General features: G+C 41.1%; 1 protein-coding gene across 1 annotated transcript; it reads left to right on the top strand.

Moving 5' to 3' along the window:
• Positions 1-34,807: 34,807 nt before the first annotated feature.
• On the top strand, positions 34,808-71,860 carry PLEKHG7 (pleckstrin homology and RhoGEF domain containing G7). Its single transcript, XM_067289912.1, is given in 18 exon segments — positions 34,808-35,451; positions 35,453-35,495; positions 36,216-36,238; positions 41,659-41,786; positions 43,055-43,095; positions 44,397-44,492; positions 46,363-46,512; positions 48,496-48,591; positions 51,084-51,179; positions 53,017-53,130; positions 54,863-55,037; positions 57,854-57,969; positions 58,789-58,882; positions 62,823-62,901; position 63,124; positions 64,284-64,443; positions 68,490-68,587; positions 71,428-71,860. Coding segments are annotated over 18 exon segments (2,262 nt in total). The 3' UTR covers positions 71,536-71,860.
• Positions 71,861-72,089: the final 229 nt, after the last annotated feature.

Raw genomic sequence — 72,089 nt, 5'->3', positions numbered from 1 at the left:
ACATGCGAAGTCTTGGAGTGGTTGCCAAGACACTTTCTAATGTATGGTCCCTCAACTGAAGACTTAGCAAGGAAATTCTCCTAAGTTGGCATGCTTTCTGCTTGTTTTCCTTGCTGATGTACTGTTCTCTTACGGGTGGCACTGTGCCATAACCTCCTCTGCTTCTGACATGTTCTTGCATCTTGAACCTAGTCTGAATATTTGGTCCCTGATTTTGAAATGCTGTGGGGACTGCTAAAGGAAAAACAAACTCTCTAATTAGGAGATTTTTCCAGCTGGAGAAAGCAAAGTTCCAAACTATATATTAAAGGAAGGAAGAACTTCCCCAAATGTCAGTGACTGCAGTGATAGGTCATGCATTCTGCAAGTATTATATCTTCAAGCTTTTAAATGGAGCCATTATAAATTTGAAGCTTTTAGTGCTGACTGTTCTGTAATGTGCAGAATGCTTTGTAATCCTTGCTAGTAAAAGCAATATGGTCTCATTTATATATATTTTTCATCTTTAAATCGTCAAACTACTTAGCCAGAGGATAAGGGCTATTATCTCAGTTTATTATGATGAACTGTGATGAAGAGAGGCTAGGTAGCTTACTGAAGGGCACAGAGCAGTAAGTGAGAAAGTCAGGACTACTGACAACTGGGTACCTGTGCTGCACTTCCTATGGTGTATTTTTGTGGCCACTGAACAGCTCTTGATCTTCCCAAAAGATCACTGCATTTCAGCAGGCATTCTGCAAAGAAAAGGATTTGGCAGCATGACACCAAATAAAAACACACATGTATATGAGATGCACAAGTAAAAGAGGTATCAATACATAAATTTAAAAGGACAGTGTCATCTCAAATTTAGTTTCTATTTGTTTGTTGATGTATTGGCTGACCCTTTTTGTGAAATTAATGTAGGATACCATAACTGAAGTCATTACTGCTTATTTATTTCAACCCTCACCAATAGCTTAGGATGCCTTCTGCCTTGGCATTTTGGCCCCCGTGACTTGATTACCAGATCACTGCAAACTTTGTGTTGAACCAGCTGAGCCAGCAGTGCGCCAGCAGAAGTCACAGTAGTCACACCCTTGATGACGAGTGTAGGGGTTGTGCTGGGGAGAGGACAGGGCACACCACTAATTATCCTGCAGCAGGGACAATGGCACGTCACGCCAGGAGTCTGGATGCTGAGTCTCCCACCATCATGAATACTGAAACCCAGAGACATGAGCAGGCAGAAGTCTGAAGTAACTAAGAGAATAACAGCAGTGCAGTGCAGCTAAAGCAAGGAGGGATTACCCAGGCAGAGGGTGAGCCACAGCACGAAGAAATAACCACATTATTGGAGGAATAGTTGCCCCACCAGAAACACCTGCCATTTGCCATACTTTCCTCTGCAGCTGTAGCTAGACTGCCCTTAGCTGCAGGCAGCAGGATTTGGGGCCAGCACGTATGGGCCAAGGGAAGTGGAAGGGAGGGAGGAGAAGGGAAGGGAATGTGACTGGAAGTGGGGCAAGGGGGCAGAAGGCAAACCAAGAAGGTGTCGGAGAATCTGGTACAAAATGGAGGAAAGCAGCCTTATAGATGATCAAAGAGAAAGGAAAAAATGGAAGAGAAGATGGGCCAAACTAACAGCTTGCTGCTGTCCAGGGAGTGGTTCTTCTTCCCAAACCTCTACTTCTGGTAGGGCTTCTACTTCCTCTCCACCTGCTCTGGCACCTGGCACTGTCTCAAGGAGCCAGTCCAGCTCAGTAACCCATAAGAAAACTATTCTTTCTGCTTTTTCAGGGTTTTTTTGCTTTCTCTCCTTCACTCCCCTTCCTCCCCCAGCTATATCAGTCTCCCGACCAGACTGCTGGGGTCTGACAGGCAGCAAGGCTAATTTGCAGGGGCCAGGAGCAAGGACTGTGGAAGCAGGACTGCCATCTTCCTGAGCGCTGAGATTCCCTCAGCCCCCTCCTGAAACTTCACCCTCAACAGGGCCATCACCAGATCTGCAGTTACTGCAGACTGGACTTGAACAGAATTCCCATCCAAACTAGAGAGGTGGGGAAGGTAGATGGTTGCTGGCCTGACATGGAGAAGAAGCTCCATGAAGGCTATATTGCGTTTAATGTATCTTCTTTATTAAATCTGAAGATTCAGAGGGTCTGAATCAATCTTCTATCTGTTTGATGCTGTCACTGCTGTGACTTAGGCTGCCTAAAGAAAATGCAATCACAAAATCTGAGATTGTAGTTAATTCCTTCAATCATATCATGGTTGAGCACAAAGCTTTTTAACAGAAGAAAGTTGTTTAGTAAAAAGTGCTATTGTTACATTATATGTGAATACATCCCTCACATGCTGTTATTATAAGATTCTCTTCAGATTCTGACCTCAGAAACATTTAGTTTAATTTCATCCTTTGAGTGCTAAGCAGCTCTCGCAAATACGCACCAAGTCTGTTATGGCAGAATGAACAAACAGAGGCATATTCCAGCTGATATTAGTTAGGTTATAACAACTTCTAGTGTTGAAAGGATTCACCCACCCAAATCACAAACAGAAAATCTGAACCAAATGTATCCCTAACTGCACTGTCCTTTAGATACTGTTAATATGTTGAGTTCAGAAGAGGACTGCAAAATAACTTGATCTCTAGAAAAATCTGTCTTAACAGAAAGACTGATAAGCAAAATGGATTGAGCTTTTTAAAAGAAAATGTCAGAGGGTATTTCAACATGATACATAGGTAACTGCACAGAGAAGGGATTTCTTACAGACAGTTGTTTACTCCTGCAGTGGCGGAGCAAGATTCGGTGTCCGGAGGCAAAAGCTAGAGAGCGGCTGCTGCTCATTCCTCCCATCACAGCATCCCCACAGTTCCCACAAGGATCAGTCTGTGGGGTGTGTTTTCAGGCGTCCCCATTGCACCATACCCACCACACTGAAGGGTGGCTGAAGACAGGGCACAGAAACCTCAGGAGCATTTGGTTCTTACAGGGCTATCAAGGGCTTCCTAAAGCCTGGATATTCCTGGCACAGATGTCCTCACACATTTTCAAGCCATACTTGGCAAAAATGACATACTCCTGCATTTTTACAGTATGTGCTTGTTCTCATGCCCCTGATCTGCTGCTTTCATAACTGTCAGTCTTGTCCCTCCCGCTGTCTTTCCCCTACACTCTCCTATAGTATTACCTTCCCCGAAAAGTGCCTGGGAGAGAGGTATCTGTGCATATCAGCATAAGAGGCTAGTAGCATTTTACAGGAGGTGAGAAAGGAATCACAGCAGTAAAACACAATTCTTCCCTCCACTGCTGAGAGGAAGCCAGGATAAAAGGAGTTTGGGGCTGTTTGCTTGTTTTCATGTAAAGAGCTCTTTATAATGTAGTAAGTCAGGGAATTCTGTCACCAGCTCAGTCTCTGCTAATGACTGTAATGGCATGGAGGGGAAGAGACTCTGTCTCAAGAGAGGAAGAGGAGGATTTGAGGAGGAGAAAAAGAAACTGAAAGAGAGGGGAAAATTAGAAAATGGAGAGGTGAGAGAAGAGCTGAGAATATCAAGGTGAGGCACAGGTACAGCTGCTAAAGCTATAACGTCTGCCAGAGGCACTCTTATATGCACATGTGCAGTTGCCTTAGAGCCTCCAACCTGAGGATAATCTCTCTTCCACAATGCATGTTGAAGCTGTGATTGTTAATGAAAGACACAGATAACAAATCAGCAGAGGAGAGGCATGGAAAAGTACCTGTCATCACACCATAAAGGCCAGTGACATGACAGGGGACAGGTTTGTTCCATCTACCTTCTGAAAAGGATGGCTGAAACACTTTCTGAAATGAAGCCTGGTGTTCACGAGCGTGTGTAGGACTTGCTGAGGCCCTGGAATACCTTAGGGGAGCTCTCAAGGACACGAGATGGGAATGTGTCCTGTCTGCTACCCTGACACAGCCAGGTGCCTCCTGAACATTGTGATATTGTCCTGGACATTTTGGATAGCAGACAGATAATGTCAGTCTTCACAACAACAATGACAGGAGTAGATGTGCTGACACCAAAATGCTGTGCTGCAGATCTACAGGGGTCTGGTACGGCCAACTTCTAGAGGATGCCAGCTAGCTAATTCTGTACCAGCGTGGGGATCCTGAGTTCAGGCTTGCTGCCATTATACAGTTGCTCTCAGCTCTTGGCATGGGATTGAGAGGTTGCCTTTCATTTCCTGAAACAAAGATTGCTTGTCCCATATCAACAAGACCATGCAGTTTTACCAGTGGGTGCTAATGAAGTACACAGTTAACTACAAGGTGTCTAAACCTGAGCAAATCCCTCCCCTTATAGTCACTAGAGAGAAACAGGCAACTTTAGAGCATGATCCATCTCCTTATTTCATACATCTATTTTAGGATAAGATGAAATGAATGCCTAGAAATGTCTTTTTCTCAACATTGCTGTAAAGGCACACTAAAAGCCTAGCTCAAACATAGGTTTCTCATTACAGGCATTCACATGATCAGACAAATTCCAGCCAGCCAGCCAGATTACATTTATGTTTCAAAATCTAAAATTATGAAAGTCTTTGACTACTGAAGAAGTTCCTGAGGAATATTCTACATCCTGAGGGATGCCTAATTTAAGTTTGATGTCTTCCTAATAAGAAAGCTTGTCTTAACCAAAAGCAATGCAAAAAATCAGGAACTGCTGGATTAAATTCTCTGGTCTGTATTTTACCAGAAGTCAGGTCTTATCACCTTTCTCATAGTTTCCTTCTTGTACCTTCACCACAATCCCACAAAAAATGTTCACTTACCAGGCCCTGTTCAGGCATCATTCCTTTATCATTATGTAAGACTCATTCATCATCTCTTCATTCAAAAGACATCTTTTACCTCAGGGCCATGAATCCAAAATCACTACAATACACCACAACACTCAGCTTTTCTACTGATCACCCTGTTAATACTTAACTTGAACAGATTACATAAAATATTTTCTAAACACTGTTAAAATTCTCACACAATTTTCCAAGGAAGATAAGAAATTTGACATGTTTTCATAAAACTATTCATAAATCTAGCTGATCTACCTGTACTATATTCCATTAATAAAACCATCATAAAGTGCTTTCCTACTTAGCTCTACAGTGTTATCATTGTGGTTTAATGCATTTATGCAGCAGTGAGATAGACAATTTTATTTCCATTTTAACATGAAAGCCTGAATCAAGAATGTACTGCTTCCACTTTCTTCAGTATTGTATATTGCTCACTAGTCTTATCAGAAAACAAGAGACACTTGAGCTGATATTGTGAAGTGCCTCATATAAGAGACAGCATTTTAAAAAACCCTCTTTCATGGGGTTCTCAGCAGCACTTCATATGCAAAGAGCTTGAGCTGACCCTTGACACTGTCGTTGCAGGAAGGAAAAGATACTCTCACTCGTGGAGGCTTGAAGTTCTCACTGCAGAAGGGATCACCCTTTCCTGCTGCATTTGTACATCATCTAGCATAACAGAAGCATGTCTGGGGACAATAACTTTGGTATTGATACCAGGCGATCATATTTTGGAGAGAGCAAGGCAGCTCCGTCACAGTTATCATCCATTTACACAGCTGTCCCACAGTATGTCCTCCTGTGAGCCTACATTGATGAGGCAGGCTTATCAGCAGGAAATGAGATCTGTAGGGGGTTCTGCTGGTTTCAAGAATATTTGAGTTTCTCCACAAAAGAAAAAAAAAATATATTAGTAATACGCTGGTGAAGTATCCTACAAGCAGAACTTCCATTTTGTAAATCCAGCAATGAGAGATGGATGACACCTGATTCAGAGAAGTAACATGGGCTTGTCCAGTAACCTGGACATGGTCTTAACATATCCTCTTTTCCTGTCTGGCATCTGTCCAGAAGAAAAAAGAGTAAAGTGACCATTTGCCTGGGACTTGCAGGTGGCCAGCAGCCTGTTCGAGCAGTGGCAGCGCCAGAAGGCTGGCCGGGTTGCCTGACATCCCGGGAGCCAAACCAAAATCCCTGTGCATGTTCTGTCAATACAGATGTAGACACTAGGCGCTACCACATCTGGAACCACCATTCACTGTTCAGGTCCCCCATGTAATGTATGGGGGCATTACAGATCCGTGATCCAGCAGGCCCACTTTCTGTGTAGTGAATGGAAATAGTGAGTACTGGGGTCCCTCTGAACTCACATCCCTTATAATTTTGAGACTTGCGCTTTAAATCTGGCACAGATATATTTTCTCTGTTTGTTTTTAACCTATCAAACATGATAAATCTGTATTTTTAGCTCATGGCCTAGTAATATCATTTCCCCAGGGAAGGCTTTTAACATTCCTCCCAGCCAAGAAAAAAGTGAACTTTTGAACCAGAGCTTCAAACTACTCAGAGCACTGACAACAAAACTGCACATTCACAGATCTCAGTGAAGCCTGCTATAGACTAGTTTTGTTGCAGTGACCCATCTAGAGTAATCACAAGGATTCACATGGTGTTTCTGTGGTCTCCCTAGTGCCAATAACAACTGCAAAATTCTGTGTGCTACCACTACTGAAGTCTCAATAGTATCAAAATCTTTGAAGTTTTAGCAAGCTTAAAGCTTCTGCTTTGACTAGCTTTTTAATGATTTTTATTGTTGCTAATGAGCCAAAATTAAAGTTAGCATTCTGGGGCACCACTGCCCTGGGAGGCAAGGACTCCATGCCTGTTTTGTTCTCTAAGATGTCTGTAGCATCCACATGTACCTGGAAAATTCAACATGTTAAGAGGGTGAATTTTTATGGGAGGCATTAGCCCTTTCTCCCTCTTTTCTTGGATTATTTAGAACTAAGAGTTTCAAATTGTGGCTTGACCTTCATGCAAAGCCAACAGAAACTCTGCAACAATAGTGTGATACAAAAGAACAAACTTCATGATCTACACTTACGAGAAAAATACAACTGGGAAATTGAATAGCCACTGACACATAGACAGAAGACAAATTAATGGAAGTCATTAATTTCTGGAGAAACAACCAAATATGGAAAAAGGTTACCTGAACATGTAATAAGCTGCTTAATAAACTAGAACATAGACTGTTTTGTTATGTAGAATAGCCCCAGATTTGGGCATCCTGTTTGAGCTCCATATAAAATTTTAATGGGAACCTCAGCCAAATCTAGGATCAATTTCCTTTCCCTGCCGCAAATGAGCTTTTCTTCCCATACACATGATTCTCTGCCAAAGAGTCAAAGAAAAGAAAAGTTGAAAAAATACAGTCTCTTTATCCTGCGTCCCAAACCAAACCCCTAATTTCTTCTGCCCTCAGTGTCAAGCAAACCCTACGGTCTTGATCATTAGATGAAATGAAATGCAAAGATTCAGTTTCTTGACTTCAGGCAAACAGACATACCAAAACTCTTTCCTCAGAGCACAGCGACACTCTCTTCCTCTCATGCTTTTCAGAACAGATACATTGAAGGCAGAAGCATGCCTACAATCTGGACCAAAACCCAGAAATTCTCATGGCATCTGGGAAAGCTGGTCTAGAGTCATCCACACATTTTCTCTTTTCTCTCCTTTTCCTCTGTGAGAAATCTCAGTCTTAGGAACCCAGTAACCCAGCTTCACTGAATCAGGTGAGAGATGATAATTGATTCCCCTTCCCTGTTTTTCCCTCCCCTCATCCCAGTGTTCACGGTGGCTGAGTGCTGTCCTGAGCCCCAGGATGTCTTTCCTGGGAAGGGTAATAGCTAGGTCGTGCTACAAAAACACTTGTGTGAGCATGTTTATGCAGTTAGGAATAAAAAATACATGTTTCCTAGAATAAGACATATGATCTGAAATATTTTCTTATCAGGTCTTTTTAAAATAGTTTGTTCTTAAAAACAAAGGAACAGGAATCTGATTCTCTTACTTTGTGGCCAGAACCCAGATGACTATCACTGAAAAGGTACCATTTTCACTCAGGGCCAGTCTAAGATTTTTAATGCTCTGACATCAAAAAGGAGTATATGTTTTATATCTATCTGCTCTCAAGCAACATAGTAAAAACATCCACAGTGAAAATGAGGAGTCCAGACCTCAAAGATGGGAAGTGAGCTTATCAACTACTGATGATTTAAAAAGAGCACACAATTTATATTATGCTAAATTTTTACAACTCACTTGCACAGTCCCTTTTGTTATCCTGGGATAACAAATACCAGGATCTGTACTGCTCCAAAGCCTGTGTCTTTCTCTTCTTGTTTGGGTTTTTTTTGGCTTAATGACACAGAGTAAGAGAAAAACCTCATTACCATCTCTCTAATTTCTATTTAAAAAATAATTAAAATTGCAATGCGTGGAGAACTTGTGAATAATACTTGGGTCCATATCACGTGGGTTCCTTTAGTTTTCCACTATTATAAAACAGAGTAGTGACTATCTACCAGAAAGTGCAGCCATCCCACTATTCAGCTTTAGTTGGCCAGTGACCTCTGCAATCATATTGACAGGCCACTGTATGTCCTACCACCAGAAGACTTCCTAGTGTTTGAGTTATATCTCTTCCATGCCCAAAGAAGCAGCTCACACATGTGCAGCCTTCTACAAGATTCTTAATTCACTTTTAATCACTCCTACTAGTCTCTACCAATGTATGCACTTCTTTGTCCTGCCTCTGTGGACAAGAGGTGAATGTCACTGTAAATGTGAAAGGTATCACACTGGTCCAGACTTCACGCCACACTGAGATATGGACTTATTACATAAGTTACTGAGCTGAATGCTCAAAAACAAAGAGGTACACTTTTTGTATTGACCCAGAAATTGCTATTTTTTAAAACGGAAATCTTTTCAAACTGGTTTGCCTTAAACTGCACAGCAACTCTGAATGACAGATCCTCTAGTCTGAACTCAGTTGTAACAAATGGTTGGTGCACCTGCTTTAGTAGGAATGGAAAAAGAGCTAGAAAATCATGAGTTTGCATAAAAAGGGAAATGAGTGAATGAATTAGGAAGCAGAATGCAAGAAATGCTTCAGAACTGATACACTGGCCTTTTTATGTAGACAGCTTAACTTGCTCTAAAATTCCTCAAAGTGTCTTTAACCCTGAGGTTCACCTACTTCTTAGTGCAGATTATGTCGTTTCTCATCTGTATTCAAAACACTGTTCATGCAAGAGAATTATCCGCTGTGTGGAGAGATTTGAAGAACAATAAACTGCACGATGTGCATGTGAAAGCAGTAAGCACACCTGCAAGCATCATGGCATGTCCATTCAGATAGAACCTAACCCGTCATTTCATCTGTGTTTTCTTGTAAAAAAAAGTCAAAAAAAAAAAAAAGGAATACTTCTGAGTGCTATCCACACCCACAAACAGATGTAAAAGCGGAAAGCTAATACAGCAGTTGGCCATAATAAACTCTTAAGAGAGATTTTGTAACCCACAGTTGGCCAGAATAATCCCAACCATGTAGTTTGTCTCCCATGAAAACTGTTTGACCTCAGATTTCTTTCTTGGAGCATGTGGCTGTTTTTTTCCATGCCTTTCTCTTGGGCAGACAGTGGAATAAATCTCTTCACTAGTGTTTCAGCCATTCCAAGAGTAATACGAGGGTGACAAAAACATAATGTTGTTTCAGGTTTACCAGCTTTAATTGATTGCATGGTCTGTAGCATGTGATTAAAGTAAAGATAATGTAAAACTCCACAGGACTATTAGATGTTAAAACTCTCCTAAAAAGGGAGACCTCACAAATTGTTGGAGTTTTTCAAGAAAGATTCCTTTATAGAAGAATTTCCATTTTACAACTATTTATGCAAATTTTGAGTGGTCTCAGATTTGTTGAAGATTTCCATCCAATACAACTGCAGGAATATAGCAAGCAGAAGCCATGGTTCTCTCTTAATAAATATTACCTATTGGCAAAGTAACATAGCATTTATTATCTTTATTTCTAGAAAAAGATGTCATCTAACTTGTTAGTTCGACACCTCATGTTCTAATAACAATGCTTAAGCCCTTTTCTATGATGTGCTCAGAATCATGAAACTGGCACAAAACATTTGGTAAAGAGGTTTTGGACAATACCTAAATCCTAGTAGTATTCCCAGAAGAGTCTTTCTGATCCATAATTGTATTATTATCTTAGGGTATCATGCATAGTCAGTCAAGCTGATGAGTTCTACAGTATGTCATTTTCTTACTCCAAACTCTACATTTATACATGAATTACATTTTGAGAATAGTGCTAATCCCAGTTTAAAGATGCTCTCAAAGTCTGTTCTTCATGACAAAATCCTGTAGTATGAAATTGAGGTCATATAGCTGGGAATTTACTCTTATGAAAACTGTGCCATTTATTTTGTATAGTGCCAAAGCCCATAATTCATCTCCATGCAGCAAGTATTCAGGAGAAAAGTTAAAGAAAGGGAAGAAAGAGAAAGAAGTAGATCTTCATTGTTGTCTACTACACTTTTAACAATAGAAAACTACTGTATCTTTTAAAAGATACTAAGGGATGCTTATTCCAAGTTCTGTGTATGATTCACACACATAGGAGTTCACAGTAGCAGTAGTGGCATTGGATTGTAGAGGCTATAAGTTCCATCATTCAGAAGCTATAATTCCATCATTCTGATGGAAAACAAAATAACATGATCTCTGCCAATCAATTCTTGGAAAATAAACCACATGTGTGTAACTTCTGAATCAAGGAGGCAGAGTTTCTGTTAAATTAGCTTGTCTGAAACATCTATTATTTTTGTCTGGTACTCAACAAGCATGTGACTGTATAGAGAGGTTAGGGTCATTCTGTTGAAATTATGCTTCAGGTGAACAGCCAGCCAAAAACGTGATGTACAAATGCTTCTTGGTATTCTCAGGTCATGGTATTACTACTCTAAAATACCACAGAATGAATTTGAGGATCGAGCACTGATCAAACTGTCCCACAAGGAGGAATTTTAATCTTATTACCACGTTTGGCAGCCCAGCAATGCTTTGATTTTGCTTTGGAACTGCTATGATAATAATAATAATAATAATAATAATAATAAACAGCAGATACATTTGGAAGTTACTAGTATACACTCAAGATTGCTATTATATGATCTATATCTTCACCAAGAGACAACAGAACAAGAAAAAAGCTTGTCTTAACATTGCCAGTGAAATTCTCTGTTGTATCTCTCTTCATTCCTCCCTCTCCTTGCATTTCAAAAGGAGTTTATCACTGTAGTTACTACTCAGTGCAGTGACACTGAAGTGTTTTCTAGACAACAAAGAACTGAGGCAGAAAGCTCTGTCCTTTCCAAAATGCAGAATCTCAACAAATATTGGGAATCTTGCAGTATTAAAATGAAAGTTTAAAACCCAATAAATTTCCACCTGAGAATTGCCCTGAGCAGCCTTATTTAATGTGAAAATCCAAAGGAAACAATAAAAGCAGGAAAGAAAAAAAAAAGAAATAAAGCATTTTGTGATACTATCTACAGTATTATACCACATGGCTTACTATAGTGTAACAAATTGTTTGGGATCTTAACCAGAATTTTTTTTTGTCTGTGCATCTCTCTAAACTGTTCTTATTACAAACTCTTTTGATTTCAATGCTCCTTCATCAGGAGGGCTTTTGTTGTCTGAAGGATAAGTAAACAGGAGGGAAAACATCAAGCAGCCCAAGCAGTTGTATGTCACTGGCCAATGTCTTACTGCCACCTTGTGTTGAGCAAAAAATATGAATACCTCAATATTTCACAGGCTTTTAAACAAAAAAAAAAGCTGTTCAGAAAATGAACAAGAGGAGAACATTCAGAAAGATCTGTGTGAATATGTATACAACATTTAAAAACTGTTTTATGAGTTCACCAAAAGAGGGAAATACTTAATTTTCACTTTAAATTTTTTTTTGCAGGCAAGTGGTAAATGTCCACAAATGGTTAACAGCTGTTTGCCTGTTAAAAGCTGAAAAAAGGGCAAGTATATTTTTTCCTGGGGAAAACATTTACGATTTTGCTCTCTGTGCAGATTGTTTTTACAGTTACATCATGAAGAATGGGGTTCCTTGTGAAGCTAGAGAGATTTTATCCTGCTCTTGGGCTGGTTTTCAAATTGCAAACAACAGTTTCACACATCGATACATCTAAGTAATGAAAATTTTCTACAGTGCTGTAGCTTCTTACAGGTTGGAATGAATCCATATGCTGGATAAAACTTACCCACCCACATAAATCATACACAATCACAGGACTGGTCCTTGCACTTTAACAGCTCACAAAATCATCATTTAAAGAAAATCTCTCCTCTGGCAGCTCCGTAGAGACACAGTTTTCCTTGTGAAGCAATCACTGCATGGCAGCACGAATATACGCACACACACACACACACACCCCCCACACACAGCCGAGAGATGGCAAGCTCTTTCACAGCAAACATTTGACCTTGCAGAATGATGATCGAAGAGCATAGTTAATCAAGTATGTATTAAAGATGCTACCATTACTGCAGTCTTGCTCTCTATCCATCATTAGCAGATAATGCAGTCCCTGCCGTGATGGCTCAGTGAACACTCTAATTTATGCTTTAAATCAGCTGTTTTCAACTTGTAGGTTGCAGGCAACCAAGGTCCTGAGGACTATTTCTAAGGTGCCTGCACAACAGTGTTTTTAAAAAGAGCACATTGTACAACCCTATGTAATTAGCTATATACGCAATATTTTCAAAGGGCTCTACATCTCCATTGGTAAAAATTTTTAAATCCACAAACTGAAAGAGGCTGGAAAGCACAGAACTGAAACTCAGACTTTGGGGACCACTCGCAATTACAGCATTTCCTTTAAGGCACTGCATACTTTTATCTTTGAACTTGTTGAAAACATTAAGTTAACGTCAGCTTTACCACTTACCACAATGCCAGGTGGTTATAGACTGCTCAAGTCCTTTGAAGGTGGCCGTGCCACTGTGGCTGTGGAGGTCTTTAGTACGGTAGATGACATGACCATTAGACAAGCATCCAGTAATCAGAAAGTATCTTGGGATGGCAATATTGATTAGTGAGAAGTGGTTCAGCTAATTCCACCATCATCAAACAGTTCATATGAGCGTTACGAAATGGTAATGGACTGAAGCTAACCAAGTACCATCTTCTGAAAGGCAATGCTTCTGGCCTGTGATGCCATTAGACCCGGCACAAAAGAACAGAAGTTCTGCGGCTTCATGCACGATGATAAATGGATGAACTAGCTGCTTAATTTTCTGTGGATGATTAAGGCCCTTTTTAGATATTCATGACCACTGCTAACCCCAAGTTATAAAAATGGGCTTGTTTAATGTACCTGATGGACACACAATGCTGCCGTTCCAGGTTCACTGATTTGAGTCACTGCAAAGTCTGTCCTCAAGGCATTATTTGGAGGATTGATGAAAATGCTTCTACAGCAATGAAAAATTAAAATAAAACAACAATAACTATAACTATATATATATATTTATATAGTATGTATTACCATGCAGGCTTTGATGTCTGTAAGGTATCTTCTGCTGCAGCGTTGTCTGTTGTTAGTGTTCATCTAAACACCAGCCATTCCTCTGATAGGACATAGGTGTACATTTTCAGGGGAAGAAAAAAAGTGGTAGCTTAAGTTGGAAGATAATCCTTTCTTCCACAGTCCAGGAAGAAAGCTTACACATGTCCACAGGCAAACGCCCATTTGTAATACATCAAAATCCTGGCTGTGTAATATGGACTGGGATTATAAACCCACAGGAAATCTAACTCATTTGATCATTTGGTCCCAGCAAACCCTCAGCTGTCTCACAGCCTTGAAGGTGTTCAGTTAACTGCTTCTTCTGCTGATCCCAAAAGAGCATGGCTGGATCGCCCCTCACTTTAACCATGCCTTTGGTTGTCTTTGAATCAGACTTGTTTGATGGCAGCCATTTGTGACATTTAGCAGACCTACTTCTCCTACTTCTGTCTGCAATAACCAGAAGCTTAAAAGATTTTCATTTTATTATAAGAATGAGTTCAGCTGCTTTTTCTTCCATGAGTCTGAAGGATTTCGTTGTTAAATTTTTAATTCCTTGCTCAGGGTTTGTGACTGAAATGGCTCTATTTTGTTTTATGTTGCCAGTGCTAAAGAAAATACAAGAGAAAATGTGTGCCCACACAGCCGCCCATTGTGCTGGGTGGATTTACCCACACTATCATGAACAATGGCTGCTCAGCTGCCAGTATTTAACAATAAACAAACATCAACAAATAAGAATATTTGACAAGAAAGTTAATTACTATTGGGGGGGGGGGTTGGTTGGTTTTCATTCTTACATAACACCAAGGAAGAACTTGCACAGGAAGGACAGTGCATTTCGAGGAGAGGGACTATGCAAGTAAATTACAGATAGAATGAGAGCCTCACATCTGGGACAGAGGATAAAGGGGAGCTAAGCTGCCAGCAGGATGCAAAATGACAGCTGTTTAAACCACATTTCTAGTTGTTGTGGCCAATGGTTTGATATCTTTGAGGAACATGCCGGCAGCCACAGGGGAGTGGGACAGGGAAAGAGGGAAAAGATCAGCCTATTATTATTTCTATTGTAACCGGACTGTCTGTTCCTGTCCAGCTTCTATAATAGTTAATTAGCAACTGCCGGAGTTTTCCCCATCCAAACACCTGGTTATCCAGGCCTTGTTTTCTTCTCTAAAGCTCTAATGAATTTTAACATGTTTGAAAGAGCATTTCCCTTTGGCTTACTGAGATAAAACAAGATATAAACAGTTCCCTTGGTCCTAGCATGTCCCCTGCTCAGTAGTGTTGCCGGTATGGTTTATTCACCTACCACTGCCAGACAATTTATCTGCCCCTGGGTCTCCAAGGTTCTGACTTGCTGGTAAAAGTATCTGGTGAAGTATACAAAAGCTCATTCTTCCACAAGCCTTTGCCTTATGAGGAGGAAAGACCATGTCCCTTCTCTGTCCAGGAACAAGAGCAAAGTTGCTGAACAGGATACTTCTTGCCACCAGATACTATGATAAGGCTTTGCAGCAGTGAAGGACCATGCCTTCCCCGAGCACTGCCTTCATTCAGGATGGCACGTGCTTTCCACCCCGAGCAGCTGGTCTGTGAATGCCTCCAGCCCTTGAGCACTGTTTTATGCTGCTTGCATCAACCAGACCTTTGCACTTGTCTCACTGTAGCAGGACTGTCACTGGTAAGAGTCTCACCAAGTATGACGTGCCCTCTCTAAAATACAGAGATGAGGACTTCATGTAAGATCTGTCTGTCTGGCAGGAGGGTGGGAATACAGCTAGCCCTCCAAGTAACTGTGATCAAAACCAACCTTCTTGGAAAATATAAAGGCAGTCCTACATGTTGATGTTAAAGGATGAAAGGAAGCAAACTGGGGGCAACTGACCCAACACTCCTGTAATTCTTAGAATTACTCCAAACATGCTTTACATTTTTTCCATTGAACCAGATACCTATTTTCTTTCACATGATCCATTTGCTTCTTTTGCTCATCCAACTTCATATTCTGAGCACCTGGAACATCATCACGTGCATGCAAACTGTGTATATAATCTAGTAACTTTGTACAATCAGCCCACGGATGCCAGGAACAGCTGTGCCAGTAAAAGTCTCCATCTAAATTTCAGTAAGGTATTTCTACAATGCTTTGGGAAGCCTTATTCAGCAGTTCATTCACATTAGCTTGAACTGAAACCAATTACATGAATGAAAAACCGGCTGTGGTACCATATACAGAGAATGATGATAAACAACGTATTGAGTTTGACAAGGTGTCTGGTGAGAAGTCACAGGGTACAGGATTAAGCACTGCAAATTTTGCTGTTTGTATAGAACTATCACATCAGAGGAAGAGAAAGGTGATGGTTTTTCTTTACACAGCCCTGGAAGACTGCTGCTGTGTCCATTGAATCCTCCCTGTCAAAGACACTAACAAAAAGGAAATTCAGAAAAGGAGGCAGAATGATTGCATGGCCGAAGGATGGATTTTTCTCCAGCCATTTGTTTCAGAGCCTTGCTGATTACCACAGCTCCTGCTCCCACTAGTTCGTTCCTCCTGGTTCCCAGTGTCCCCACTGCTGTTATCTCCCAGCTTTCCAGGCTCCAGCCTTCTCACAACCACTGCCCTCCAAAATGTTTCAGCTCCCTCCCTCTGCCTCCTCCCAGGTACTGTTGTGTTGCTGTCCCTGTCCCTGCTCTCCAAACATGCTTCACTGCAGACAGACCCAGCTATGAGAAGTAAAGCAGAGGAAAATGAAGCTGAGACTTACTCCATCTACAAGTAATGGGAGTGCCTTCCCGGCTGTGGAGTTCACCCTGGAAATCCACTTGTAAATCCCTTAAAATCCCTTCCACCGCGACCTGACCAGAATTAGGAGCAACAGAAAGAGCACAGTAGGAATGGTGCTGACGTCCAAGAAGAATTTACAGACTGTATATACAGAAAGCATATCTAGAAATCACATCACATACCAGGAGACTATAACTATTGATTGCGTAAAATATAGCAGCTGTTTTGCTCTGTTCTTTTGTCAGGCAACAGCGCAAGGCAACAAGTGAGGTAGAATTTTGTGTCTAGCTCAGAAACTCAGGGTTTATTTTTAGAAATGAGGGCATACCAGGCACTTTGCCTGTAAAGTGATGAACAGTATTTGGCAGAGGAGATTTGTCCCTTTTGACTTGGAAAGTTAACCATTTTCATTTTCCCGTTCCCCCCTTCCATATCTTCCTTGTTCTTCCAAGAGGACTGTCCTTTCCTGATATTGTCCCTCCTTTTGGACTCCTTCCGTACACACACACACAATGTTCCTGCTACAGTTTGTTATCTGAGCCTTGTAGCTGAGATTTTGGGGGGTCTTGTCAGAGAAAAGGGAAAGGTGAGTGATTCTGCTGAACAGACCTTTTGCAGCCTGCCAAAATCAAATGTGACACCAGTAAACTGGCACAGCACCAGGTGGCGGTGACTGCTGTAAGACTGCAGACACAGACCCCGGTGCCACAGATTAATGTTATCTGTAAACCTCCCATGAGGTCTCAGCTGGAGGTCATCTCTGAAACCTCAGCTACTGGTTTCTATTTGAGGCTGAATCTCACAGTTGCATGTCATGCTCATTTCTGACCTTGGTTTTTTAAGAAAAGCAAAGCATTAGCTTGCGGTCTCCAGAGAATCTTTTTATGCGCCTTGACAGTATTCAAGTTATATTCAAGATTTCCTAAATCCCTTACAGAGGTCTTTGTAGCACTTGACATAACAGAGCTTTGCCTTTTATTTTACAGGTTTTTGATTCCTCTTATAGTCATCATTTGAATGCATTCCTGTATCCACCTCACATTCACAAATTTGCCACTTATTTCTGACGCATACATGATGAATACTGAATCTGTCTCAGGTTTATATTTGTGTGTGGCCATTATATCAGACAGATTCTATCCGAGGGATTTCAGACAACCATGTAATCAGCCGGTGAGATAATGCACATAAAGCAGCAGCAGCAGCACAATTACACAGTTAAACTGAACTCTGGCATTTCCTGCCTTTTAGTGGTTAACTCTGTAAATGTACTCTTGAGTTAAAGTCAACTTTTGCATTTGATTCCCATGGACTTGTTTTTTGTTTCTGTTTTTCTTTTGAGGATAACATTTCAAAAGACTGATCCCTACTACTTCAATGCTGTGCTATTTAGAATATAATTACAGAGAGACCATGCAAAAGTCATTGGTGTTTGACTAGACACTAGTCCAATGCTATCATTTTATCCCACTTCCCTGGAACCAAGCTGCCTTTAAAGTAGTATATAAGCGAATTCTAAATACTACCTTTCATTACTGCCTGGATTCCTATAAATATTTTTAAAAATTATATCCTATCTACTTTGTAATTATTATGGGGTTCAGGGAGCTTGACTTCCACTATGCATGCACAGAGTCCCTCTTTCAGAACAGTAACTCTTTTTTTCTCTTTACTAGTGGCATTCTTTCCAAATGCTCATATTTTAGTCAACTAAAACCTGATTTCCTTTGCAAAAATAGTGCCTTGCAGTCCACAGAGGGTTTTTTTTATACCAATCCCACGATTTAATTTTTAGGTTTTGTTATGCTTTAAAAATAATATACCTTTCTCATTGTAAAAAATGTACTTTTATACTCCATCCAGTATCACTAGCTGAGCCAATGTTTCTGAATCTTTTCAAAGGAAATTGCCTTTTCACAGAAAACTGCAGTGGGCAATCAATACTAAAATGTTAAGCTATGTGTTGGAATCCCTAAAAGCAATGAGTAAGAGTGGCCTTGATTAAAAAAAACCAGTAATTTATAAATGTATAATTCTTGTGCTGGTTTGTGCTACTTTTGTTGTGCTGACAGACAGATTAATGCTGGGCTTTATCTTGCATATCCCTAAATGCCTCAGGGATAAATGGACCAGTGATCCAAGGTAAAAGCAAGACAGACTTTATTTATACGTGGATGTTTTACAACATACTGAACACTGCTTCCCTCTGATATTGCAGAATTTAAGGCCCAAGGCAAATTGCCTTCCTTTCCTATTGTTGGCTTCCTGCCATATAAACTGCCCAATAACTAAATAAACATGATGGTATCAGATAAATGGGAGTAGGGACCATCTCCCAAGGACATGGAGAATACATGAGGGAAGGGGGGAAAAGACAGCTGTTGATTTTGCTGTCCCAAGAAGAGAGTTTCAAAAAGGATACTGAAATATGTCAGGGCTGTTACTCTTTTTTACTGACATCCTCTTCTGCATCATCTTACAAGTAGTTAATTGTACTAGACAGAAAAATGCTTGTTATTCTCCTAATGGTATAGTCATGGTATAGTCACGCAAGCACTGGAACAGGAGCCCAGAGAGGCTGTGCCATCTCCAGCCTTGAAGGTTTCAAGACCTGACTGGATGAAGCTGTGAACAACCTGGCCTGATGTCATAGCTGGCCTGCTTTGAGCGGGGGGTTGAACTAGAGACCTCCTGAGGTCCCTTCCACCCTGAATGACTCCATGAGTCCATGTCTCCCATGATCCTCACAGCCACAAAGCAAAAACCCATCTCAGAGGCTGCTGGATTTGAAGAGGTTCCAAAACTGATATAGCAATTACTTCTACCCAACTTCTGATGCCAAATTACTCTGGAGATATATCTTCTCTATTACAGGTACAAACTACTGAGACTATTGCAAGAACCGGCAGTCTGCATTGGCTGTAGTTCAGGAGTCATGAGGGATCCCTCAAGGCTAAGGCTTCAGTGCTGTAGTGCAATGTTGCTACTGACAGCGTTTGACAGAAAAGTAAGGTGAACAACAGGGACTAACCCTAAGGCTTTAGCAGGAGATCTTTCAAGAGAAACCATTTCACACCTGAACAGACTGATCAGTGAAAACCAAAGCGTCTGCATGGGATGTGTTATAAAATTCATTCAAAGCAGAACATTTTGAGAGGTCGAGAGAACGGCCAGCAACAGAGTAGAGGGGACACACCAACTAAATACTATTCTGGAAAGAATCTTCTTCCTATGGAAGTGCCCAACCGCTAGGCTAGGGGCTATGATAGAATTTTTGGGGGAAGGCTCTTTTTTTGTCCTGTGATAGTTTGGGGGCTAAACACACCTTGGACTCCATTCCTGTCCATTGGCTAACCTCTAGCCATCAGTTTTCTCAGGCAAGAATACATCTCCCTCTCCATTCAGGCTAGGAATGAAAATTAGCTATTGTCATCTAAGAAGGCTCAGTTTAGGCTAAGACATAACAGCTTTCTTTTCCCTGACAGTACAAACTGAGTTAACCAGTGACCAAGAAGTCATCTCAAAGCACAGTATTATTCATTCAAGAGAAATGTATCAAAGACAAGAGATATCACAAAACAGTAAGAAGTATATGAATGACAAGTTTAACAAAATAAGCATTGCCCACAATCTGACTACATGACTCTCATAGATAGGTTTGGGTTTTTTTAATTGTGGGGCAAGTTGTTAGGGGTGATTGCCCACGCAAACTTTAGTCCCTCTATAATCAGTGCAGAGAGAAGGACATTCCAAGGCATTCTCAAAAATTGCTATCATACCTTCCTTTAAATAAAAATTAAAACTCTTCTTTAACTATAGAGCCACAACCAGCTTCTCCACTATTTATATTCCATAATACTCAGTTTTATAAAACATTGCTGTTAAGCCCTAACCATTAAAGTCAGTGGAAACAGTGACCCATAACTTGGAAAAGATACCCAGTGACAGAGCTAATTAGTACCATTGAATATAGTTTGATTATTGAAAATGACTCTCTTATTACATGGGTAACAATATATTTCTGGCCATTCCCTAGCCATTACAATATGTATCCATAGATACACACAAATATACACACAAAGAAAACTCTTACGCTGAAGTACATGGATATCACTAAGCTGCATTTTTAGAGCACTTACAAATCTCCACTTTCATGAATATATGAGACATCTATGTCCTGCAGGCCAGAGCATGTTGTGATCATTTTGCTCTTGGGTTAATATATTTTCCTGCTTTATAAGCCCGCTGCTATAGCTACCTACACAGCCAAATGATATGAAAGGGAGAAAAGGCTTGAGGTCCAAAATATATGAGAGAATAAAAAGGAAAAGAATTTTAATTAGAAAGGTAAAATCCTGGCCTACTGTAGTCAAAAATACCAGTTTCAGTAAACTAGGTTTCATTGTAACTTTTTAAAATGAAGGTTTCAAACAAAATATCTACATATTACTCCATAACTTCTTTATTTTAAAACATGATTATATTGATCAGCATGTTTTAACCCCTTTTGCAAAAAAGGAGTGGCTATCTCCTTCTGTTTTCTCCATCAACAGAGAAGAAATTGTTCTTCCTTTGGTTCTCTCTCTCTTTCTTGTCTTTATTCCATTGTGTGGCTATTCTATAAATTTTTTTCATCATCTTATATATTTCTCCTATATTCACCAGTGCACGCATTATATCTACACACAGACACTTTGAGGGGTTCATGAACATACTGAGTATATTAGGAACAGTTGGATTGTCTGTATCATAAGGCAGAATGATCATGGGATATGTAATACTCCTTAATTTAAGCCAATGCTGGTTCATTTAAGCATTTAGCGGGGGAGTGGACCAGATGACTTCCAAATGTCTCTTCCAGTCTAAATCATTCTACGATTCTCAAATTTAAAATGTATCAGGACAATTTTTTCCATCATTTCTCTCACAGCAGTATCTTGCTGTACAAGAAAATCTATCATTTTATGCAAGAAGATACCCTGTTAGTGATAGCTTCTTGCAGACTCCTCAAAGGTGGTTCAAGAAGATATTTTTTTAATTGGAAAAGAGCAGTGCAATATGAAGAAAGAGATGATAACTGACTATTTTATAAGGATGTACATATCAAGTGACTCATCCAGATTACAAGAAGAAAGTTCAGTGCAGACTCAAACAAACTCTGACCAAGTAAACTGCAATCCAAATCCTTAACCACACCACATCTTGCAGGTCCTACGACTGCTCTGAGACTGCTCTGAGAGATGTCCCGAACCAGGAGGGAGAGCAGTGGCTTGTGAGACGTTCCTGCTTTGTTTCCACACCAAGCCTATGTCCCATGACCACCGCAAACTAAATAGCCAGGTGTGAGTGCAAGCAAACCACGAAGGGCTTGTGAGACCAACACTGCCAGCTCATCCTGAGACGCTTTTATACTTCAGGTAACAGTATGGAGCAGTGGGAATCTTGGAGACATGGTGTTTTCTCCCATTTGTGAGCTACTTTCATCTGTGACTTTTCCTGAATATGAGCCTCTCTTTGATGGTTGTGGTATGCAGTATGTGTCTTCTGGCTTGGTATAACTCATAAGGTCTGGAAGGCTGGTTGGTTGTGTTCCTCTGGGTTTAATCCTAAGTAAATGGAACTTAATATTAAGAGCAAAATTCTGCCTTCATTTATGTTAAAAACACCTTTCCCTTGAATTCAGTGGATTTCAAGGTTTTCGTCCAACTTTCAAGCACAATGCAATTTCACCAGTTTTAAATAAATGCAATGGATTTAATGCAGTGGATTATTTAAATTGGATAGTGTAAAACATACTTTCACCAGTAGGTAGTGCATTTTAATAATAAGCTATATCCCGTATTATTGTTTCTGTTATGAGTTTATCTGATTATTTCTGGCATTTTAAATACACTTTTTTTCTTTTACAGCAATGGAAATGATGCTGGCATGCTGCAGATGGCATCATCTGCCAAACGGAAAAATTATTCATGAGATGAGCTAGAACTGAAGTGTGTTTCAAATAACTTTCAGACACTGTTAGATAATTAATGAGTCTATTTTAAGGATATCATTTCAAGTCCCATTTAGACAATATATAAGGAAAGCAAAAAGGCAACTTCAAAAATTTTTCTTATTACAGAAGATAGAAATATAATATGGATTGAGTTACTAAAGGCTGTGGTCTTGCTACTCTCTCCAACTGAAGCACTTCTTAATTTCTGCAGAAAAAGGGTTTCCTTGGAGGGGAAATTTCACAGGAATTGCTTTAGGTTGTTGTAACTTAAAGAGATGGATATCTTCAAAAATGACTGATTCTCATGAGATTTTCCATCAGCTTTCTAAACTGAACAGATCCTCTTAATATAGAAATAAATGAACACGTTTACAGACAAATACAGGAACAGTTTAACAAAATAGAGTGTTAAGCAAAGCAGAAATATTTTGTGAAAAGAGTACTCATATATCCCATGATTTTTTAATGACTGGCAGATCCTCTGAAAACTTAGAGCACTAAAAGACATTTCTCAGAATTCCAAATTTCAGTCCTAAAAAAGACAAATCATTTCCTTCAGCCAAAATTTGTATTGGTTCACCTTATGTGTTAAGAGCTAACAGGCTGAAAGAGCAAAGTATGAAATAAATATTACATAGTTGAAAGCAAATTATGACATAAATATTATACAGTTGAAAGTCAAAGGATTCAACAATCTGAAGACACTGCCTTAAGAAATTCTAGTGACTGATACACCAGCAGAGAGCGAGGCTGTGGAGCATCCAGTCTGGTAGCTCCACATAGCTGGGATCATTTTCCCACAGAAATGAAGCACAAGGTCTAGGCGCTTTCAGACCACACAAACCCAGCCACTGTGTGGTGCCGCCTCTTAGGTAAAGCAGAAGATCCCAGAAATCTCTCATTGGCCCCAAATTCAGCGTTGCAGCCTTGGCTCATAGCAAGGCACCTCTCAAAGGCAATGACTGACAGAAGAGGTCCTATTTAGCAGACGGCAAGAGTGAACACTACCCTCCAGAACATTTAAAAGTTATGTTACACATTATAAAGTTCCATTCTAAGGCATTACTGCGAGACCAAAGTCTCAGAGCTCACTGATTTTAATGTCAAAACCTCTACCACTGTCACTGAAGCAATTATTTCAAACCCTTTGTATAATAGGAATCATAAAGCACTTTTTTCACGACAGGCTATGAAGAGAGCCCATTTATAGCTAACCAACATTCAAAATTAAGAACTCAGTAACTATCCTATTACTTTATTGGAATATTTCAAATTTACAGACAAATTCTTATCCTTTCCTTAACAAAGATCTACACACAGCAATCTTGGCACTTTTCAAATGATTGTGAGTCCATTTTTTTCAATGCCTGAAGAGATATGCAGACCTCCAACCTGAAATAAAACTAACTTTTTTCTTAGAAGTACAGCTATTATCTTGAGGTATTCCTCTGCAAAATAATATTTTCTATATTATAGATAAACAGTTTGTATATCTTATATTTCCACTGAGCTTCATTTATCATTTTTGTAATTGATTGTAGACTGACTTACTGACTGTACTCATTATTTTTTATACAATCTGTTAACTTTGCTGCTGCCAGATACCTTCCAACAGGGAATATACCCAACCAGATCTGTATCAGTTTTCTGCTGATCTCTTTGGAAATCTTCACCAAGTAGGTCATTTCTCAACCTAAGTCCAGCTGGCAAACTCCGACCTTCACTGAAGGATTGTGGAATACTTTTGGAGAAAAGAAAATCCAGAGTAAAAGCAAAACCACTCTACACATTTATATTGTTGCTTTCCCATTTAGGAAATGATATTCTGGGCTCTAAATTCTTTCATTCTTTCTGTAAGTGAAGAGAATGAAGAGAATAAAATTGTCACTATATTAATCTTTAAACTGTGACTATATTCATTCTTCTTTTAGATCACCATGTGCATGAGGGGGTGGGTGCAGTTCTGGTTTAATCAACAGAGCTAAAATTCCATGCCTTATTCCTCAGAAGGATATATAAATCACTTAGATGTGTTGATTACCAGAATAGCTGACATCAAGTCCATGGAAACTGCTGTTCATAGTAGTTTGTAGCTGTATCTATACATTACCATAGTGTACTATCATAAGATCTAAAATAGAGAAATGTGTATGAATATGCTGTCGAGATGATGAAGCTGTGGATTTTTCCACTGTAGTGGTGATCATTAACTGTTTCTTAAAAATCAAAAGCACAGCACTGAGAAAAACAGGAAAGCGAGGTCCAGACCTAGGGAAATTGCTACTTGCTTTTGCGATGCTCTCAGCTAGTCAGTAGCACTTCTGGTTTTGCTCTCCAGGACAAATGGATGCAGACCAGGGATTTTTAGAGGTGTTCAACAAATTGTACAGTTCATTTACCACTGTAAAACAGTAATTACTGTTGTGATTGAACTAGGCTCTTTTAATGATACAGTCAAAGGATGCACTGCTTTATGTTAAAAGGATAAATCCTAACGCCCAATGAAAGCTGTCTTCCTTTCCCCGTCTTTGTATTATGTGGCAAAATACATCATTAGGAACCTAATAGTCTAATAGCTGTCCATTGACTGCTGATACCAAAAATGACCGCAGAAGTCACTTGCATTGTTGTAACTCCCCAGGTGTTTTGAGGTGGCCACAGACAGGATGGTAAGAAAATTGTCATGGCAAAAAGACAAACTACCATAACTATTCTATGTTTACCTCTACTTTCATTATATAAATACCATCCCTATTTTCCTCCATTATCTTTTCTTCTTAAGCTAACACTAAAGGAAATAGGCCATCTGACTGGGTATAAATCTGGTAATTCACAATAGAGATGATCTTTCTCTCATCCTCATGAGATCCATCAGAAACAGTGACCTTTGCTTCCTTCACTGGAAAAAAGTGTTGCCAATAACAAATTAATTTCATTTAAAATTCAAAGTCACGGTTCCAAATTCTGCAGATGGTTAGCTATATTGTACTTTATATAACACTATATACAGTTTGGTTAAGTAAATAGTACAGGACAAATTCTCAGCCAGGATAACTCAGGTTAGCTCCAGTGGTTTCACTGAACTGACTACTTCACCTGAACACCTTGTCTTACACAAGTACAAGGAGCAGCACTGGTTTTGTGGTGGGCACCATATCTTATGCTTCCATCGTAAAACCACATTTCATACACATTTATTTGCTAACGTCTGAATATTGTCCTTTAACATTTCAGGCATCACTATTAAAAAAATAGACCCATTGTCTGCATATACAAACAGAGGACCGATAACTGCTAGAAAATCAGAAATTTGTGAAGAGGATGAGTTAATGCTCTTTGCCCACCTAATACTAACAGCAACATCTGGCAAACAGCTAAAGAACTGCAGCAAAACCTCCCTTTAACCTGCCGTTCTATTGTTCTGGTATGTTCTCCAGCTTGTAAAATAGGTTTAGTTCATTAAATTTGGATAATTATTATAAGATTTATGATCTTGTGGAACTCTGATTCTGAAATTTGGATAAACTTCATGAAAAGAGATATTAATTTATAACTTTACACAGTATTTTTTTTTTGTTCTAAAATAATCTCCCCCGCACAGCACATTAAGTTTTAATAAGCATACATAGAATGGAAAAATGTCTGGCGATATTTGCTGTCATTTCTTTACCATGATTATCATGTGGGAAGCCACTGAAAAGCAAACAGAAACAGATGTCATTCTTTATAGCATATCTTGTCTTGGCAGGACTACTGTATCTACTAAATCCAGCTATCTGGATAAACCAGTGCCAAAGTACAACAATTTGGAGTTTTCCAAAACATTTTCTTCCTAATGGTACATGTTTCCTGGTGGTAAGCCATAGAGAACTGGCCAGGAAAAAAATAAATAATAATTAAAAAACCATAAGGCTAAAATAAAGCTAGTTAATGGAAAGTTAATGGAAAACTATGATTTCCACCTACAAATTCATTTTGTGACTTATCCCATAAAAATAAATAACAATAAATACCTTACCCCATAATGGCTTTATTCAGTGCTCTTGATGAGGAGGATAGTGAGATCTTCTGATTCAGTAGTAGTCAGCCGCCTACACACTATATATTAGGCTGTGAAAAAGATGGTTGTGAGGGTCACTAGGAGAAAAGATCCGCAACTCTGAACTTAAGACAACTGTCCTGGGAACTGCATAAAGTAAAAGAATCAATGATGTCGTTTATCAACACTGAAGCATGCAGATTTCAGCTCTGTGTTCCTGATTGATGAATCAAATATTGAAATTGGGGAAAGCACACTAGCATCTCTCTGATCTGTCAGGTGAGAGTCACACTTGATCCTTTGTCTCTTACCTCTGCTTCAGCACTCTGATTTGGATGACACAAACTGTTTTTAAATTAGGTGCTGAAAGATGAAAACCAGACACAATATCTGCAAGGAAAGGCAATCACCCAGATATCTAAGACCTATCAATATTGTGACTGAGATACTGAAGTTCAAGCTGACCCAAGGCATTCATAAAGAAATTTTTAAGGGAGAAGAGGAAGTAAAAAAGGGAGTATAAATAAATCTGACCAAAGTCTGACTGAAGAGAGTAGATTTGTTGAATTACATAGTTTGGTAATAACTAAACCTACTAAATAATGTTCAACAAATGCTTTCTTCCAAAGAAATGCTTTAGAAGCAATCACTCAAAATGAAAGCTTTTGACTCTGGAAGTGATTTGTTTTTAAGGTAAAAACCTAACATTACCTAACCAAAATAATTCTTCACTAGACCCAGAGTAAAGTTAGGTAGGGAGGAGTTTGCCAAGACAGTCAAGACATGCCTGTTTTACATTAGCCCAAGCCAAAGTTACGCTTTCATTTTTTCTTTCCATATTATTACCATACTACAAATATCTATATGTGATTGCAAACTAAATAGATGATTTCATACAGAAATGGGGAATTTTTTGAGAAATTAACTACTCTTTCCCTTACTCTGCCTTTTATCCCTTTTGGCTACTAGTTACATCGTGGATGTTGTTGATTTTTAAACGGAACGAGGCGTTTCACCATTCAATTTTGGATATGCAGAAAAATGACCACTTAAGTTCCATAGAAGTTGGTTCTGAAGAATAGAAAAGGCCTCTGCTTTTCATGGCATTTTAGAAAGCTTTTTTATGAACAGTGTTTTTTGATTTTTGGCTTTATTTTGTTTTTCTCCTATGAGTCATGTTTTCATTTGCTCCAGAGGAAGTTCAAGAATAAATGCTTTATACAGAAACAGTCGTGTACAAGTGGGAGCATACATTGCATTTCTAGCTAACTTCTGTAAAAGTATTACTGTCTATTGATTAAAAAAAAATCTCAGATTATTAAAGGCAGAACTGTCAGTGCTGCCTCGTGTTAAATTTGTCCAACACTTGCTCTTGTTGTGATTAAGTTCCCATTTGCTTTGCCAGATTTTAACCATCTGGCAGACATTTCACACAATGGGTGTCTGCCATTAACTGAAGTTTTTGAAACTTCTCAGGCAAAATGCTCTGTCTTTTTGAGGGCAAGTCTAGAGAAAAATGTACTGTGTGTGCCATAATAATAAAACAGGACTTACTTCTTCTTTTATAAATTCTCACTTTGGATCAGTCACTGGCAAAATTTTGTTGGCAAAGAGAAAAATGTTTTTTGTGTAATTGATGCTAGTCCCATGAAAATCTGCCTAAATTTGGATAAGGTAAAGCCTTTAAAAAATAGCAAACAGTGTCTCACAGCTAAATCACCATGCAATTCTGCCCACACTTACCGTGCCTCTCTGAGCAGACACATGAGAGGATCAGCTAAATTGCTCTATGCCTGCTGCTCTGGGACAAGCTAAGACCCCCGCTCTAATTCAAAACAGGAAGTATCCTTCTTTTTTCTTTGAGCAGGGATGGAAAAATGAGGCTGTAGGCTTTAAAAAAGAATATTTTCATTGCAAAGCTAAGCACCCAGAACTGAGGAAGTACTAGGATGTAAATATCCTTTGGCACCTTACTTGGTCTCTTTGGGGAAGGAGAGAGAAGAGGTTCCAGATCAGATGATGGAGAGATGGTTGCACAGCCTGCACTGCCTCCACCCCATTTTCAGCCAGGTCTGGCATGACAACAGGTCTTAATCACACATACACCCCTCCTCAAGAGTACAGGCTGTCCTAGCTCTGGGATTGAATCAGCACTGAAGAGTGTGGGAGAAGGCTGTCTTTGGACGACTGTTGTTCATTTGCTGCAAAAGCCAAGAAGCACGAGGTGATTGAGGCTGGTGTTCATAGGGAGAGAAAAAGGAGTTCTCACATTTCCCTAAAGGAGTGGATTTTATCCCTCCATCTACTACATAGTTTCTTTATGATTCTGGCTAAGCCATTTAAACTGAACTTTTCACAAGGGGTCACTAAGTGAATGTTCCTTACTCTCTGGTTACTTGACTAGAGACCTGACGTCTGTTTACCAAGGGAGCTGAGCACTTACAGCTGCAGCTGATGTCAGTAGCATCTGTGCTCTGAGCCTGTTACAATTATATATAGCTAAGTATACGGAAAACAGGATCTCAGATATCTCAAGTTGGCCAACAAGAATGAGTAATTTTTGCTCAGTTTCTTTTAATTGTTGTGGCTGCCTCTACCCTGTCTTGTAAAAGCATCCATGCTGAGACCACATTTGCTGACTGTCTCACCACAGAAATGCTCTTAGAGGAATTGCACTGGCAAATCAAGGGATAAGACTTCAAGTATATTCTGAGGTTTTAAGCCCTCGTTAGGATGTCCACACACACAGTGTAGACTATCTGACCTCAGGACCAACTCTACCTGGCTTGTCCGGCAGTTCCCAGCACTGATTTGCACTCTAGCTGGATGCCCATAGCCTCACACAATGCCCCACCATGCTCAGTTTGCTTCTTTAACAGTGCAGAAGATGAGGGGGGGATACATAGCCTGATTTTTACTGGCCAAGTCACACTGCAAAGCTGCAGGGCTATTATCAGGACTAAAAAGGAACACCATTTGCTTCTCTTACATCGGAAGGGCTATCAAGCAGCCATAAACATATCATATAAACTCAGAAATGAGTATCCATTTGAGGGACTAAAAGCAAAGCTGGGAGCAATGCTCAGTCAGCATAATGGCTAGATGTGTACATCGAGGATACACCAAATTCTAGGAGGTCATTTGATAAGAAGACACAATAAAACCCATTTTCAGACAGCTTCATCAATGGGGGACTACCAGGAGGATAGTGGAGCAGAGCAAACATTTTATCTCATGGTAGAAGTCATGCAAGACTTTTGAGGACAGGCTGGCAAAAGGTTGGGTATAATAGTTCCTGTAATAGCTTCTCCACCAGAAAGTCTCTATGACTGAAGCACCCAGACCTTCCACCAGGTAACAGAAAAACAGTAACCTTACATTTTCAGCTAGGTGGAAAATATAGCCCAGATCCAGATATGGACCTATTCTATCACCTGGCTGTAACACAAGCCCCTCAGCCAGCCAGCTATAGCTGAGAAAAAGTTTCTTCCTTGACAGTGTATGAGAGACGATCTACTCTCATCACTGGTAGGACAACCAGTTGCATCTAGTGTACAAGTCAAGGAACAAGAGAGGAACCTCAGGGAAACACAAGAAAGAAGCTATCAATGAATGATGCTTGACAACCTGAAAAGAAAGATGAGGGCTTTCCCAATCAGCACCAATAGCCTACACATCCCTGAAGGGCCCACAGGGACATTGCCAGAAGTATAAAATCCTGGAACCAATAAACTTATTTCTGGGCCTCCTACCTGAAAGAGGTTGTTGGTAGCCAGAAGGCCAGTGCTGAAGCTAGAGGGAGGCCTGTGGCAGAGCTGTGAGGCACTTCTAGACAAGAGGCAGCAACCTGCCCAGCACAAGACCTGGTCTCAAATGTCAAAGTAGCTCCAGGATTAATTTTTCATGCATTAGCTTAGTTAAGCAGCACACTAACTAGCCAGTGGTGTCTGCACTGAAACCAGTCTAAGCATGGAAGCAGGGTTTACCAGCAAAAATGAAATCTGTCTATCAACCACTGATGTGTAAGGTTGGAATAACTTTGACAAGTCCATGCTTCAAGGCAGATGGCAGTAACAAGCATCTAATATTGTCTATCCATCCCCAGATCTGTCCCTCCTCCTCCCTTCTCCCCACAAGCAACAACCATATTAATACATAGCCTGAGAAATGCTTATAGACACAAAATGTTCTTCAAGCTGCACTATGTATTTCTCTGCCCTGACACCAAGCGTCACTTATGCACCAAAGACCAATTTAGAGTGACGAGTCTGAAGGCTGCGGCTCGGCCCGAGTTTTGGGTTCAACAAGGTAGATGCCTATGAAGCATGAGAATCACTTCATCCCTAAGAGGCCAGGCAGATAAGTTGAGGACAGGCTTGTCCATCTGGCCATAGTGATTTCTGTGGCAAACAAGTGAGGCTGGCCTAATGCTAAGGCTAAATTTAATCAAAGGATTGAGATTCGACATGCAGACAGAATTTGGGGGTCTTCAAAATTAAGAAGTGACTTGCCAGCCGGAAAGGGGAGAAGTGCTGACTTGAGCTGGTATGGTTATAAATTACTGAGATAATATGAGGCACAAGGCTTCCACATACAGATACTAAGGCATAGGAATAATATATGAAATTCAGAAAGTGACTGCAAAGACCAGTGTGAACACACGGCAAGGTTTATTTCTGGAACAACCAGGATATAGGGTTGGAGAAAGCATTTAGGATATATGTTCATAGAGAACAGTGATCTAGAGTACTATCTTAACCCATAAGGGGGCACTGGTCTAACTTGGAGACTGACCCTAGGAGGAGTCACCTGGTGAAAACTGGAACTGTTAAAAAGAGCATGATTAAGGCATTACAGTCCAGGTTAGCAAAGCCCAGTGAACTAGAGTGATAATTGTGCTCAAAAGAGACTACTAAGAAAAGCTGCAAGAGAGACAACTGCTTAACTTTAATTTAAAATATGGTTCAGATTGGAGTTGTATTTTAGGGTTAAAGTTGGGTAAAGTAAAGCTGAGATTTAGAATAAAGGTTAGGATTTAGACGAGGAGATGCCAGCAATCTAATGTAGTTATGTATTTTAGAAAGGACAGGCAAGGTAATTGGATTTTAGACAGTTAAATTATCTGGCTACATTTGCTTCTGAGGATGAAAATTAATGTTGTGGCAAGTGTTTGGACTGGGACTGAGTTTATAGCTGAAGCTAGGATAATACTGGGTTTGGAAAGGTAGTGGGGCTTGTATGACTTGAGAAGAGGTGATGATAGGCACCAATTAGATATACATACATAGTCCTAGCCAGATCAGGTAAGTGGATTATTACAATTAGGACTAGGAGGCAATTTAGGCTGAGCAAGTAAAGTTTGGGCAAAATTAGGATGATTGGGATTTCATCTGCATCCAAAAATAGCCTCCTCCCCCAGTTAAACCAGAGAACTGCTTAAATCTTTAAGAGTGTATTTAATCCTGGGTAAAGGAGGCTAGAGATAGGTTTCAATTTATAGATAAGGTTATGACCAGCAAATGAGAAGAAAATAGAATAATGTCTCTACATAATTGCTGCTAGATTAATGTGAGTATACTGATCATGTCAAGGATAAGTCCTAGCTGAAATAAAAAACCTTCAAGTCTCAATCAAAACTAGTCTGATCAAAAATGATCTGAAAGTTTCTGCCTGGCCAAATTCAAAGCCACCTGAGCCAGTTTCAGCACTAAGTGTAAGAGAGGAACTCATACCAGCCCTGATCTCAGGCTAGCCCACTAACTTCTTTCTCTTACCAATATCTACCCAACTACCTAGTTCCAAAATAACTTCACTTTGTACACTTCCCATTTACCAAATCGTGATCTCAAACCTATCGATAGTCATCTTTCTAGCCCAGCCATCTCTGTCATCTTCCAAATGGCACATAGGCAAACAGAAAAGAAAAATGGAAAAAGAAACAGAAAAACAATATCTGAATATTTAGACATTCAGGGCTAAGGCTTAGGTTTAGTGTTTAGGATGAGGCTTCCATGAACTGATGAGTGGGAGTAAGACTTGGCCCAGCAGACCCTGTACTAGTTTGAGGACTGGTGCTTGAAAGAGGCCACCTAGATACCTTCACATAAGAAGGTGCGGAGGAAGGTGTGTGTACAGGTTTAAAGTACACTTTAAATTCACCCAATCAGAGAATGCCTAAGCTGGTTCTGGTGGTTTCCAATCAGTTCTGCAACACAACAAAACAATGAATTATGGATGTCTGGAGGAGTTCTCAAATGCTCCACATACTAAAGTCTGCCTGTGTTCAGAATTACTCAGATAGTTAGCACACTTGCTAAAATTAAAACCTGATTGTAAATAACGTAACCAAGGGATATATCACTACTATTCTTCCATGAAAGATGAACAATGCATAGTTAGATCCAGCTGAATGAATCAAGACAAACAACAAACGGGTATTTGAGGGGTAGAGGCATTTCACCTGCCCTTGCAGCTTATTATTTACTTGACTGAGATTTCTCTTGCCAAACTTCATCAATGTGAAAAGTAGAAAAAAGAATTATAATAAGAATGAAGTTTAATAAAATGTGTGGATCGTGTTACCTTTTGTAAACAGGCATCGGTCCTGAAGCCACTTCCGCCTGAGCTGACAAATCCCCTAGAAACAAATCTACAAGAAGAAAAACTAGTTCTCTATATCAGCATTCAGTAAGGGCACTTTAAAAGAGAAAATATTCTCTTTGCTGCCGAGCCTAATACACAGTTAGGCAAGTAACTGTTTGAAAATTTGACTTAATTGTATGTGCAAAGGATGTGACACACTGGAAGTCAATAAATCTTCACCTGGCTAATGTGGTAAGTTTAATCAGCTACAGTAATTTGTGTGCATGTGTAGCATATTTCTGCACTTCTCTTGCACTGTACTTTCTTTACAAATATTTTGCTGCTGAGAGTTTCGAGAACAATTCCTTGAGCTTCTACTTAAAACAAACAAGCAAAAAAAATGTTTTTTTTTTCTCCTGAGAAGACTTGTCTTTAATCTTTTATTTCTACAATAAAATTCTATTCCCATGAATATCCAAAGTTCCGTGATGAGTTACAGAATTCTTTATGGGGAAGAGGTGATTATTCAAAAAAAGCCAAGAGAATGCCTCATCAAACAATGAAATAAAAAGAATGATCATTATGTACTTTAGATGTAATTACACTTCACAGAATAGAAATCTTAAAAGGGCCACAAGCCAATACTAGCAAATCTCACAGCAAGAGTATGCAATCATATCTTTGCTCAGAAGTGGGAAACAGTAATAATTTCTCATTATCATCACTCACATTATATCAAGAATGTGAATTTTAGTGAATATCCATTTTAATGAGGAAATGCTTTATTACATCTTATCTATTAAAGAAGAATTAACAGATGCTAATATATTTGTGGCTATTCACTAGCTCTGAAAGAAGCTACTCCTATCACAAAGTTATCTCTGTATTTGCTTCCTGAAAACATTTGAATGATGTGTTCTACTGGCTGAAAAGGTCTGTAAAAAGCAATATTAAGAACCTGAAAACCTGAAGAAAACATTTGTTTCTAATCATTTGATAAATCAATCTCATGGGATTTTATAATTACTCAAAATTCAAATTGCAGAGGCCACATTCAGTGACTCAATAAAAAAGTCAACACATGTTTGAGTAAATCCATTCTAGTAAATAAAAGTGACCAGAAAAGCCAGGAATCATGAACATTTTTAAGATTCCTATTGGCAAAAGAAGAGGCTTATTTTTGAATTAATAATCATGAGTTATACCTTGTACTCTCTGTCCAGTTTTAGAGAGACTTGTCATCAGTGTACCTTAAAAACAGAGCGTCATGAATCATAGAACATAAGATTATGTATTAATCAATCAACAGGTAAGTTACTTTTATCAACTGTCTTCATTAGTTGATTGACATAATGTTTATTAGAAAATACTTCTCCTGCTGAAAACAAAAATGATAGTGGTTAGGCTCACCTTAAATAAATGTTAGATTGTATTTCCTTAAGCTTTCAGCAAGTAATTATTATTTGAACATAAACCATTTAGCAACCAGTAGGACTCCCAAGAGCTAGTGGCTTCACTTGTATCCCATGTACAGGACTGTCACAGTCTCATTTATTGATGGGGGAGTCGCAGCAAGAAGTTAGGTGACTGCAACACCAGATTAGCAAAGTTTTTAGTTACACACTTAATCTTTACCGTGTAATTAGTTCTACCAAACGACATTGACACTGCTTGCACACTCAAAGCTGGCAACTGCTAAAAGAGCTTGCTGAAATAGGGTCCTGAAGCTGAAACTCTCATTTTAAGGATTCAAGTTGCATGCTATGTTTCTGTACTAGTGCACATATCTGTTATTTTGTTTAGATTTTTTCCATTTGCATATGCTCCCATATTAAAAAAAATGCGTACAAGTTTCTAGAAGATCCTTTTCTGATAGTGTTTTTATGTACACACAGCTATAAATCTTTATGCTGCAAATAAAGAATGCAACAACCAACTTCTGATTATTCTCTGGACCTGAGCAAAGAAACGTACATCAACGTGGCACTTCTAAATAGGGAAACTGAGCTTCATGAAGATTTGTCTGGAAGCAGCAGCCCAGAAGATGATGTCTTCAATCCCTATGAAATGCAGGCAATATCAGTTTGTATGGATGTCACCATGCCCCCAGGTGACTGCATCCACAGAAGTTATGCTGAGTCTTCACTTTTGCTGAAGCTTCCCACAGAGGAGCGCACTGGGAGCTACCATGCACCTTTCCAGTTTGACCGGCATGCTCTGGCCAGAATTTCCACCTCTCCGACTTTAAGGCATCTGAGGATGGCTTCTGCCTCACAAGCACTGTCATTTCAGGACACAGCTCAGCTGGGGAATCCAAAGGAATACACCGGCTCACTCCACCATATTTGTGAAAGTCCACCACGGTGCACTAAATCTTCCTCATTGTCATTGCCTTCCTGTGTCCATGCAAAACTATTGTCTTCCAAAGCAAAGACTGAAACAACCATAGCAGATCCGGAGTCTGCTGGCCCCAGATCAAAGCTGTCAAGCCAAAAAGATCCTCTCAGCAATGGGAGTCCGGAAGCGACACTCCAACACTGGTGGAAAGCCAGCTCTGCTACTCTGCCTGCGACTTCCCTGTCCCAGCCCTAGGCAGCAGGAAGGCATCCAGGTAAGGAGGACGGGTTGACGCGACCTCTTTTTCAGCCTTTCATGTTCACTCATGGCCCACCGCACAAAAAAATCCACAGTTCTTAAACTGAACTGCAACCTGACCTGTGCTCCATTCCCATAACAGACCAATTTCTGCTCTCTTCAAGAAGGCAGATTTGTCCTTCCAGTTCAACAAGAGACCGTGGCTCCAGCCATGCCACTTGGTGACCAAGTCGGCTTAATCCTATGCTTGACCATGCTTTCCCACCTTTCTGCGGTGGCAAACTGCTGCTCAGCCATCCCACATAACTTCAGTCCAAGGACACAGCAAAAGGAACCACACAAGCCAGCTTTGCTGCTAGGAGAAATGCCTGTAGACCTACTCTCTTGGCCTTGCATTACTTGCACAAGAAGTTAAATTCAGACATATAGCTTGACTCCATCCTCATGCAGAGCACTTAAGTACATGTTTCGCTGTATATGGGCAGTCTTAAATACGCATTTAGCACTTTACTAACTGGTTAGTTTTGTGCCATAGACCGAAAGCTATTTTTTCCCAATCAAATATAGAAAACATTCTGGATATCAAATGAGTCTGCTCCATTATCCACAACAGAAAAATAATTAGCCAATGTCTAAGTCTATGTATTATATTCCTCTTAGCAAATCAGTGCTTCATTCACAACATCAGATTGTTTGCATTCTGACCAAGTAACAAGAATATCTCACTTTCTTTCAGAAGGGTGGCCTGCCTATAAAAAGGTATGCAAATATTTGTTTTATTTTATTCTAAGCTAAACTTCTTTAAACTTTTAATGAATTTGCTCCTGTCTAAGACAAAGTGAATAGTGAGATATGTATGCATAACTAAACTTTAATTTATAGATTTGCTTTGTGAAGTGCCTGTCACCAGTTTGTTATACTGAACTTCTTAATGAGATTTTCCTTCAAAGGTGGCCCTCTCCCTGGCACGTCTGGCTATATTTCACACAGTATTTCAGTAGGACCACCTGAGAGTTCTGAAAAGGGAACTAATTGCCAAAAGGTCTTGCTGTTGGGATTAACAGTGTCAAATTTCAGCAGCTGAAGAATGTGAAACATCTCATAATCTTGAGCAACATTCTTCAAAACTTTGTGGGAGGAAAAAGGGAGCAAAGAAGCTAGCAGAACAGCTCAATATTGTTCTCATACATGAGAAAAGCAGATCCAGGATTGCTGCTGGATGAAGGGATTGTTAATCCTATAAATTAAGAATATATGGATTTTATAAGATGTTAGTGCATGCACTTTCTGTTGACATAAGGTGCTATGTACTACAGATTTGTGCACTAAGTTGCATTAAGCTCTTACAAGTAATTTTCAGGAAGTAAAACCTAATTAAAAGTGAGTTTGATTCAACCATGTTTGTTTCCTTGAGATGTTCAAATATTTACAGAAAGGAAAAAAAACGAAATTTGTTTGCTCCTCAAACAACAGGGAAGTTGCAGATAGTACCTCCCTTAATAACAACACCTTCTCACTGATAATGCAATGTTCATTTTATTGCCTGATCCCCTTGAAGATTTCAGGTGGGGCATACAGGTGAGTCAGGTATGTTAAAAGCACTAGCACTGGTAAGCAAAGCTTAGGGAACCTAAGGCAGAAATAGCCTCACAATGAACAGTAATACAATGTTTGTGTGACCATGCCATATAGTATTTCACTCCCTAAGGCAGTAGATATCATTAGTTGAGCTGTATCTCCTGTTCTTCCCAACATTTACTCATTTGTCAGGTAAAAGATTTATTATAACCAGCAGGTTGCCAACAGGTCTGTATTTCAAGTAGGTTTGTGTTTGGGTCTCAGGGAGGTGGGAGTAGGCTGATGCAGTCCACGAGTCAACACGCAAGACAAGGCTTAACAGATGTATGCATCTGAAATGATGTGCTCACTGCACAAGAGCTTTCCCAGATTTTCTGAATTGCTGCAATTTTCAACTCACCCTTTAGCCTTTTCAACTTACAGTAAAAGAGGGAGGAAGGGAAGGAGATCTCTGTGTCTCAGTGTGAAAACAGTCCACACCTACTGCGGGAATAGCCTGCTCTGATCCAACTCAAAACAGAAATACATAAGCAGAGGTCATTGATGGGGTAAATAGTTGTGCAATCTGTAGCTCACTTCAGGTGAGAAATTGAAGAAGACTGAATACAAATGTTCAATGTTCTCCTGTTTCGTTATTTAATGCACACACCTTCTCTTGATGTAACTCATCTGGCAGCTTTGGAGGGAACCCAGTATATGCCAGCTAAGACATTGGCTCTGGACAGCCATCCAGATACATTTTAAAATCAAGAAACATGCAAGGAACATCACAAGCTTTGTTCCATGATCACCACCAGGAAGGACTGAGAAAAGGAGGTCGGGATGACCTATTACAATTTCCATTTCTTGTCCTGACCAATATTAGAATGTGCAGAAAAATTAAGACAAAAATCACTGGTTTTTGCTTTAAATTTTTTTGTCAAGTTGAATAGCTGAATTTGGTCCAAGGTCTGGGCAAGGACTGTATTCAGCTCCTCATTTATCTAAATCATTAATCAAACTCCTTAACAGCTAATCCCTTATTATCACAGCCAGAGAAAATTGCTGAAATGTCAGATTATTCTCTCCAATTAGAAGCACATTGGCATAGTTGGCCACTCTCCTCCAACACTGCCTCACAGATCATTCAAAAGACCTTACAGGATAAAGACATACCTCAGTCCTCCAGTTTTAATAAGCATCTCTTCTCCCTTCTCTCAGGCTATACTTTCAAAAGCCTTTTTTTAAGCAACAATTCTCATTTTTAAACAGCCGTCCTCTACACAGCCCTCAGTTTGTTATGCCAGGACATCTCTGTTAGCATGACAATGTGCTGAGTTGATGCTGATTAAAAATAATCAGCCAAAATAAACAAACAAAAAGCACCAGAGGGGCAGCACAGAGAGAGGGATATGTGGTGGGGACAGGGTGAGATATTGAAGCCAACACTGCCACTGAAGCAAATGTTGATAAAACAACACCTTCAGTTTATTATGAATTCATTTTCTCCTTTCTCCATTCAGCGTGCCAGAGACTGGGTGCAAAACTGGATCACGCTCTTTCCTACAGACATCCTGCTAGTCTTCCCAGTAACTACTAAGGCAGTTCATTTTCAATGAGCTGAGAGAGCTGGACTCATCTGTTCTGAAGTCCTCTTGTTCCCGTTTTAATATCTAATATAGCAGCAAAATGCTATGCTAACTCTTTGAAGCAGAGTCCAAACATCCTCCCATAGCCCCTTGGGTAACAGTGTCATCACCTAGCAGCTATCCCAGTTTAATACTGTGACTACCCCATGATGTTCATCCTTGTGACTTCTTCAGTTGTTTTTGTTCTCATATACAAAGTACTCATTTAAAAAAACATATCCATTACTTAATTAAGGTGATTGATATAGATGTCTGTTCCCAGTGACATCTAAAGGTCTAGTAAGACTACAATTATGAATCTATCAGGATACAGATCTTTAAAGAGCAACCAGCTGAAACTTTCCCTGCCCTAGAAACCACTATATACCCAGGATATTTATTTCTCCAGACCCTGAATTGCTTCAACATCTTTAATAATTTTCAATAACTTCATAGTACAAACCTCTGACATTATCTTGTTGGGCAAAACAAGCGGATTTAAAGGAGGAATCATTGCACGGACGTTATCTCCTCCTGTGATCAAGTTCATCCCTAAAGTACAAAACACTTCTTTGACTCAAGCACTTCAGCATCCTGTCCCTAGTAAGAAAAGCAAACACAAACTAAAGAAAAAGGCAAAGCTACAGGGTTGGCAGGCATGAAAAAATGGGAAAATGTTGCATACGGACTCAAACACTGACAAATTGCATTGCACAGCACTCCAGTAGTTTCATTTCTCCAGTAAAACCAACAAAAACATCTAACAAATCTAATATGTCTACAAGCGTCAGGCCAGATGATCACAAATACTTGTACCTGTACCTTCATCAAGGATGCGTACATAATTTAGGCACATACGTCATTAATCAACCCAGGCATGTCAAACTGCAAGGGTATACTGTAGATATGCATCCAAGTGACCTTAGCATGCTCCCATACATCACAGGCTTGCATACCTATGTGAAGAACTTCTTTAGACGTGTCTCTGAAGTTCAAGGCCTTTCTGATTTAGAGAAATAACACCATTTAACTCATTTACAATGAAACTGTGCTACCCATTATTTATTTTCATAAGTGACTAACCTCCAGCTTCAAAATGTATTTCAAAATTGAGGTAGGCTAGATACATAAAGGATCAGTAATACACTGAAAAATTTTATTGTGAATCAAAGCTGAAAGAAATCTCCTGAATCTCACAGTGTAGCAGTTACAACTTCTAGAATTATCCTTGTACTATATTGCAGCACCTGGCTTGTATAACACTCCAACTGTCCAAGAGATTACACAGAGGAATCACAAGTGGTTTCAGAAACACCTTAATACAGTTACTATCAACACTTAATGTTTGCAGTGCGCCTTGTCAGAAAGCAGTCTCTGTTGCACTAGTGTGGGCTTGCAGACTACCAAGAAACAGACACCATCCCAGGAAACCTGCAGTCCATATATTAGTTTTAATTTCAGGAGAAATCTCAGAGCTTCATATAAATCCCTAAAGTTAAATAAAATATATGGTTCCTATGTTTCCCATACAGTGGGATTATCAGAAAAGGAACAGCTTTTAGGGAACTTGTGCATTGCACAGTGTGACCCCACCAAAAAAATTAATTTTTAAGCCCCAACCTGCCTGTGTTTAAAGTCTTAAAGTCCCAAACCTGGCCATCCTGACAACCTACAGCTCTCTCCATGGTTAGGAGCAAATCTTTCCTTTAGACCAAGCAATTAGATTGGATTACCTAAGGTAATTGCAAGCAACATTACTGTCAGATCATAACAGAAAACACAGTCTCCATTTTCCAGTATACATCTTAAAATCTAGCTCTCAGCCTCATCAGAATCCATCTGCCAGTCAGTAAGTAGCCAGGTGACCATTCGTGCACTTAGGGGAAAAAAAATACTTGCAAAGTTTCACATCAAGCATTGGCAAGTGACTAAATAGTCACAGCAAGGTTTCTGCCTAGGCAGAAAGCAATAAGAATTATACTTTACTGACCAAGAATACCACACACAGTAAATGGTAACTAAAATATCTACATATATGTATCTATAAATGTATATATGTATACATGCATGTACATATATGCATACTTAACGCCTCCACGCCCAGCTTACTCCCTTCCACTAACAACAGCTACTTAATTACTGACCCTGTAAAATCTCACACCATCTTTATGCATCAGTCAATTGAAGAAAGCAGAACAGCAGCTGCAGACACCAGTTACCTTGCAAGAGTATGCTAACACCATTAATTAGGTATTGGTGTAAGACCCAAAAAGGTTTTGACATACACCAATAATTTCTGTATTTGAATGCAAGCAGCCTCTGCCTCGAACACACCTTTGGATGCAGAACGCCTGTGTCACTTAACTTGATGGATTGACATCCTGGGCAATGCCCTCCGTTCGTACCAGTAATAGTCAGAAAGAGCCATTTGTCTCCAATCGGCAGGACTGCTAAGCCATATTACATTCAAAATACAAGTTTGTTTGAATTATCAGGAACTACCCCTGAAAGACAAGCCTAAAGGCAATGATAAAATGTCGGTAGTCATGGAAATAAACCATCCTCTGCTACCAGATGTCGGAGGACGCCGGAGTGGGAGGCGGGCCCGGAGTAACGACGGAGTCTCAATATGAGTATGATTGTTCTCCCCTTTATTAGAGTTTACACAAAGTATATATATGGATAAGCAATACACATGCGCTAGCAATAGTTACATGATTGGTTACAGTTTCTGTCCACGCGCATAAAGCAGATACATGATTGGTGCAAGGTTGCTGTCCACGCTCCGTCGACATTTATGGAACCTAGTTCCGTCCAGACTTGTTTACCAGTTTTGTGAATACCTTCTTTTGTAGTGCTCAAGGCTGCTATACGGCCACTTTCAGCAGGTTTTTTTAAGCTCATTTCCTCACATATCGGTGAGGAGCACTTCAGAAGTTTCCTCTGCCATCAGGAGGGGAAAGCAATTAAATGTGTTGTGGTCGCGTCACGCAGATCAGCCGACCGCAGGCGCAGTTCCGTCGTGGTGAGTCTGCCCAGACTTGAGATGTTCCCTGGAGACCTCCTCATCTTGGACGCTGCCATGGACTATCTGCTCCCTGCAGCCCTGCTGCTGAACGCAGGTCAGACACAGGCTGAGGTCTGCCCATATCAGCCCAGTAAAAGCCAGTTAAGGTCTGTGAGCACGTGGGGTGGGGAGGGAGGGTCAGTACAGAGACAATGTGGGGGGACACAGATCATCTCCCTCCTCCACAAGGCTGGAGCAACCAGAGCCCAGGCCAGGATCTCCATCGAGGAGCTGCAAATTCCCAGCTGCCAGCTTCAAGCAGAGGGAAGAGCGTGCCCCATGCCAGCCTTTCAATTAGCACTCTGATCACGAAGCTTGTAGACCCAACCCATGGCTACAGGTCGCCCACAACGTTCAACTATAGACCCACAAGCAGTTTCCACAAATATCTATAGTGGAATAGAGCATACTGTGCAGCGTGATTGCCACTGATCAGAAGATGCTGGTGACTGGAGATACAAGTTTTCCTCCCTCCCGCAAAAAAAACATCAAGGGCACAACAAGCAGTTTCACCAAAGCAAACAAGCTAGTCCTCCTCGAAAGGATGGCCCATGCTCCAAAACCCAAGAGAGGAAATTTTGGACTGTGACTCCTCTCACACAGGCCTGAAGGTAGGTAGCATGAATTCAGAAAAAAAGCATTCTGTTCCAAATTTCTTACTGAGCAAACTTAGCCCCTTCTGCCCCATGTGCTCCTGCATCTAGATTCCCAGCTTTCCCCATGCCTCACTAAGGACGGTGAATTACAGCCTGCACTGCGGTGCCTGACGCCAGTACAGATCTGAGGCTTAGGCTATTTAGGACTGCTTATTTAAAGAGCTTTGCAACTGTGATCCTATGAATGTGACTTTTCACAAAGGTATTCTTACTCCTGAAGAGACTACGCTGTATAGACAATGATACCTGCACTACTATAGCAATGCTGTTAAATTCACAAAAAGTGCCATAAGCATCTGCATAGATCCAAGACATCACTAACGAGCAGACATGCCCTCCAAAACACTGAATATCTTTAAGAACAGGCCTGACTTATGACGCTTTTTCCCATGTTAAGAATTGGCAATCACATGCAGATCATCTGCAGCAAGTGGGAGTGTTTAATATCAGCCAAGATCCCATCACAAATAGACATCATGTTTGCTGCGAAGATCCCAGTTCAATAGCCTTAATGGGATTTAAGTCTGGTACACAAACTGCCTAAACAGAACTGTTAAATTTGAGCTAAATAGAGTATAGTGTATCAGGCTTCACCTAAAAAAAAAACAACTATTCTGCTTTCCACTATCTATTTCTTTACTGATAACACGTTTGTTTTACCCATTAGAGTCCAAAAAGCCAAGGTGGCCATTTGCCAAAAGAGGACTTGTGAGTATTACACCTTATGTTTTGTTCTTCTTTTTTCCCTTGCCCTGACTTTGCCTTCTCCCAGAACTAACAGGGTAAATAGAGTTTCTTCACTTTCCTGCCCTTGGGGAAAGGCAGGTGAACTGAACGTAGCAGCCTCCGCCCTACCTGATGCTGAGCACCCACCAGGTCGTTGATCTCTAACGAAGGTAGGGTGGGTCGGACACGGCTGCCACCGCCACCTCCCTACATGTGACGCACATGGCAGATCCCGCAAGTCCCCCCGCCAGCAGCACCTCCCAGCCAGCGCCCAGGGACCAGAGCGCAGATTGCTCAGTCATGTCCTTGCTTTGATCACACCAGCATAAAATTCAACTTATGCAAAGGCATTTGCTGGTGCATTGGTAAAACACACAAGTATATGCATACATACACACACACATCATTACAATATTGTTTCTGCTCCATTTCAAGCCATTTTACAGAACTGAAAGTTCAGCTTAAGTAGTGAATATCAAATATTATAATCAAATACATATTTCAGAACCGGCTTAAGTTCATTGCCTACAATTCAGTCAGTACAAATCCATGAAGTTCAACCATACAGATCCAGAAAGCAGATAAAACACAGTCAAACACCTTATAAGTCTAAGATCACAGCACTAAATTTGGGGTCGCAAATATTCATTAAACTTTGCACATGGCACTGCTGGTTTGAAAAACAAAACAAAACCAAAACGAATTGGTTTTATTTCATGACCCCTCACACACACAGACTCTGCCTGCTATTCAACCTTTATCAAAGCTCATTTTACAGAAAGTATTCTGCAGCTGACCAGAGCAGCTTTTTGAATATGGTGCTCAAATCAAAAAAAAAATCATCCAAGATCTGCATACATAAGATGACAGGGGAAGGAAGATTTAGATTATACATTTTGTAGTCCCATATTTCTGACTGTGTTGGAGAAAACAGAACACATTATTTGTTTTATATTTTCAGGGTAGTCCACTGTCTGTTGCTATAACAGTGATTAGCCCTGCTGAAGATTGCTGTGTTATATAAATAAGACCTTACTTACACACCCACATATCTAAGCCGTTTACCCCACCCATAGCTACAAATAAACCCACCGTCCCTGTCTCATACACAATGAGTATCAATCATCATCAATCAAACACCATGATTTCCAAATATAAGGAAATCAGGGTGTTAGGGGAAAGCTCCTTGCAGATCAGCCCAAAGTTAATGAACTGAAAAAAACTTCTTACTGGTCTTTAAAATACTGTATAAATTAAGGATTTTTTTTTTTGTCATTAAACAGGGTAAGGACAAACAGAAGCAAGCATCTGATCTGGAAACCTGTCTTTCAACTGTTAAGATCATAGATTGCAGCACATACGAATTTTGCCTTTTTAAGGTATCAAAATACTCAGTACCAAAGAAGCTATCTATTAAGCTCTTAAAGACAGGGATAAAACTTTTGTGCTCTTTTTAAATTACCATTTTTCAACACATTAATCTGAATATGAAACCTATCTGCAAAATTAATGCGTAGGCCTCAGGTATAAATTCAGTGTTTGCAGTGGAGGGGTCAGAGGGATGTGAGCATGGTTACAAACTTAGCAAGAGCCCTCGCAGCTCCCAAGGTTTTGCCAGGCTTACGGACCCCCCACTTTGGGGCGGACGGAGGTACCTTCCTCATCAAGAGGCAGCAGCTCCCAAGCCGACCCTCTTGGCAGCGCCTGCAGCAAGTGGGAGGGAAACTGCAGCCCTGCAGGCACCCAAAAACAGCCAGGGGAGCTACACCAGGCCCATACGGCAACACAGGGCAAGGTCACCCCCAATCGCTGCACTAGAGAGGACTACTTGTGGAGCAAGGCTGGGAAGCAAGAAACTTGTCTTACGCTCACGAGCAAGCATCTCTGGTTCATCTTTACCAGATGCCCTGGGACCTATTAGACAATCTCTCTAGGATTAGAGCCTCCAGGGTACTCTAATAGCTAGAAAGGACAAGATCCATCATTCGGGTGCCACTTTTATTCTCCAGGCCATCTGTCAGCTGCAACCTGATCCTGCAGGCAACTAATTCCTCATGTTTCTAGCAAGGGAGGTGCACAAAGATAATGCCCCATTCCCCGCTGTGCAGGTGCTCAGAGCCTCAGCTCAGGCACAACTCCTGCAGTTTCAAAAAAAAAACTTGTCAAGGAAGAGAGAACAACTATTTGAGTGGACTCTGACCCCAGCAGCAAGCTCAGAGCAAATCTAACTCATTAATGCACCCCTCAGGCATCTTGTGTGGAGTCTCTGCACTCATCTAGTGGATTAAAAATAATAATAATAATAATAATAATAATAATAAAGAAAGAGCCTTTAATTCACATTCCACCCAGCTTGGATTAGGGATGTGAACTCAGGTAACTTGTATCCTGCAGTCAAGCCCTAATCAACAGGTTATTGAACATCCAGGAGCCCTTTTCTTCTCAAACAGGCAGATCAGCGCCTAAACCAGATCTGCTGGAGCTTGGGCACGGACTTCCAAACACAGAAAGCCCACGCAGATGCCTGATAGCCAGGTTCAGCTGCATAAACCCCACCAAGGCCCCTCTGCCCAGGCAAACTAGGCTCACAGCCCCCAAGGTGACCTAGCCAATAGAAACATTAAGCTTAGGCAATCAGGGTCATATTCAAATAAACCGAATCCAACCTAACCCCCCTCCCCCAATCCTTTTGCTTTTCAAGCTATGCTGTTATGTACAGTCCTCCATATACTGGTTTGCTGAGGATTCCTGTCAGGTGCCTAACTGGTACGTGAGAGTCCTGCTGGGGAGCAGGGCAGTGAGGTTGTAGTAGCCATTCACTCCAGGACTGAACAAAACATAGCCAGGTACCTTAGAAGACCTGGTCCTTTGGTACCTTGATTTGACCTTCTGGAAAACAGGAACCTATCATCCCTCCTTGCTTTCCAGCAGCATGACAGATTAAACTCATTAGCATTTGCAAGCTGCCCACAGTGTTTTGTTTTGTTTTGTTTTTTTGTACAGCATCCTACAAGTGTAGACTACTTCTGTGTTACAGACAAATTCAGTGTGTTCATATAATGGGTATTTAGCAATAAAAAAGCTGGGAGTTCACCTTTTTAAAGGAATCATTAAGCTTTCAACAGAAGAAGCACTAATACTGGCAGCCAGGCTCTTTACAGGGGCAAATAGATCATAGGTTTTTTTGCAGCAACTGCTTCAAACCTTATGCAATAGTCAGTTATTCTTCTTTTCCTCCTCAATCTATAGAGTAAATCTTGGCATGAATTTATAAAGACTCAAGAGACTGAGCAGAAAGATGCCGACAGCCGATTAGAAGTGAAGAAAGAAGAAGCCGTGTGGGAACTGTTCACAAGTGAATGCACTTACTTTTTGGATCATTTGCTGGTTCTCAAGATGGTAACTTCAGATTTCCTTTCTCAAAAAAAGACGAAACATTATTTGTCTGTCTGTCAGCAAGGCAGACAAACCTGGTTATAATCTTTCATTTAGCATCTACAGGGGAATGACTAACACCCTTGCTGTTTCTCCCACCTGATCATCCTATTTCCACAAATCCCTTTGTATGCTTTTTTTTAAATCTTCTTGATGGCATCTCTTCCTCTGGACATCATTTTCAGTGCTTTGTGAACACAATCTGATTGCAGAACCTTCCAATAATTTCAGCTGATATTCCACTGTCAGCTCGCTGACTCTGAACTTAAGCCGCTCTCTGACTGACTATACTGGATATTTATCTACTGCTAGCCTATAACTTACTCTTGGCTTTATTTCATACAGATAGGACAAAAGAGCTGTGGTTAGATTATCCTGACTAGAGCATTGAAAACCCCAGAGTTCAGCAGGCCTGTAATTCTAATATTACAAGAAGACAAAAAAGCAAGCAAGCAAACAACTCTCCTCCCCAAAACTGTCTGTATCCTGGTAAATTTTAAGAGCTTTGAAAGACAGACAAGAATATTATGCAGTTGCACCATTTACATTTATCACACATCAAAGGTTAGTGTACATGTTTAAAAGGATGGAAGCTTCTCTATTATTTTTCCCTTATACTGCATAGAGAGTTTCAGCTTTCTTATTACACAGAGGAAAAATACATAAAATTATTGAAATGCTTTCAATGTTGCTGAAGAATTAGTTTAGGCAGAACAGAAAGTACTGCAAAGTGAAGGTAATAAAGGAAGAGCTGGGATTAATTCCTTCTTGGTAGGGCAAAACCCTAAGGGGCAGGAGAGGGAAGGGCAGGAAGCAGGCCAGCTATGGTCACCAGGCAGGATAGAAATGTCCATCCTTCTGGACTCTTTGCTCAGTGATCCAAATCAATAAAAGATAGGTGAAGCCCTGGGGAGCATGAGGATAACAGAAGATGTGCAGTCCCCTGGGCAAGTCTGCCGTGGGAATCTACAGAGGTACCTTAGCCAGCCCTGTGTGACCCATGAATAACACGCTATTCAGTCAGCTTCACAAATTATCCTGCCAAAGAAAAACCCCAGTGAACTTGGGCATTCAGTTTTACACGTACCTGCTACTCTTAGTGCTTCTCATTATCGAAATATTCCACTGATTTTAATGAATCTCCATAGTGAACCTTAAGACCTCTGCAAATCCCCTTTAAGCTCTCAGGTCAACTGTTCACGGCAGCTGAGGAATTTCACAAAGCTAAGCACACACTCTCATCAGCTCTTCAGTCTTAGCACCTGAATGATAGTTTCTTTCCAATTAATGTCTTTCCACAAAAAAAGAAAAAATCTACTCTGTAGTCTACATTTTTCAAGCCTTTTTCAAATTTAGCACATCTCCAAGATCACAGTCAGGGTTTACGTAATATAACATCTTAAGCAGTCAACAAAAATACATGCAGTGCATACTCAATACAGTTTAATGGTACAAGGCAAAGAAAAACTTACATAAGCCCTCCGCTAACCTTAATGATTTGCTATTCCAACAAGTTTTCTCTTTTCCATACTAACTCCAAACAATATATATAGTAGTAGATGCATGGGATAGTAAGGAAAGCATTTACAAAAGCCATAGAAACCCATAGCTCCTACAACTTTGTTGCTATTAACTCCTGCACGCAGGTCTGCGGGGGGCTCAGTGGTCCCTGTTCAGGCAGAAAACATGGCAGAGACAGCACTGCCTCTGCGGTGGCTTCACAGAGACCCCAGGGCCTTCACTCATACCTTCCTCCTCACCCAAAGCCCAATATCTAGCCTTCCAGCAGGCCAGGAAAATTTTCTTAAAACATCATCTTCTGCATTCCCCAAATCAAGTGACCGTTGCAGGAGAATTATAACGGAAACAGGTACTTTTCAGGAAAATTACCAGATATATTAAATTGAATAAAATATTAAATAACATGGATTTGTTTTATTTTTAAAGATATTTATGAACACACTAAAATACCTGCAGAGTAATGAATTTCTCTTGGATGTGGATTTGTGGAGACTTTTCGCAAACTTAGAGGAGTTAAACAAGGTGAGAAAAAAATACAAGTCTTACTGAGATCAAAAAGCCAACAGCACAACACAAGGAGACAAGAAACTGTCTGTAAAGTTTCTATCCAGATTCAATGCCTGCATTTGGAACTTGGTTCAAATGATCACTCTTGCCTTCATTTCTCTTTGGCATATCCTGGCAGTCAGGTTTCATCAGTGCAAATTATTCTGATGTGCATCCAGCAACAGATACACAGGCATCTGAACATGGGAGATAGCCTATTTGACACACGTTTCTGAAGAAAACATGGTGCAAAGAGTTTGAGACTAATTCTCAAAAGTAGAGTCCTTTCAGAAGGATTTACAAGGGTAAACATCATCATTACAGCAAAACAGCAAGAACAGCAAAATAAATGCATTAACAAGGTTCCTTTCTCAAACAGGTGGCACAAAGGCTGTGCTACCTATTACACCACTCTACCAGAACAGTGGGGAAAAAAAGGAAATTACCATCCCTCTCCAGCCAGGATTTCTCTAGGTGTGGAGGACTATCTCAGATACAGACCCAAGGCTGTGTATTCATATGCTACTTCTCCTCCAGCTCCCAGGAGGAGAGAGAGGATGATGTTTGGCTGTGACGTGCTGTGGCTCTTTGCTGCTTGTGATCAGTTACTGGGAGACCATTTTCAGCTACTGAAAGTTAAAGCAACCCATAAGTCCAAAATAGCCTTCATATAGCTTTAGAAGCAAAACAGAAGTTTTTCTTATCTTTAGAGGTATGCAGTGAAACAAAATAGGTCATATCCAGTACCACTGCTTTACAAAACTACAAAGGTGACTACAAAGACTACAAACACCTACTCCAAAATAGGGAAAAGAATTTCGGAAGGGGCTCTTCAGTTGCATACACTGAATGACGGCTAAAAATCCCATCACATGACCTAAGCAAATTGTTTACTTCAGGTGCTTTCCCTCTTAATGTTATACCCTTGTCTTAACAGTTAGCCTCCCACTTTTTAGCCAAAACAAGAGCAGCAAAGCTCTTCGGAGTAAGGACTCTGAGGACAATTAGGCAGAGCCCAATGACTGACCACACATCAGGTGAGCTGCAGCGAGTGACCATGTGAGCACGCTAGGAGACACAAGGAAAGAGGTTTTAGCCAATGTATTTCACCTTGCACTTGTGGTGGACCAAGACCATACTAAGGGTCCTTTACTAGAGAGTTCAATCAATGTGTAGTTTCTGATCCTTTCATGCTTGTTTAAAGAAAGGAATGACCTCTATTGCTATGAGCTATTTAGGGAATAGGATTATTTTTAATATATTTTCCATTTTGTCTTTTTATTTTGTTGTCTTTATTAATGAGGATGATAAATGACCATTTATTATGCATGCCTGCATATAAGATAGCAGTCAAATGTAGCAAAAAGCAGCTGTTCGCAGTGGTGTTTTACAGCAATGCATTTCCTTATTGATTCAGCCTGCTGTCAAGAAGTGCATGCTGTAAAAGGCATAACACGCACCCTTGTCAAAATAAAAGAAAAATGTTGGTACTAAGAGATTCCAGATAATGTGACATAGTAAAATAGGAAAGTTTTCTGGAAAAACTTCTGTGCCTGAATAAGATCAGGACAGGCTTCAGGCAGGCTTCAGCTATTGAAGGCATGTTAATGAGGACCTGGAGGAGAGTTCAAACATACCTGATGGCCCTTGGATGGACTGGACTGCCGTATGCTCAGACCTACGCCTGCCCTGGTCCTCCTACACCTGCCCTGGTCCCGTGGGCAGGGAGAGGGCAGTCTGGATCCCTGTCACCATGCTGAGCCTATGCAACTTTGTCTTTGAGACTGACCAAAACTTTGGCCTGAAGCTGAGTCTGGTCATGACTTTGCATGCAAATACTGTGTTTGGGAAGCAAGTGCGGGCTTAGGAACAGGCTTGCATCCACAGGTGACTGACGGTGTGGGCACCCTTGGAATCAGCTGCAAACATTTTTATATTAACTTCTTAAGGGGAATATATGGCTTACAAAGGCAGCTTTTGCATCTTAGAACACTTAACAGAAATTTCCCCTGCCTCCCATAGCATGAAATAAGCTCATGCTATGAAAGATGGCCTCTTTTTCAAATGTCTGTGAAGACTTCTTTGATTGTCACAACTCTGTCACAGGCAATCAGTATTTTCTAGTATATACCATTCATCCCTTGTAATTTTCTGTGCTGATTTATGTTAAATACAGCTGCTACCCTAAAATAAGTTTAAATGGAATAACTGTAATCTTGTTTCAAAGCTTTTGTCATATGGCATTATCATGACGTAAGTGGGTATTTTCATAGATTTGCTTCAGCCTCTGACTAATTAAAGCACTTTGGCTGCAATTCTGAAGCTAATTCTGGCAATGTCAGAGAGAGAACCATTGGGGCCCCATTAGGTCTGGAGGCTTTGGAGAGACCAGGGGTGGGAAATAACATTGTTTGAAACTTAGCTTTAGAAGATCAGTCATGCTAATTTCTCTTTTTCCCCTTACCCAGATGAGTCTCAGTTTTGTAAGCGGTTTTTTTGAAATTGTGAAGGAGCATGTCAACAACTCAGAAACATCTATGGAATTCATCTCCATACTCAAAAAGGTAAAATAATCAAAATTACTTCTGTTTAATCTCAGCTGGTCCTTGCACCAGACCATTTATCATAGTATGCAGGTGCCTTGCAGCAATCGAGTCAGTCAAGGCCCTGCCATCTGTCACAGGCAGTTTGGTCTCTTAGCCTCTGCCTTGGGGAGGAGGTACATGTATAGGAGCATCTCTTGTCAGTAGGATATTTTTATTTCTATTCCTTGACATGTTTGAAGTGGTCATGGAAAGGTGCTTTTATGTGGACCAGAATGTGATATTTCCTTCCCAGGGAATCTTAGCTCAGACCTCAGGGAAACTTAGTCACCGACGTGGCTGAACTTCTCACTTCACGGGAGAGGGTTCCCTGAGGCCAGACCCTGTCCTGATAGCCAATGTCCCCTGCCTCCTTCCACTCCACCAGGCAGATGCTCCTACATGGGCACTTTTTGTTTTTCCTGAAGATCGACTGGACTGTACACAGCCCCTTTGCAAATTTAGATGAGGATGTTTACCCCACCCTAAAACCCACCCCTGGGGTACTGGTTTGAGATTACCTCCTAGTAACAGCTGACATGAGGGCTTTTATGTTCTTCAGAGGAAATCATAGCTCCTTTGCATCAGTGCCGTTTGCCTAATACAGATGAAAGACTCAATGCAAGGGGTGAAACCCTGGCCCCATAAAGTCAGTGGCTACGTTTCTGCCGATTGCACTGGGGGGAGAATCTCACTCTCTGGTTTAGCTATGTGATGCTGCTGTGTTTGCACACAGGCACCAGGTGTTTGCAGGCCCATGCACACCTAAAGAGTATATGCCATAAAGCATTTCCTCTGCATTTTCCCCTTATGGGTCCTTCCACCCTGCCTTATTCATGCCAGACCTCTTCCCCAGCTTTCCTGCTTTTTCCTTGTTTTTTTCCTTGCATTCTGTCTGAAAAGATCTTTCCTTTACTCCAGGGGTCAGATCCACAAATGTATTTAAGTGCTTAATTAAGATATCAATGGGATTGATATACTTCATGCACTTTGGTCTGCGTCTGCGTCTGCTAAGCAAGAGAGGCACAGAGGCAGCTCACTGCCTACTACCCCACCACTGCCATGCACTGTCCTCCACCTCCTTTGGGCAGTCTGCATGGTAAATAAGAGAGCAACAACAACGTCCCGGTGCTCTCCCACCTATGTATAATATCTCCTGCACAGCTTTCCAATGACAGAAGGGTTGGAAGTATTAATACAGATGGGAAATCAGCAGGTTTGTCACTATGATAGTCGAACCTGAAATTCTCCTAGCAGTAGACACTTTTAGAAAACCTCTGGAAAAACACCTATATAGACCCTATCCTGGGGTTAGGATTTTTAAAAGGGAAAGGAGGCTAGAGCTTGGCTTCCCACTCCCATTAGCTCTGACTTCAGGCTTTCGTTTAACTAATGTTTGTGTGAAATGGACAAAATCCCAGACAAAACGGAGTTTTATCTTTGATTTCAATTAAAAGTTCTTACAGCTATGTGACCTACTTGGATGTAAAGTGAAACTATATAAGAGGCTATGTAAAGCTGTTGTATATATCAGTGGTTTTTATCTTCAACTTTTACATCAATTTCACATCCTTTATTTCTAATGAAAATAAAATCTAACTGTCCTCCTGTGGATTGTAGGAACACTTTTCTTTTTTACTATTTTACTACTTTTACTACTTTTTAATTTGTCCTGTTCTTCTCCTCCCTCCCATGCTCCCCCATTTTCCTAGGCACGATAAAATCTCACGTAAAATGCACATTACAGAAACAGAAGTGTTTCTTCTCCCTTTGTCATGATATTTTTCTTCCTTGCTAAGCTTCCAAATCTTTTTTGCAGTATTTCCAGGGTGACCTCTGTCAGACACATCAGATTTATTGCCTTAATTACTCCACTGCTGTCTTCTACTTGGAGAACCTGAGACAGAGAGAAGATTTTGGAATCTCCCTGAAAGTAAAGTGATGGTTTTGCTCTTGTTTTTGCTGCTCCCTTCATCCTTTCTGCCTTATGACAGGATTTTAAAAGCAGACCGGGGAAGCTCAGTGGTAGCAAATCTGTACAGACAGCATGTTACACAGATTTTTGAACTGCAGAGGATATCACAAATAGTAGTACTTGCTCCCCTGCACATGTGGAAGTCCACACTTGTAATTTGAAACAGGAAAAAGTTGGAAGCTAGAAGGGAACAACTGGCTACATTTTTGCAGGCAGATAGTGTGTACTGCCAACCTCAAGCATTCAAAACTCACATTTATATTTTGCACATAAATCCCTTGACATGTGATCTCCACTTTAATAAAGTGAAACGGTGATCATAGCTTCATGGAAAAAAAAAAAATCAAGCTACTCAGTAAAAGCTCCCTCAAGTGTTTTTACTTTGATACATGTCCTGCACATCTGCTTGGTCTAGATGTTGGGTGGGACCACAATATGTAGGGTACTATGTGCTTTAGCAGATGACAGGGATCACGTTCCCTGGGGACAAAGCAGCATCCAGCCTCCACCCTACACCACCAGGCCACAACTCAGTGAGCTGGATGCAAGAGATCAGCTGGAGGGGCATCACGGGGTGTGCAAGGGCCAACAGCTCTGCACGCACACACATGGGCAGCCAAGGTAAGGTCGTGTTAGTGGGTTAGGAGGACAGGCACTAAACATGATCCATGGATACTAGTAACATGGGCATTTGACCTCAGAAATTGTTATCCATTGATGGCCTGTCCTGCTCGCATCAGCTATGACGTACACAAGCATCAAAACTAGAGAATCGTATTATGACTTCCTTCTCTGCTGGGATTCCTTCTGCCAAAGCAAGAGGATGTGTGATCAAGCCAAAAGAAGATGAAACACAAGGGCATATCAATGCTTTCACATGGCTTGGGGACCTCCAATGAGAGAACGGGTTGGGTTTTCATCGAGCCCTAGAAAGAACGCTTGGCTGCTTCCCTCACTCTCAGATATTCAGAGGCCTGGGACCCATCAGAGAGGAAGCAATAGCTATCAATGATGTCTTTGTAGAGTTAAAACAATGGGCCAGATTCTGTCTTTGCCTACACTTCACCTGTCTGAAAGCAGTAACTCTGGTCAATGCAGCCATTGGACTCCCAGGGAGAAGGCTCTGCTATTTCTACTTATCTTGAGCAGACCGGAGTGTCATGTACATGCTTAAGATTGATCTTCAACTTTACAGGCCTAGAAAGAGAAACCTGAAGAAGTGGGCTTTTCTTATGGGCAGCCCAAGGGAGGACACTTCTTTGTAACAGCCGCAAACATTGCAGCTTTCAGGGTCTGGGATTTTCCACACCCTTCTCCCTGACTAATATGTCAGACACTCACATCTAGGAAAAAGGTTACCAGTGAAAATCCTGAAACGTTAGGTGGTCTCCAAACATGATCGAGGTTTTCTTGGTGAAATTAAAATGACAGATAAATAAAAGCACTACTCGATCCACTAGGATGGCCACAGCATCTGAAATGGGAAGTAGCAATGCAGGATATGTATCTGAAGGTGCAATTCAATTCCTCTTGTAAAGAGCTGCTGACACCACTCTCGCTCTCACCACATAAGCTCATCCTTACTTAGTCCCTGTCTTGTTACAGTCAGCTGATGATGCAGAAAGCCATTTACTAGTTCTTGCCAGGGAGCAAACTGAGGCCTAAGACAGGTTTTCTTTGTCTTCAGTAGTGGTGCGAGCAGAACAAACAGTGCAAGAGACTACATCTGCCAGAGCTGCTGGTTGCTCCTCTACATCGACTGACCCGCTATCCCCTCCTCCTTAACAACATCTGGAAGAGGTGTACAGATGAAACAGAAAAGGGCTTTATCTGGTCGGTTAAAGAAAAGGTGGAAAAATCCATACGTAAGTAGCTAAGGTTAGAAGCCAAGCATGAAGTTAACAACTAGCAAGTTATGGGGCTTTTTTGTCCACATCCTTTGAGTGTAAATGGGTCTGTTCCCCTGCAAAGATGCAATAAGGATGTGCGTGCCTTTCTACAATCCTTCTGAATCCTTCCTCATTTTGTGAGAACTGACTGGTACCAGCCCTGTGCTGTCAAAGCCTCTCTGAGTATGGTCACAGGACTCCCAAATCAGTCAATCACTTGTATTTACCCAGAATCATCTGCAGTGACATGCAAGCAATTAAGAGCAGATCATAAACTGGAACGAATCAAGAAAAATCTCAGACAAAGAAGACTTTGAGCTCACTTTACGTCTAGGGAGATTTGTTGGGACTAACCCTTAATAGGATAAAATTCCCCTTACAAGGGGCATATTATGCCAGTGACCTTTCACTAAATGACAGGGTCCTACCATATAAAGTAGCAAAGAGCTATCTCAGCTACAGAAAACTCTTTATAGCTAATGTGGAAAAAGAAGGGGTTAGTCCAGACAGATTTTTTTTCCTGGATTCTGTTTTAAGTAAATAATTTATTAATTCAGTCATTTTCAGAAAGTTATAACTGCAGATGCAAATGTCCTATGGTCATATAGTTCATCAGAAGACAGGTTTATTCTCCAAAGATCTCAGGCAGCCCCCACTGAAATCACAGAGCGAAAGAGAGCGCAATGTATTGGCAAAATGCCTGGCCTGCTAATACCTGCAGGGAGAGGCGCCAGGCGAGCCAGACAGAGCTTCATCCTTGGGAACAACACGCTGGGGCTGCAGCACTGCCTTGAGCCACCTGCATTAGGCACCAGATGGATTACCAGAGTGCACAGCACAGCATTAAATACCTGAAGGGAGATGGTGCTCACCTGCAGCACCCAGCAGAGCAGCACAAGGAGGGTGCAGCCATCAGGTGAGCTGTCGGAAATGGCAGCCAAATCCCGGCCTCTTGGCTCCTCAGCATAACCTCTAGCCACTGATCTTTGGATTTGAGGCACTCTTACCCCTGTTCTTGCTGGTTTTGTGGAGTCCAAACTTTGATGGCCTACACCCTCTGCTCCTCGTCAAGAAGTCTCAAGGAGCAACCTACGATCACAATCATAGCCTGCCTCCTGGAGAGGCAGACTGTGGCCTGTCCTTCGTCACAAAGCACAGCAACGTCTCGCAGCAGCACAGCACAGCCCAATGCTCCCTCCCAGTTTCTGAAACCTGGGTTCAGTCCTCTTCTGGGTGTGACATTACCCAAAGATCTCCTTAGTGCACATTTTCAATCCTATGTGCCAAGCACAGCTATGATAAGGTGCTCTCTCTACTGTTAAAAATTCTTCACTTTGCATGGAATAATTAAATATCCACTGTGTCATAAAGAGCATGCTCTACAGTTACTGTAACTACCCAAGGGGTGGGGGTCTACTCCAGCTGTTGCTCCAGTACCCACTGAATATTAGATAATGAGACATTAGTTGGAGCAAGGATTTGAGCTTTGGTCTTCCTCCTTGCAAGTGGGGGTCCTATCCAACAAACAAGCAATGACTGCTCATGAATGGAGCAGCAGCTCCGTGGAGGACTGAACGCCACCGCCCTTCTCTCCATCCTAGAGGTTGAAGGCTGGAACATCTCCCTGGGAGATGAGACAGAGAGAAATAAGTTTGGGGCTCTTTGTTCCCAGGTAAATACTGCAATGACAGAATTACTGCCTAAGAGAGACTCAGGTTCTTTCTCTTCTTGCCAAGCTTTGTGAGGCCACTGATCTAACTGCCATGTGAGGAACACACTTGTCAGCACTCAATACTTCTCAAACACTTCTCAACAGGCTTTGTAGGAAAACAAGAATTTTTGCAGCTGGTCCGTGGATTCTGACTTCTGCTGGCAAGCAGGCAGTTTTGAGCATGGCCCAAGACGACCTTGTGATATCCAAGGAACTTCACTGGCAAAAAAAAATAGGTTCTTCCAGAGTTTACATGCCTCTGGGGTTAGGTAACTGAACACTTAGATTTTGGAGATAGCAGGGTGTAGGCCTACGAGTTGTCTTTATTCACAAAGACCAAACAAAATCTGCCTTCATTTTTTCAACAATAAATCAGTGACATAAGGAATAGCTACAGTTCCAGCATTCTCTTCCTGGCATAAATGCACATGTGCATTTAAAAAATATATATTTGCAAAATCACTCTACATGAAAACTTAGAAATTAAACTGCAGGTCAGTTAAAAGTTTTGCTCATAAAGGCCCTGAATCAGCAAAGACTTACATTTCCATTTTTCACATTCTGAGAAGCCACCATCCTAGCTAAATATATTGATCCATTCTTGCACCACTTCCCCTTAAAAGACTCTCATTAATTTCAGCAGCCTTTTGATCAAGCTGTAAATGATAAAAGTTATCTTTCTCTCACTAGTTTTATCTACTAGTCTTACTAGTTTTCTCTCACTAGTCTCACTTTTCTCTCACTCTCAGAATAGTTTAGAAAGGTAGAATTCTTTTAAGACCTTTTTAAGATAACCATTTAAGCGAATTTGACATGATCCCCCTGCTCCCAATCAAATTAGTAGATACAGCCTTTACATTCAGCAGTGATTATGGGCCTGTTTGAATGCATGGCTTGAAGTCCTAGCTCTGTTGACCTTAAGAATAGTTTAGTCGTCATCTTCAATGAGGCCAAGATCTCATCTAGGGTTTCATGTGTGAGGTCCTTTGGCTTCATCTGGAGATGATTAGTATTCAGCATCTTCTAGAAATAGGCCTATTTTGGCCAGCCATGGCAGTAACTGGTATTTTACATATTTCAGGAGATCTGGAAGGTAAAGTCAAATGGCTGGACAACTTTCAGAAGTTCAGGCAGCTGCGTGAGGTCATAATCTGGCCTCAAGTCTGGGATCGTGACAAGAGATTCTTTGTTCCAGAGGTAAGAAGTTTTTCAAAAGGATGTTTTTCCTCTAGGAAGGTTTAATTTACTATCTATCCTTATAATATGGTCTAAAATTGATCTGTTGTCTATATTCTAGTTACTGTAGATAGCTCTGCTCTAATAGGAGGAGCTGCAGTCTGAGCACTGCAAACTCTGCACATGAACCAGCAGGCTGTGCTCCCCATCCCTCAGGGATAGTCCCTTGGATGGCAGCATGAGTTGCTCTTTGCTAGCGTCCAAGAGAACACTTTCACAGGATCCAGGAGGACTCTTCAGTGTTTGCTTTAGGGTGCGCAATAAGATGGGATGGATAGAAATATTACTACATTTAGAAATATTACTACATTTTTATAAGCGGGATACAAAGTAGAAATTATTTGCCTCTTCCACTCCTCAAGCTGAGCCAAAGAAATCCCTATTTACATTTGAATACTGTTAAAAAATATATATACAGCATCCCTGGAAATGTGTGCAGCTTTCTGCTAAGACGAACTCTTACTCACATAGCCAGACTTTAAGCAGCGTTATGGTAACATCATCCAGTCTCACCTCAAGGATAATGTCTATTCACATGCGGTGCTGCTAAAATCATTAAACATATTCCAGAAAAGAAGAGCCCAGCCTAACATTTCAAAAACTTAAACACTTTTAAGCAATAGCATTGCTGTGCCCAGTTGTTAGCCATGCGATGTATTTAGCTGGAGATAGCAGTACCCATGTTCTCAGCTTGTTTAACTGTTGGTTGCTTTCCAGTTCATAATCAGATATGCAAGATTCCCCATTTTCTCTCTCTCTCTCTCTCTCTTTTGGGTCAAGTCTTTGAAACAAAGCTTAAGAGAAAACAGCAGTGAAAACATTTTGTCTTCAACGAACAGACGACTTCTTCATGAAGGGAGGTTAACACTAGCAGGTAATGTCCCTAAATGTCCCTGTATTAGCAACTAGCCTAACAGAATTATATTCTAGTATGGTGGGTCCAAAATGAATCTCTGCCCCATTATTTGGGCAGGTCCAGGAAAGAGAAAGCAATCATACAGCTTGTCAGAGAGAGAAACTGAGAAATAGCTAAACTGCCAAAAGGATGAGTAATCTGTATGATTTTTTTATTGTCATGTCTGAATGTTCAATCTGTCAGATGCTGAAGAAATCAGCTTGACTGGACAATGTCTTTCAAAGGGAGTGTTTTATTGTCATATTCAAGAATGTGGCAAAAGGACAGAGGAAGTTTAGATTGTTCTAGACAAAGTGTCCTACGCACACCTTGACTGATGTTAACACACCTCACGTATCTGGCACTGTGTCCTTTACATGGTGTATTTATAACTGCTGAAAAGTCCAAAGGTTTGGGGGGGGGGGTTCATACTTCAGCTTTCAACAGCTTTGCTAAGAGAGCTATTTTGATGGATAGCTTGGAAAAAGAAGGCGTTAGTATGCTGGGTGGCTTCCCTATTATTAATAGGGCACTCACACAATAGAGGACTCGTACCGTTAACCATAGCGCGGCGGTCCCACAGGAGTATGTTGACTTCTCCAGCAGTGCCAGCAGCAGTCTATCACCCTGGCAGAGCACAGACTCACATTTTCAGACACACAGGCACCACTCGGTAACAGGGCACAGGTTTCTTGTTGGAAAGCTGCTGAAGAATCACTGTCTGAGCAGGGGAGGAAGATTTCCTCCTCGTCTGAGCAAAAAGCAGAGCCTGGGCAATTTGATCACTTTTTGCGCTTGAAGAAGATGAGCATTTGAAAGGATGCTGGAAGCCATATGCCAGGGTGGCTGAAGGGCTGCATGGTAGCTTGGCAGAAAGGGGCACAGCCTCTACCTTAAAATCTCCTGACCACTTTGTGGAAGGGCGGAGGTGAAGAGAGCAAGTGCCCAACACATGACTTCTCTGCCTCCCACCATCACCATCATTGTTTTAAAGGGAGCTGCAAAGGGATGAGGTCTGTTTTTCCTTGGTTTTGTTTTTCTTCCGACATGGGGCAAGACTAAGGAGATGCAAAATTATGGTGGAGGAGAAGAAGGCGCAATGCAAGGGACATCAAGAACAGAAGAAAATATTGCTGCTGATGTTCAGTAGAGGGTGGGGAAAGGAGGAAGAAAAGCCCTTGAGCCTGGTCCTTCCTCTCCTGCTTACACTTCACTCCTCAAACATTACCCTCTTAATGAGACATCAGTCCTGAAGCAACAAGGTAAGGGTGCCCACCAGCCATCTACATTTCTTTCTGGGATGCATGTTATAAGAAATTGGAGAAGGAGGCATGAGCATAACCCACCACAACAGCCAGCTGCCTGCAATCTCCAGCATAATAGTGTCTGGCATTTGGCCGTCTGTCTGGATGAAGCATCCTCCAAGACAAAAAAATGAAATCATAATTCAAATAGGATGCTGCACACCAGAAAGAAGCATGTCCTAAAGCCACGGCTCTGACCAGACTCTCACAAGTTTGATAGTAAGGTGCACTGTGCTTATCTGAATGACACTGAAATCAATGAGATCACATTTATGTGTGATTTTTGGTAATCCTGGAACTGAGAAAAAAAATACAGAAAATGCTAGTAATAGCTTCCATCTGAAGAAATGCAGATACTTTGTCAGAATTTTCAAGGATCAAATGTCTCCTCCTTCTGCCATCAGCTACTAATTAAAAATAGTACAATCAAAAATTGATGTAAAGTGGTAGAGGGAGTCAGAGACAGAGAAGAGTCAGAAAGCTCTGAATCAGCGCTCCGTAAGGTCAAACTACCATGTCTCTATACAAAAATCAGGGAAAATTTATGAAAAAAAATTTTTTTTAATTCAAGAATGAAATGCACTTGAAGAAGTCAATATTTCCACAGATGTGGAATTCATCATGAAAAATCTTTGAGAATGCCACTTTATCACCCTTAAAACAAAAATGTTAATTCCATCAAGAAAATGGAGACGACTTATAATTCCCACTTTTCTTTTCTTTTTTTTTTTTTTTTTTTTTTTTAAGTGTTTGGGATGTTTGCTGAACCTGACAATAACTTATCCACAAGACAAAGAAATTAATTAACAAATGCTGTAGACCTACAAAAAGTATGATAAGCACATAATGTTCGAGGAGGGGTTGAGAGAACTGGGTTTGTACATTTTTAAGAAGAGAAGGCTCTCAGGGGGTCTTGCTGTTGTCCTCAACTGCCTAATGGCTGCTATAGGGAAGATGGAGCCAAAGTCATCTTGGAGATGCACAGTGAAAGGATGAGAGGCAGAGATGCAAGTTGCAACATGGGGTATTCCAATTAGATATTTGGAAAAGCTATTTAACATTTAGGTTGGTCAAATATTGGAAAAGGGGCCCAGAGAGGTTGCAGAGTCTCCATCCTTGGGCATTTCAAAACTTGAGTGGACCAGGCCCCAAGCAACCTGCTCTAGCTTGGCCTGCTTTGAGCAGTGGGTTGGACCAGAGACCTCCAGAGGTCCCTTCCAACCAATGCCATTCTATGATGCTATGAACATAGTGAATAAATGAAAGACACAGAAAAGTTTATCTATAGCATTAAACAGAGTTTACCACAAATAATTTACTCCTGTGTCATACCCACAAGAGCATACTGTTATATAAGAGATGTTGGGAAGAACCCTCTACCAATTTTTTGACTTCATAGAAACTTAAAGATGAATATTTTTTAAAAGATGTGTAAATACATGCTAACTTGCCTGTTTGTAGTCTTCTGAATCTCCAGTGGGATATAAGAAGTTCCTCATGGCAGCTTATTCTCCATGCAGTTGGCTGATCCATGACCTTGTTAGAATTATAACTTTCAGTAGTTACTGATGGTGCCTTGTGCAACCTTAATGAGATGAGACATTTTCAAACCACAGCCTTTCAGAACCAAACACGCAGGAAATTATTTTGGCATCCTGCAAACTGCCTGGAAGCAATAGCTCTAACCGCCCCACTTTTGCTGGGAGAGTAGGTGTGCATTTGAGAGCACTCTTCATGTCCAGAGAGACTCTAACGGTATGGAACAGCCACAGGACAGATTATAAAGGATAAAGCCTGCAGCTGAGAAGGGAAGTGATTCTGGAAGTGAAATAGAGTAGCAAGCTGGGACCAAATAAGGAAATAAAAAAGAAAGGGTCCTGGAAAGGGAGAGGAGGAGCTGTAAATAAGGACCAAGGTCGAAGGACCAAACTCTGCAAATCCAGCCCAGGAGAGAGATTTCTGGGGATCCTGAAGTCCAGATTTCTTGCAGGAAATAACTTAAAAAATAACTCTTCCTTCTTATAAATAGTTCCTATTATTTCCATGATAATAATACCTGAGCTTTCAACAAGGTTAGGAGCTTAACCTTAAAGACGTTAGAGCATTCTCACAGAAATCTATCATTATACTTGTTACCTCCTCGTGACCTCCAAGCTAGGAAGAAAAGAGAAGCCCACTATTTTGTGTGGTTTTTGAAAGTCCTTTGTAATGCTGTCAATTAAAATTTCATCCATGCAAATTATCTCTGCAGATTTCAGAAGGTTCCCTGTTAACCCGGTAGGACTTGTTAGGTTTGGAGCATGCTGATCATTATATTCACAGGTACTCCAGGTGATCCAGGTCATTTTTAGTGACAGGAAACTAGTTATTTGTTTGTAATGAGGCAGCTGCTACAAGCTACAAATATTAATAGCCAAAATCATCCAAAGGCATATGCTTTTTAAGTACGGTATTGAGACTGCAGACTAGGGAATGAGTGTTGTCCTGGAAATCATGCTTCTTTGTTAAAATGATTTTGCGAGATGAAGTGATTCATAGATGTGCCTCATCTGAGAACTTGCAGTTCCTTAAAAATAATCATGCCATCAAATGGATTTTTTTATTTTTCTCCCTAGAAAGTACAAGACTCCTTGATGTCTACCTCTTCCTATTTGATGATTTCCTATTAATTACCAAAATCAAACATAACAAAAAGTTAATAATGGATAGAGATATTTGTGGTTACAGATGATTTTGTGTTCTGCAGCTTGGTAAATATTTTGAATGTACATTGAAAGACTGATCTTTAAAGAGAAAAATACAAGAAGACTAATAAACATGAACGGTAACACTTGCTTCTATTAAGAGCAAACAGCAACACTGATTCAAAATCCTGCTTCTAGATTCTGTATGTTACGAGAGCACCATGATAAGCAGAGTTTACTTTACTAGGCCTTAACATTTTTCTGATGCTGTTCAGATGTGCTGGATACCTACGGCTCAGAAGAGTTTTGAGAATGTAAGAAGTTTCCTAATGCTCCCCTCAGGACTTAGTCAAGCGTCCTGAGAAAATTTTATTCTGGAGATGTCAGAACTGCTGAAAAGTAGTAGAAAAGGGGGAAAGAACAGGGAAACACTGAAGCAGATGGAAGCCTGGCTTTATTCTCAACTCTGACACAGCCTTATTATATGTTGCCTCTCCATGCCTTGAGTTCCCCTACTTTAAAATAGAGATAATGACTCTTAAGAAAATGCATTTGAACCTACTGATGAAAGAGGCTATGGAGGGAGGTCTATGTGAGACCAGTCTCAGCATTTAGCCACCAAAAAAGGCCCTGGACAAGCAGAATTCCTAAGCTTCAATGTCAAAGGATATCTAGCTAATTAAGCTTATGAAGCTGATGTAAACTAAGGCAAAGCAGACCTGCTCTAATTTTTAAGTTTGTGCCCGATTTTAAAGAGGGGGGTTTTTTTGTTTGTTTTTTTGGTTTTTGGGTTTTTTTTTTTAAAGGCAGCTGGTTTACTTTTGTAGGAGATATTGAAGGCAGTGAGAGGATCTAGACCAGCAACGCCTTCCCCTAGTGGGGGATGGAGGGAGTGTGCATTCAAGCGGCCCAATGCCCACAAGGGAGGCTCTTCAGAGGGCTGATCCCTGCGTGTCCCCCTCTGCAAGGGCTGTGACCCATCCAGAGTCCAAGGAGTTCGCCATCCTGCACACGCTCCAGGAGAGATGGGGAAAATGCTCCTCCAAGGAGTGAAGAAAATCTCCTGCTATTAAAAGGAGGGGGAAAAAAAAAAAAAAAGGGAAAAAGGGAAGGGGAAAAAAGACCTCTGAACACCTTTGGCTGATTTTTTTCCTGCCTGTGGGCTTGTATTGTGATTCCATTGTGCTTTTTTAATACAAGGTGGGATTTTAACAGGTCAGCTCCAGGTACTGAGCTGCCTTTCTTTCAGAAAAGGGGTTTCTGAGATTGCTCAGGCACATAAGCTGTCCAAGTACCTTTGAGAAGAAAAAGCAAGTAGTTTAGGACTTAGTGCCTAGACTTTGTGGGCAGATGGCAGCCAGCCAGCTAATCAACTTCATTTTCTCTTCCTAGAAGCATGGGGGCTCAGACACAGGCTTAGTCCCTGTCTGCCCTTCCCTTGCTCCGGAGCTGCAGTCGCTCATAAGAGAAGGTGGGTCTTGTACAGTCCTAGACCAGCCCATCCCGCTAGACAGACTGATACTGAGAAATGTTGATCCCTTCCATGTAACAGGTACATGCCATGTACATTTGGATGTTTTTGTAAACAACAACTCTACGCACTGCATATCCAGCAGTGTAAAGATAAAGCATCATTTGCCAACAAAACTACCCCCTGCCAATGCGTGGGATGCGAATACTGGTGCCTCAGCACAGATCTGCTCTCACTTTGAGGCATTACCTGCTTATACTTGCATTACATCTTACTTTCTCTTGCCTTTAACAGTGATTTTCACATACACACCAGAGACATTCAGATACTATCCACTCAGCCCAAAGGACGTATAAAGACTCCAGTGCCTTCTTTCTCATGCACAAAGTATTTTCTTACCCTACTTCTAGCACAGCGTTGTGGTCCATCAATCACAGGGCTTCTTCCCAAAGAACACTTTCAATTACATTGTAGTGATGCAGCATTTTTGCAGTGGTCCTGCTGCCCAACCACGCAGTGCAGACCTGCACACTACTCTCTTTGGGATCTTCACATGTGTTCAGCAGCAAATCTTGAGGAGTCCAGAGAGGAGATTTACCTCCTGCTGCTGCTCTCTGCTTACTCACCTCCCTGCTGGCCCTTGAGAGGATGGAAATCACCCATCAAAAGTCACTGCTTCCCTGCTCACAGACATCCCAACACAGTCCACGCGATGTCCAGTCAACATACAAGTCATGCATCTACTACTGGTCCCCTTGGGGCGAGGAGGGGAGAAGGACCTCCACACAGAGTGACCAGCTTTACCCTGCCAAAGGGATTTCCCTGGAGTAACCAGAGTTTCAGTGAGGGAGAAGGCATGAAAAACGAAGGCTCTCCCTCATTCTTAGCCACTCATACAGGCAGTGTGTTCCTCTCGCACCTTCCCAGATCTCAGGAGCCTGCTGTAAGAGAAATAAGAGAAATACAACCACCAGGCTTCAGGGCCTGTTAGCCACCCTAATCCTAAGGACTGGGAGGAAAAGCTCAGGGAGCTAGAGTGCTCTGTAGAAAAACAATAGGTGTGGAAAATAATCCTAAAGCCCATAAAATCCATTATAACCTTGAAATGTATTCACCCAGACTAATTAGCATTCAGCATCAATGCTGATAGGAAATAAAGGTAGGACATAAAAGGCAAATGACTAAAGATGAGATAAGGGCTTTAGCACAGAAAGAATAATCTTTTTTAAGCATACTCCAGATACTGTCTGTCTGCCTAATGCACCTCCTCACCAACCCAGTGTAAATCAAGCAAACGAGCAGGCTGCTTTTCAGCCTGCAGGGTGGAGGTGAGGGCAGCACCACTTTCCTGCCAACATCCAGACCAGACACGACATCAGCAGGTCCTGGGTGCTGCGAGAACAGGGCACAACCGCTGTCTGGTTTGCTCCTACCCCATCGGGCATGAACGCCGCAACAGAGATGAGGATAAGCCTTTTGAATTCTTCCTAGCTTGCATTGCTACGTTCAAAGGCTGCTAACCAGTGCTCCCCGCATCCAGCTCTGTGCCATCCCCAGCAACAGAAACCTGGCTCCCTCTCATTTCTCTGGTCCCATGACACAGCCACGGCTGGCAAGACAAAATTGCCTCATTGCATCCCCTACTTTGGACCTTATTGCTTGACTGTTCCCTCCCAAAATGCTCCTGCCAGCCCTATTACAGTCTGCAGCTACAACAGTCTCCATTACTTGCCTGTATTCTAGTAACAGCTGGGACGCCCCATCTTGCTACAGGACAAGGGTGGGGTGCAATGGAAAACCTGACAAAGATGACTATAGACTATATTGACTTGCAGTTCAGATTTCCACTGTTCTGCATAAAACAATGAGCAAAACTGCCCATGTCACTGGAAAATGTTCCTCTAAAGAAAAAATGAAAAGATTAAATATTCTCAAAAATCTGGGACCTAGGGAAACGTTGCCAACTTATTTGCAGTCTCAAGGAGAGGCCATGGTGGCGGTGCAGGATTAGTTAACATGTTCTCAGAAAGCTGCTTGTACAGGGCAGCACGTGGCTTGTAGTGATAGAGCACGTTAATCCAAAGTGAAACCCTGATTTTTGATCTAACAAGTACATTACAACATCAGTTTACTGAAGGTTGATCCTGCTTTGAAAGGAAATCTACCTCAATACAGGGACTAGGAAAAAATATTATACTGCAGCAATGTAGAAAGACCCTTTTGGCAGCCTCTGGCAGCAGGCAGGAGGTTGATAATTATGCCATATAATTCTAGCCTAAAGCCTGTCACATATCAGCAAAAGGATAAGAGTTATAATGGTATGCTCGTAATACCAGGAAGTCTGCCCTAAAGGCAGAACTATCTATAAATACCAGGCCCTTGTACAAGAGATATAACTTTATACCCAAGTGTAATAGCAGGATTCCATCTTTGAAGACAGCAAGCAGCAATGTACCTTCTGATTTGGAAATTGCTTTCCTTTTAACATTCTGCTCTGGATTTAATCTCTGCAATTCCTTATTATCAATCCACTAAGAAAGCTTTATGCTAAGTTGGAAGGAGCCAGACCCACTGATGTGCCACTGTATCAAAGCCTGGTAATCTTTACTGCTGCAGATTCTCTTTTAAAAAAACACTGCTGAGAGCCTGTTGCTGAACATTGCCTAGAAAAATTCCTTTTTAGGACTAACAAGTTGTATTTCCCATTGACCACAGACAGACATAGGCACGAGTTCTGAAATACAGCACTCTGCTGCTACAAATTTCCTGTGCTGACTGATTTGACGCACTAATTTAACTGGTCTACGCTTCACTTTCCTTTTCTGTAAAATTGAGATCATATGGCACTTTATCTTCCAGAAACATTTTGAGATCTGACTGTAAATCCTGTGCAAACATTTGGAGAAGCATTATACAACAGCAAGATAGTCTGTATTAGCGCATGGCTTCAGAGAAAACCACATGAACTAGATAAATGGTTATCCCAAAGACCTTTTAATTATAGCAGGCTTGGAAGACGTCGGCTTCCCTTGGGCTGGACAGGTGAAGGAGCAGGGCACCCTTCTCAGGGAGGCAACCCCACACTTCTGTGCCCACGCTTTATTTACAGCAACTTGTGCTCCAGCTTAAAAAAATCAATGTTGTGTGAATCTGGGGATTATAACAGAAGGAGGGGACTGGGCTAAGTGCACCCCGGAGGTCCCTGCACCACCCCCTTGGCCCAAATAACTGGTGAACTTCTCCTGCAGGAGACCAAAGGTGCCCACTCTGGTGGGGCGTCTGCAGGACTAGGGCCAGGGAGAGCCCGGTCCACTGTGGGTGCCAGGGCAGCCCTTTCCGTCTGCTGGCAGGGTGACGCTGACCTGTCGAAAATAAAAATTGGGCCATCCTCTTTGATTTTTGATGTTCATTGCTTGCTGACTCAGGTTATGGTTTAGTCCACTCTGAACGGAAACTTCTCTTGAGGTGTGGGAAGGGGGGAGTTTACGTCCATTTTCTCTACTGATTACTGGGGAAATAACTTGCACAGCAGGTAAAAAAAATTGGGAAAAAAGAAAGCACCCTAAAAATGTCAGATCTGTCAGAGGAGACTTCTCCTGGAAGGGGCTCCATGGAAGCAGCCCCCCTTCCTGGTCCGTTCGCAAACCTGGGGTGGGAATCCCACTGCCAGCACAGATCCCATGGCACTTCAAAGCCCCACGGTGGGAGACGGGCAGCAAGCCATGAGTGTCTGAAGGTCTCCACACCTCAGACCTGCTCCAGGTGAGCAGCACAACCCTGTTCACTGTTTTCAGTGTAGCATATAGTGTTTCTCATCTGTTTCCACGTCATAATAATGCTCAGCCAGACTCAAAAGCAGCTAGCTGCACAATTATTTAATAATTAAAAATAAATAAATGAATACAAGCAGAATTAACTTTTTGAAATAAGGCTTCCCACACAGCAAAAAAAAAAAAAAAAAAAAAAAAAAAAAAAAAAAAAAAAGACCCCACCAGGGTGCATTGCTCTATTTAGAATCAGAGAAGATGATTAAATGTATCATTTATTCACTCACAGTCAATGTGATGGAAAATTAGAGTGACAGTTACATGAGGCAATTTATATTTTTTCTCCATATTTTTCCATAGTCTTCAGCCTGCAAAATGCTTTCCTAATACAGCATGAAAATAGGTATCAGCAGTGCATAGCAGTCTTCTTGCTACAAGCACAAACAGAGGCTGCCAAGGTAAGTACCTCTTTTTTCTTTTTTAATTACGCAAAGATGCTTTTCCTGAAGGAAGACCTCAGAATGGGCATATTGTACTAAGAACGTATCAAAGTAGTTACATTTGACCAAAACAACACAAAACAATCCCCCCCACCCCCACCTCCAGTTTGCTGGCTCATGTGTTCTATTTGTTATAGAAATTTTCCTGTTGAACCTGTATCAACTTTATATCAAGGCTGATAGCAGGTCACATTCTTGTTTGAGAACATTATCATTTCTGATTGCTAAAAAATTGCCAGTTCTTGCATAACGGGAACAAGGACAGTCAGCTCCTCCAAAGAAGTTGAAGCCACCCCACACACAACACAAATACAGTAGTACTCAGACCAGAAAACTGTGTTATGCTCATCTAAGCACAACACGCATCTTGCAATTTCAGATTGGACAGATGGCATGATTAATGCCACTGTTATATAAATTTACCCCTCATTTTCACACCATATCACATTTCTAGTAACAGTGCTGTTTTTAACATCCAAAAGTATGGTAGGCACTTCACAGAAGTGTTTTGGTTTTTTTTTCCTCTGTATGTTGAATTTCATTTTCTAATACCTAATGCACAGAAATATGACTACCAGTAATACTAATTCTTAAGAATAAAGCACAGTAGATGGACTTTTTCAGGGAAAAGCAATGAGCGCTTTCCGTTTCCAAGTGACTGGCTCATACTTGAAACAGGTAACCACCCGAGGAGCAGTTCTCCTCTCCTGTTACTGAAACATTACCTTGCCCTTCCAAAGCTGTCTTCACCTCAGGTCGCTTCCAACTTTCCAATGTCTCACAATTTCAGTTTGCCAGACAGTAATATCCTGTAATTAAAGGCTCTTTTCACACTGATGTGGTAATATTACAGCATTTTATCGTCTTAGGGCTCTCTCTGATCCCTTTAGTAAGGCAGACTTTACCTGGCACTGTTTTGTGAGAAAAACTGCCTCATTTCAGCTCCTAAGCATACATTTTCAGCACAGTCACCTTCTTTTCTTAAAGAAACTTTGCTAGCCAACATGACCTGACGGTTTTACTGATATGATACTTCAAGGAAGACAGGAAAGACCTTGCTAAGATCTCCTGAAATTTGTGAGGACTGTCGGGCAAAGGGCCTCAAGGTAGCTAAGCTATTTCAAAGGGGGACAGTAAACTGAATGAAGCCTGGAGAGTCACATTCTCCTCAGCTCGTAATCGGAAGGCTGCTGCACTGTGCCCGTGCCTCCCAGATTTCCCCATTTGTGTGTGCTGTCCTGCAAGAGCGGCTGCCGCCAGCTCCTGGGCATGCAAGGAGGTGCCCAGGCACCCCACTCACCTGCCCTTCACCGGCCTCACCACAGCGCTACTCCCTGCTGGCTGCACAGGGCACGCACGCTCCAGATGTTCATCACCCGAAATTTCACAACATACTGAACGCAGATACCACGAGTACCTTATCCCGCTCCCACCCCTCTCTCACACACACGCGGTACCTGGCAGATGTGTGAAAGCACAGAGCTGCAACATTGCTACTGCTGCTCACCCCATCCCACCCGCGCACCTGCTCGCCCTCTGTTCCCTTCCTGGTGGTCCCGCGCTCTTCTCCCTGAGCCACAAAGAGCAAAACAGTTAAAATCCTGATTCCTAGGAGGCCCTAACTCATGGAAACCCTTGTGTAATCCACCAGCAGGCACTGTGTCACACCCTCCTCTGCTGGCTGCTATCAAAGCAACCAGACCACACCAAGGGCTTGCAGGCCTGCACTCAAAGCTTGCACACGCAAACGCTGTTTCTTCCCTGTATTGGGATTCCTTAGACCTACACATCACGGCATTTGTTTTCCAAGGTTTTTTCAGATCTAATTTATTTATATCTATTTTTATATCTAACTCATTCAGGGTGTGAACACTCCTAAGAAACAGCTGGATGGGTCAGTAACAGAACTTATGAACCCCAGCCCAGCACGAAGCAGAGCAGCCTGCCTCCCGTCGGGCATTTCCACTTCTTGCATCACAGCTCACTAGCTTTACCATCATTACAGCAGACAGAGCAGCCACTCTGACTAATCCAGGATAAAAAATCAAAATTCTGGGGTAGGAGAAGCACAACCAGACCTTAAGTTCGTGTTGCTGCCAAACAATTTGTAATGTCTAATCAGAGTAACTTGGAGACAACTGAGCTTCTGGGACCCAGACCATCTGGACCAGCACAGAGAGAAGGAGGTTACGTACTTTAAATTAATTAATCCAGCCACCACCCCCTGCCCTCATACCTGGATGATGGAGGATATGAAGCTGAGCGCTGTCAGTATGATGCTAGAAACTGAAATTCAATGTTTATTTCCACAGAGCATCCCAATTTAAATAACTAACAGGAGGAGTAAATTACACCTTGTGTGACAGCATGACAGACATGTCGGGGGGGAACACAACTCGTGGTGTTGACAGCACTGGAGCTGCCATAATCAAAACAACAGTGAACCTAAACTGCAGGAATAGATATCATTAAATTAATAAATATTACACAAAAATAGAGTGAAATGGCCTGTAGCAAACACTGAAGTTTCAAGAAATCAGAACACTAAAATCTTGCCTTCCAACCATAAGAGGAAATCTCCACTTGCAAACCCTGGCCAGATGCAGACTCTAACACATGAAGTGGCCTTAGATAATGGGGGAATTTGGGTTTGCGGATCATTCATACTAACTTTGGGAATTATGAGCACAGGCCTGAAGAAACACCAAGTAAAATTCAAGGCTCTGAGTGTTTATGTATCTGAATTAGTAGAATTTTTCAGGTTCTCTAGGCTTACAAATATTTCCTTCTTGTTACAGAAAATATGGATGTCACAGATAGAAACTGCAATCTCCAATTACACTAAGCAACACAAAACCAAGGAAAGAACTGTTTTCTGCTTCCCAACTGAATCCTCTGAAATTTAATGTCAGCACAACACTGACAGATCCAGTAGAAGACTATTGTGGAGATAACACAGTTATTCCTGCTGGCATTCCTTAAGTTTCTGAAAGCTACAGACTTCTGACTTGACTAGACAACAGTGGTGAATTTTGATCACAGGATCTAGGAATAAAATGGAGGGGGCAAACGAAGCACACAACAAATGAATTACTCTTGGATGGTTTTTTTGCTTCAGCTAGGGAAAGGCTCTTGCCATCCAGATAAGTTTTAATACAGCTTGTTGTTTCCTAGAAAACAGGACAGTGAAAAACCTACATTAGCAAGGAGAACACATTCATCAGAAAAATCTAGAACAGGTTTTTGGAGCTCCTTCAAACTGTATTGTTAATAAATTTCACAAAATTCAAACTGTAGGAATCTCTCTGGCTATAGTTTGCCGAAGTTATCCCTCCTTATCTACTAAACTGTAATAACGTAAGATGTTACTTTACATTAACAATGTGCTTGATAGGGTAGATTTGTAAAGGCAAATATTGCGTTGGTTCTCATTAATTTTCAAAATGAGAAGACCATTTAA

Source organism: Apteryx mantelli, chromosome 1 (assembly GCF_036417845.1).
Source record: "Apteryx mantelli isolate bAptMan1 chromosome 1, bAptMan1.hap1, whole genome shotgun sequence".
NCBI classification, from domain to species: domain Eukaryota; kingdom Metazoa; phylum Chordata; class Aves; order Apterygiformes; family Apterygidae; genus Apteryx; species Apteryx mantelli.
This window is presented reverse-complemented; position numbering and strand designations above follow the sequence as displayed.